Source organism: Mauremys reevesii, linkage group 1 (assembly GCF_016161935.1).
Source record: "Mauremys reevesii isolate NIE-2019 linkage group 1, ASM1616193v1, whole genome shotgun sequence".
NCBI classification, from domain to species: Eukaryota; Metazoa; Chordata; order Testudines; family Geoemydidae; genus Mauremys; species Mauremys reevesii.
In genome coordinates, this window is record NC_052623.1 from 145439680 (window position 1) to 145501123 (window position 61444).

At 42.6% G+C, this 61444-nt stretch overlaps 1 protein-coding gene across 2 annotated transcripts; it reads left to right on the forward strand.

Annotated features, from left to right (window-relative positions):
• The first annotated feature begins 12581 nt into the window (after positions 1-12581).
• Positions 12582-60188, forward strand: PTCHD1 (patched domain containing 1). Of its 2 annotated transcripts, XM_039521034.1 has the most exons (4): positions 12582-12619; positions 13797-14100; positions 29291-29951; positions 58534-60188. In XM_039521034.1, the coding sequence occupies exons 2-4, from the start codon at positions 14065-14067 to the stop codon at positions 60186-60188; spliced, it is 2352 nt and encodes a 783-aa protein (XP_039376968.1). In that variant the 5' UTR covers positions 12582-12619; positions 13797-14064. The 2 variants fall into 2 exon arrangements, with proteins under 2 accessions (XP_039376968.1, XP_039376967.1); XM_039521033.1 differs by lacking the exon at positions 12582-12619 and having other exon boundaries at positions 13274-14100.
• The last annotated feature ends 1256 nt before the right edge of the window (positions 60189-61444 follow it).

Here is a 61444-nt window from a genome sequence, read left to right on the forward strand (position 1 = left end):
AGACTGAACTGCGGGAAGTGCTGGACCCAGGCTAAAGGGATTTCTAGCCTGTGAATGAAACACCTGGGGATTCCAAGCTGTAAAGCAAGTGCAGCTTGCCCCTTAGAATCTGCAGCCTGCTTGTATCATCTCTTGGGGTGAGAATCTGCTAATTCATATCCAATTTATTTAGTATATTTAGTTTGCATTTTTTGTTTATTTGCTGGGTAATCTGCTTTGATCTGTTTACTATCACTTAAAATCTATCTTTTGTAGTTAATAAACTTATTTTTGCTTTATCTAAACCAGTGTGGGGAATCATAATTCAGGGGCAAAAGGCTGTTGCATATTCCTTTCCACATTGAGGGAGAGGGTGAATTTTATGAGCTAACACTATACAGTTCTCTGTGCAGCGCAAGACAGTATAATTTTGGGTTTATATCCCAGAGGGGCTGCGTGCCTGAGGAGCTGGGAGTAGCTTTCCCATGCAGGAGCTGGTCAGAGAGCCTACTTGTACCTGCAGCTGACTGTGTCACTATCTGTATGAAGGCTGATGAAAGTGCAGGCTGCAGGGCCTTGTAGCTTGTCACAGCAGTACAGTGGGAGAGGAAACCCAGGCTCGTGGGTCAGGGGGCTCAGCGGCACTCCAGTTCCAGGTGGCACCCGTCACATAGTCTACCCTGACTATAACTTGTTTGCCATTGTACTCTTAAACCAGACTAACTGAGCATTTTAAACAATTAACTTTGATAGCTAGATGATGAAATCCTGTTTCCCCCAAATAACATGTACATGAATGCTCCTATATCCCCTTTCCCCCTCCTCCATGTCTCTTTGGGTCACTTTTACATCTCAAATAGAAAACCTATTTTACTAACATTCACACAGGAATCAGGATTACCATTAGGATGTGAATTTTGTATTTGTGAACAAAGGACATTATCTCTAGACCTGTATCTTTCATAGTCATATAGCCTTTCATTTACATTAATATGTTTAAATCCATTCACAGCACCATCATAAAAATTCATGTCCTTGATAAAATATTTGCATTCTGTATTTTCTAGTAACTTCCATCACCCACCTATCTGATCTAATGCTGTTTAATGCCAACTGAAGTGGTCCACCCTGAAGGCGGAGTTATTATGCAGTCGAGTCTGCTTGTTCTGTCTGTTAAAATGTAGTAGGAAAGCTGCAAGTTGACTCATCTTTTTATATTAGCTGTTCCCTTTCAGTACACTGGGATCATTAGGCTGCTTTTTAGAATACAAACGTAATTCATCTTTCTGAAAAAATGACACTTTATTTTCCCCATTGTTTTTGGAGAAGGAAAGACCCTCCTAACAGATCCGAATCAGTACGGACATGGATGTCTATCGATAGCTGTGTTCTAAAACAAACAGATTAGTGGGCATAGTGAACAATCTGGACTGTCAAATGCAAGCTGTATGTGGTGAAGTCAAGAAATACAGTCAGAGTGGGATGCTGTGCTCCAACGATTTTCATGTAAGAGATAAATCCAGATGTAATGTAACATTTGAAGAGCTCTGACTGGAGCCGAACTGTGTTTTCATGCAGCCTTGTGAGAGTAAGTGGAATCATTTTCCCCACTATACTGAGGCTTCATACAAACACAAAGCACCCCACCCACACACCTTTTTCTTTCTGTTCATACTAATGGTGCAATCAGGGGATCTCCAATCCAATTTTAGTATCATCACAGCCAGAAGCAGGCTAATGGAGCATTTCAGAGATGCCCCTGAAACTGCATTTCTAGCAACCTAGGGCACTTCCCTTCTTTTATTACACTCCATAAAAGATAAGTCACCCCGGCTTTCTCTTAGCAATCATCATGAATCAGCAAAGAGCTGCCAAAGAGTGACCATCAGGGAGCACCCAATAAGGAATCATGTGCCAGCTGTTAAAGTATATCTTAGTGATTTATATTCTTTTAATATATCTACTTATCTGGAAGGAGGGACAATCCAGGGAGAAGCATGGGGATTTGCATTTTATAGAACACACTGCAAAAGAAGATATTGTCAAGCAGTATTTAGCTTTGTGGATTGCTTTAATTTTTGCTTATGCAAGAAGGGGAGCTAGTTAATGTGATTTCTCCCCAAAATGTAAATTTGCAAGTTCAGTTGGATTCTCTGTGTACTATTACAGATGGCAGACCATCAATGTCTGAGGGATGTAGGGAACACTTTGATGTAGATCCAGAATTGAAGAATTAGTTCATTCTTTAGCCCTTTACTTCCATTATCTGTGATTAACATAAGGGGTTCACCTACCATAAATGAAAGACATTAGATGAAATTTTTCTTGCCAGCAGACCATTGCAGCAGGGGAAAGCAAAACTATGCCCTGCTCTAAACTGTGTCTGCCAAAAGTTAAGACGACCAACAATGAAATCTATGACTGCAAATCATGAGAGGTATAGATACTCCTCAGCAAGTGTGCAGTCTCCTTTTTATATCCCAGGTCCATAAAGAAGCACATCCCTTAGAAAAATCTCAACCCTAATATTGTCATCCTAACTCCCTGAAGGGCATGTTCTGAGGCATTCTGCACATCCTTAAAATTCTTCTCCCTTAATCAGATCCTTCATTGGATTTCTTTTTTTTTCCTGGTGTTATCACGAGGATGATAACAATCACTCTGTTTCAGTGTAGTGGTGGCACTTGCTGGTGGTTTTAAGAGAGCTAGCTAGACCCATAAAGTTGGCTCTGCTCCTTGCTGCCAGCTGAGAGAGACAGAACAGATGGGAAAGAGAAAGCAAATGAAGAACAAAATAAAACAGTGTGATTAATTTTATTCAAAAGGAGAAAACATGTATTGCATCAAAACAAAGCTAAAAATGCAGCAATATCGATTTCAAGTATAAGCAATTGCTGTAGTTGCCACAGAGATACTATGTGAACATGGATGAAAGATGGTGGGGGGTACTCAGCAAATAATCTGCCTATTAAAATGTGACCCACATTGTGAAGAAGTTTGAGATCCTCTGCTCTGTTTTATATGTTAATTGCAAGCTGTCTAAGACTAGAAGTGTGAACTTTCCTCATTCACATCAGTAGGGTGTTACCTTTAGAGCCTTCTCTGCACAGTCAGTTTCTCAATTGACTTTTAAAAACATCAGCTCAGCTCCTCAGCTAACGAGTGCACAGCAGAGTTCACTGAGGGGATGTAAAGGTGGTCACTGTACTCCTGACAGACGCTGGTATCGAACCTGGGAACCTCTGGAGCTAAATGCATGAGCATCTATCGCAGGAATCAGCAACCTTTGCGACACAGCCCATCAGGGTAATCTACTGGCAGGCCGCAAGATGTTTTGTTTTCGTTGACTGTCTGCAGGCACAGTCCTCCCCCAGCTCCCAGTGGCCACGGTTCACCGTTCCCGGCCAATGGGAGTGGCGAAAAGCGGTGGCCAGCATGTCCCTGTGGCCCATGCCGCCTCCCCTCAGCTCCCATGAGCCAGGAACAGTGAACCGCGGCCACTGGGAGCTGCTGGGGGAGAGGGGGTGTGCCTGCGGACAGTCAACTTAAACAAAACGTCTTGCAGCCTCCCAGTGGATTACCCTGATGGGCCACATGCCAAGGCTGCGGACCCCTGCTCTACTGCATGAGCTAAAAGTCACATGGCCCTTAGCTAAGGCTGTAGAGCAGACTCAGTCTTTAAGTGGTCTCGGTGCCACTAGAGGGGCCAGAACACCACACGCAGGTGGTGTGTGGGTTACACTCCCACCATAAATGGGCCAGCCACATCTCAGTTTTGTCCCCTAGCCCAAATCTGAGCACCTTCTTCATTAGTTCTTATGTGTCACTTTCCTTCATATCCCCATATGGATGCTGGGCCAGATTTTCAGCTGGTGTAAACTGATGTAGCTCCAGTGACTTTGATGGAACTGATTTATACCAGTTTAAGCCTCTGACCCTAAATCACACAGGCTTAATCCCCCCCAACATCACTTAAAATCTTCCTTTTCCTCTCAACTGTCATCACAAAAATCTTCAGTGTCATCCTCACCCTGGATTGCTGTAAACTCATTCTCTTCAGGCTCCACCTGAAGCCCACATCACACAATTTGCTCAGTATCCTATTATAAAAATCACCTGTTTTTTCCTACGCTAAGACCACAGTCAGACACTCCTAAGGTGTCTGCACTGGCACCCTAAACCTAATAAAACAAATATAAGGTATTCAAATTACCTGCCACAGCCTTCCATACCTCTCCTTGTCACCTTTTATGTCCTTCCACGCCCTCTTTGCACAGCCAAAGCTGCTATTGGGATGCTTTCCTTCATGTCTACCTCTTTTAGCTTAACAAAGAGAATATTATAAGGAGTGACATGATTTCAGTTTACAAGTATCTACATGGGGAACTAAAATTACTAATAAGGCTCTTCAACCTAGCAGACAAAAACGTATGATACAACGGTTGGAGTTGAAGATAGACAAATTCAGACAAGAAATGAAGCACAATTTTTATTTTTTTAAACACTGAGGGTAATTAACCATTGTGACAAATTTACCAAGGGCTGAGGAGGATTCTACATTAGTGGCAATTATTAAAAGAAAGATTGGATGTTTTCTGAAATAGATTCTTTAGTTCAAACAGGAATTAGTTCAGGGAAGTTCTATGACCTGTGTTATCTAGTCTACACTCTTAGATGAGCACAGTGGTCCCTTACGGCCTTAGAAACTGTGAATCTCCTTACAGCTATTTGTGCTCTGTTTTTAAATGGAACTCCCTCTTTATAAGCTAAATCTAACGTGTTAGCAGATGAACCAAACTCCCAGGGTTCTCAGTAGATGAACCAAGTCCCAGACTAAATCCTTGTGTGTTGTCAAACAACGGAGCGTGTGTGTCCTTTTGCTTTGATCTGTAGACCCTTACAAAACATGTCCAGATGTGCAGGAATCCAAGAAATAGAATAATTATCTCATTAATCATAGAAGACGTGTAACAATAATGACTTGCTGAACAGATATTCTTTTGTGACATCTCAGTTTACATACTCGATAAGCTAAAGACATCAACAAGTAGACAATGAGAATGAAAAGAGTAAGAAATTCCATAAACAAGTATAGTATATACAGAGATAAATTTCTAAAAGATAGGTGGAACAGAGATGCAAAGCTGCTCCCTAGCTTGGTGCTGTATTAATCGATTCGTTACCTTTCTGTAGTACACTGATTAATCTTTGGAATCTTTGATTAATAAAAATTAAGCCTGCTTACCTGACCTTATTACTAATAGAACTAAACCTTTATCTAACACCTCCGCTATGTTTTCTCAAAACTAACTCTTATCTGCCCAAAAGACATACACTGTAACCTCAAAAGGAAATGCACACGCATATTGTCTTCTCCCTCATTATGCCTATTCCTAGCCCTTCCAGCCCACTGTGTTGTCATCTCTTCCTGTTGTTCTTTTCTTGATTATCTGTCTGGAGTATGAAACATTTTCTAGGCATTTTGTGGAGGGAAATAATAAATAAATAGAAATCATATTCTTAAACTGCTCTAAAAATGATTTGTGATGTTAAAGTTGATATTGTCTAATTCATGGGAAGCATATGTGCTCTGGGCAGCAACAAAGAGAGAAAGGAAATCAGCCTAGCTCTTAGAACATAAGAATGGCCACACTGGGTCAGACCAAAGCATCCTGTCTTCCGACAGTGGCCAATGCCAGGCCACAGAACAGAACAGAACCTGAACAGAACAGGCAATCAAGTGATCCATCCCCTGTCACTCATTCCCAGCTTCTGGCAAACAGAGGCTGGGGACACCATCCCTACCCATCCTGGCTAATAACCATTGCTGGACCTATCCTCCATGAACTTATCTAGTTCTTTTTTTAATCCTGTTATGGTCTGATTCTTCACAACATCCTCTGGCAAAGAGTTCCACAGGTTGACTGTGCGTTGTGTGAAGAAATACTCCTCTTATTTGTTTTAAACCTGCTACCTATTAATTTCATTTGGTGACTCCCAGTTCTTGTGTTATGAGGAGTTATTAACACATCCTTATTTACTTTCTTGACACCTGTCTTGATTTTATAGATCTCTATCATATCCTCCCTTAGTCATCTCCTTTCCACGCTGAAAAGTCCCAGTCTTATTAATCTCTCCTCACACGGAAGCCGTTCCATACCCCAATCATTTTTGTTGCCCTTTTCTGTATCTTTTCCAATATATCTTTTTTGAGGTGGGGCAACCACATCTGCATGCAGTATTCAAGATGTGGGCATACCATGGATTTATATAGAGGCAATATGACATTTTCTGTCTTATTATCTATCCATTTCTTAATGATTCCCAACATTCTGTTTGCTTTTTTAACTGCTGCTGCACACTGAGTGGATGTTTTTACAGAACTATCCACAATGACTCCAAGATCTCTTTCTTGAGTGGTAACACTAACAGCTAATTTAGACCCCATCATTTTATACGTATAATTGGGATTATGTTTTCCAATGTGCATTACTTTGCATTTATCAACATTAAATTTCATTTGCCATTTTGTTGCCCAGTCACCCGGTGTTGTGACATCCTTTCATAGCTCTTTGCAGTCTGCCTTGGACTTAAGTATCTTGAGTAGTTTTGCATCATCTGGAAAAAGGGATAAAAAGTGAGGTGGCAAAATCTGCAGATCATTTATGAATGTGTTGAACAAGACTAGTCCCAGTATAGACCCCTGGGGGAAACCATTATTTACATCTCTCCATTCTGAGAACTGACCATTTATTCCTACCCTTTGTTTGCTATCTTTTAAACAGTCACCAATCCATGAGAGGACCTTCCCTCTTATCCCATGACAGCTTACCTTGCTTAAGAGCCTTTGGTGAGGGACCTTGTCAAAGGCTTTCTGAAAATCTAAGTACACTATATTCACTGGTTCTCCCTGTTCCACATGCTTATTGACCCCCTCAAAGAATTCTAGTAGATTGGTGAGTCCTGATTTCTCTTTACAAAAAAACCATGTTGACTCTTCCCCAACAAATTATGTTCATTTATGTGTCTGACAATTCTGTTCTTTACTATAGTTTCAACCAGTTTGCCTGGTACTGAAGTCAGGCTTACCAACCTGTAATTGTCAGGATCACCTCTGGAGCCCTTTTTAAAAATTGGCATCACATTAGCTATCCCCCAGTCATTTGGTACAGAAGCAGATTTAAAGGATAGGTTACAGACTACAGTTAGTAGTTCTGCAATTTCACATTGAAGTTCCTTCAGAACTCTTGGGTGAGGGGGATCAGGGCTAGGGCAGGGCCGTCCCTAGACATTGTGGTGCCCTACACAGCCGCCCTCCCCCCATGGGGGGGAGAAGTGGCTGTCCCCAGGCCTCTGCAAGGTCTGTCGGGGGCAGGAGCAGGCTTGGGGGGAAAGGGAAGAAGCCACCCCCCCAGCACGAGCCAGCGGAGAGGGTTGGGGCCGGGTCTCTTCACTTCCTGCTGCCCGGTGATTATATGTTAGCAGAGTCAGGATGAACTCTACCCTGACATCTGGTGGTGAATTGTGGTGAGTTGTGGGAAAGAACTTCAGGGGCTGGTCTTGTTTACATAGGCACACCCACTCCACCTAGCATGAGCCCACAGCTGCCCAAATGGTCTCTTTGGCAGCAGTAGGGATCCCCAGTTTCTCTGTTATTGGGGCAGGAAGAATAAAGTGTTGTTACCCTGATTATGTGAATCAAGGCCAGTGGAACTGTTTTATGACAGAGGGACTCATCATCAACTAAGTAGCACTTGCTAGACAAGGGACATGGGTTCCAAAACCCAGTGAATTGAGAGAGGCCAGGAGTTAGGTATTTGTACCTGATAGTATGGGGCCTTTTTTGAGAGTCTGAAACACCAATTGCCTCTCCGCTGTTGAATAGCAGAGCTAATTTTGATTCCTTTAAAAGTCTAGTTACAGGCTACTGTGCTGAATTCACTTTGCACCAATGGTGCACCAGCACTGGGGTTCCCCTACTGCAAGCTGAAATCACTAAAGAGCTAAAATTACCAAGAGCTGAGATCACTGAGTGCTGTGTTAACTAGTGGGGAGCCTGAAGATATATTGCTAAGTGGCTGGCAGAGTGGAGCAGTTTGTGGGACAGTTGGAGCGACCCACGAGACGGCGAGTGGAGTGAAGCAGTTCGTAGGACGGCTGGAGCAGCTCACAGGACGACTGGTGGAGTGGAGAGGTTTGTGGTGAAGGCTGCAGCAGAACCCCACAAAGAGGCGGGCAGTTGGCCTTGGACCACTTAAGGTGCCACTTAACACCCTGTGCACCCCTTCCCCCGCTTTCCACCCAGGCAGGGGTGGTAAAACTCTGCAGATAAACTTTTGAACTCTGGGGCTGCACTGACCAGGGACAGAGACTTTTGGGTTGTTGGACTTTGGGGTGATTTTTGGGTTGCTGGACTCAAGAGACTTTTGGGGTGTTGGACTTTTGGGACTTTGGGGTGATCTTTTGGATTGTTGTACTTAAGACCCTGAAGGGAAAAGGATACTGCCAAACTTACTTGGAGGTGGGTCTTTTGCTCATGGTTTGTGTTATGAATCCTGTTTGTGGTGTTTCCCCAATATAATGCCGCATTGTTTCCCTCCTTTATTAAAAGGATTTTGCTACACTCAGACTCCGTGCCTGCGAGAGGGGAAGTATTGCCTCTTAGAGGTGCCTGGAGAGTGGTATGTAATTGTCCCAGGTCATTGGGTGGGGGCTCGAGCCAGTTTTGCATTGCATTATTGAAACTGAACCCCTAGATACTGAACCCAGCCCTCGTTGCTGCCAACTCAGACAGGCAGAAGGATTACATATATTTAAAAGTGTTTTTGATTTATAAAGGGGGGCCGCACTCAGAGGCTTGCTATGTCACCAGTACAAAAGTTTGAGAACTACTGTTCTAATCTCTCTGGCCTAGTAAAGTGATTGTTTTAGGATTGGGGTGGCTGCTGCAGTTTGGAACTGGATTAGTGACCCTGGAACTAATTAGATTGGGAACTGGGCTGAGGATTTGGACCTTAAAGTCACATTACTGAGGTGTTTGGAAGAACAAAGTAAAACCCAGATTTGTGAATCAGCAATTTGATATTAATGAACGATACGATTATATAGCCACATCTAGGGTGACCAGCTGTCCCGATTTTATAGGGACAGTCCCAGGGATGAAAGTAATTTAAAGGACTTACTGGGACGCCGGAGTCCTGAGTGGGGGCATGGCCTCAACCGGAAGAGGTGGGTCCTCAACCGGAACTGGCGGGGCCTTCCAAGATTTAAAGGCCCTGGGGCTGGGAGCCCTGGGGCCTTTAAATCACCCCAGACCTATCAGCTGCAGAGGCGGCAGGGAGCCCCGGGCCTCAGGGGTGAATTGAAGGGCCTGGGGCTCCGGCCACCGCGGAGCTCCAGGCCCTTTAAGTCATTGCAGGAGTCCTGCTGCCGCTACTCCGGGGCAGCAGGGCTCTGGCTGTGATTTAAAGGACCCAGGGCTCCGGCCGCTTAGGGGAGCCCCAGGCTCATTAAAGTGCCACTAGAGCCCTGCCGCCGCTGGGGCTCCGGCAGCCGGGCTCAGGCAGGGATTTAAAGGCCCGGGGCTCCCCACAGCGGCTGGAGCCCTGGGACCTTTAGATCACCGCCGGGGAAGTCGGTCCAGTCCGGCACGGCGTACCGGCTCTTGCCGGTATGCCGTACTGGACCAGACCGGCTTACTTTCACCTCTGACAGTCCCGATATTTGGTTGGGTTGTTTTATATGGGCTTCTATTACCCCCCGTCCCGATTTTTCACACTTGCTATCTGGTCACCCTAGCCACAGAAGCACATAATCACAACATTGTAACTCTAACAATTACAAAACCTGACAGAGGCTAATACCAAAACATTATGATGTGTGTGTGTGCAGGGCCAGCCTTTGGGGTGGGGAGGGAGCGGTGCGCAGGGTTTGGATTCCCACCTGACCTGCTGAGGGCCAGCTGGGCTGATGGAGGCAGCAGGCAGGTGAGCAGCAGAGCTGGAGTGGGGGAGCGACCCGAGCTGCAGGGGGCAGTTGGACGGCCAGCCGTCCGAGCCAGATGACTCCTCCAAAGCAGGAGGTCCCTTCCTCCCCCCTGCTCCATGTGTGCAGGCGCTGCTGTTCCTGCCCCCTCCCCTTTTCTCCCCAGAGCCGCCCTGGCCACTCAGACTGGGAGTAGGGTAACCAGATGGCATGGGATGGGGGTGGGGGATAATAGGAGCCTATATAAGAAAAAGACCCAAAAATCGGGACTGTCCCTATAAAATCAGGACATCTGGTCTCCCTAACTGGGAGCGTCCTCCTGTCTGCTGGGGGCGGGGGTGATGTCAGGGTGTCCCCTCACCCGTGCACTCAATTTCCACTGCGCTGGGGTGACAGGACAGGGGGAATCAGTGTGTGTGCTGCTGGCTCTAGAGCTGCTGGCGGCTGCTTGTGTCTGAACACAAGTCTTCAGCCTCCTGACCCTGAGTCCTTTCTTAAAGAACCAGCACACTGCTACACTCAGGCACACACACATTCCCCTCAACACAACACACACTCTGTCACACACACAGACTGACATACGCACACACCCATTCCCTCTCTCTCCCCCCAACTCACACAACACTAGGGATCCCTGCACTCAGGTCACTTCCTCACCTGGGCTGTGCTGAGGCATCAGCAGCTGCTGGTCTCCTGCATTCTCCTTATGCAGCCCATGGGGTGTACAGGGCAGAGGAGCAGCGGTCCAGTGGGGGTACGAGCAGCAATGCCAGCTGTTTTGTGCATCCAGGTGGGTCAGTTTCCCCATGTGGGTGCAGGAGGGGGATGCAGGGGTTAGGGGCTCAGGAGGGAGGTGCAGGGGGTAGACGTGAAGGGGGTGCAGGGATTAGAGGTGCAGGAGGGGAGTGCAGGGATTGGGGTATAGGGGGCACAGTGCAGAGGTTAGGGGGACAGGAGGGGAATGCAGGAGGTAGGAGTGAAGGGGGCACAGTGAAGGGGTTAGGGATGCAGGAGGGAGGTGCAGGGATTAGGGTTGAAGGTGGCACAGTGCAGGGGTAGGGAGGGTGGGGAGCCCATGGGGGACCAGGAGCAATGGGGAGCACCATGTCCATGGGGGCAAGGGGCACCAAAATGCAAGTTCACCCAGGGTCCGATAAAGTCTCAATGGTTTGGGCAGTGATGGCTTGAGTGAAGCTATGAAAGACGGTTTAACTGTAACAGAAATAAACATATGTGGATATCTGGGTATCCAAATATGAAAGCTTTAAACCAGCTGCTAATGTATTTCTGATTTTTTTATTGTTTTATATGGGTATAGTTACACCATTTATTCAGATTAGACTGTAGATGGAGCTAGGTATACGAATGTAATAGGTTATAATATTACACATTACTAGAAAAAAAGTTGTTTTGATTTTTTTTTGAAGAAAGAAAGAAAGAAAGAAAGAAAGAAAGAAAGAAAGAAAGAAAGAAAGAAAGAAAGAAAGGCATTGGTAAGGTGCCCCTTCAACAAAATCATTAACATTTATAACAGGTAGCAGATTTTTGACAGAAGCAACAGAAAATCTGTTAGTGAAAGGAAGAAAAAAATGTCTTAAACACCCAACTCAAATTAAAATCCAGTCATAAAAATACTGAAAGGAAACCTGAATCAAAATCAAAAATCAAGAGAAACACTATGATAAATCTTAAATGACTCATCTGCTCACTACCCATACCGCACGCTATGTCATCTCCAAGGGAGAACCCCACTGTGACATCACTACACACCTACCAATTAATCAGAGTGGTGGGGGAAGTGTCCAGGCACATGGGGATGTCCGTGTCAGTGCAGCTGCAACTTCTGATGACACCCCCTGTATCCTTTGTATGCCCCACCCTCCCATTGTTGAAAATCCAGACGGCAATTTGATACCCTGCTCCGATTTGTACATTCCTTCGGCTCTGCGTTGCCTGCACCCAACCTCCTCCTCCCTCCCGATCAGCTGCTCAGCTCGCCCTCGCACACCCCGCTCCCAGACCCTTTCCCGCTGCCGGCTCGCCGCGCTGCGTTTGGGGAAGGGGAGTTTTGCTGCAGCTCAGGGCGGAGGGCAGGGGAAGGGCCCCAGCTCCAGCGGGGCTTCACTTTGGCAATGGGCATGTGCAGACAGTGTGCACATGCCCATTGAGGCCGCATGCGGCCGGGCGGATTCTGCTGTTCCACCGGCAAAGCCCTCGCACAAGCCGCATCCTGAGAGAGCGGCAGAGCCAGACGGGGGGAGACCCACGCTCGCACTCACTCGCGGCCAGACAGGGCGGGTGGAGGAACCGCCTAGACGTTTCTGGCTCCTGCCTTCTCCAGCGAGCGACTCCCCCGCTGCATGTGTTGGCCAAGCTAAAGGATCGCGTGATACCAATGAAATACACAAAACTGTATCTCTGTGCTGATCCTGTGTCGGAAACAATGGGACCCGCGGCCGCCGGCGTGGGGCCCAGCCCCCAAAACGTGCTGCTAAGTGGATTTTTGGAGCGGTGAGGCTGGAAACTTTCCGGAGGAGCGTGAATGTACCAGTGACATGCCTGGCTCCCTCCTTCCCTGAGCGCCTGAGGATTTTCTGATTGGCAGCTTGTCCCTCGGAGGCTCGCGGCGGCGCTGTCATGGGGCTGACATAAAGCGGTATCATCAGGTCCTCTTCTTTCAAAGTGGGTGGTGGGGGGAGTCCTCCGCCTCCATTGACTACACAGTTCTTCTTAGTCGTCTTGATTGCAGCCGAGCCGCTGTGACTTCCTTCTTCCAGCCAAGTTCCCCGCCCGCCGCGCCAGCTGCGGGAGGCGGCCAGCCAGGCAGCCCACCCGCTCCCGCGGCGGCCCCCTCCGGCAGCCGGGACTTTAGGAGCCGCGGCTGAAGATGGGGCGGGGAGGCACCGGGGCCAGCCGCCGGCTGCCCTGAGGACTGGCTGCTCGTTTTCTGGGCGGGAGGCAGAAGAGGGCGGGGGTGGGGGCCGCCAGCTGACCAACTTGCGGTGGGAAAGCGAGGAAGGCAACTGGCCCCGCGCTCCACGCGTGGCCACCCCCAGCCCCTCCGTGTCACGGGGCGCTGGTGTGATTCCCTCGCAAGCGGCGATTCCCTTCCGACCAGCGCGTGTGCCAGGGGGTGGGGGACATTCAGCACCGCCCGGCTCACACAGGGGAGCTACAACCGAGCAGCCGCAGCCCCCCGCCCCCCTGCCCCGGATCCGGCGTGTGCTGTGCGGGGTGTGTGTGCGGGGGGCTGTTGTTGTTGTTGTTGCTGCCAGCACGCCTCCCCTAGCCGCTCGCCCCATGAGGGGGAGTGGGCGCTCCGCTCTCCGCGCTGCCGGCGCGGGCTTGGAGCTGAGGCGGCGATCAGCGGCCAGCCCCCGCCTCCCCGACCAACTCGGCTGCGCTCTGGCGGCAGGCGCGGCGGGCTCGGGGCTTCTGGCGCTCGCCCGTGCTGCCCTTCGCCGCCCCAGCCCCGCTGCCCTTGGCTGTCTGCTCCCCAGAGCCGGCTGGCGGGGGCGAGTCAGACCATGAGGCGCTGGGAAACTCCTCTAGGGCACAGCCGCGTTCCGGGAGGGAAAGAGCCTTAGCAGCCCCCCACCGTCCCCCCTTAGCAGCGCACACACCCACCGAGCGCCGCGGCCGGATTTTTCTTTTTTTGTTGTTGCCCGGGTGTATTTCAGGCCGGTGGGGCAGCTCCCGTCTGCCTGGGCTCCCCCGATGGTTTTGCCTCGGCTGCGGGAGAGCTTCAGATCGCACCTCGCCCTCCTGAGCTCCCTCTGCACTAGGATGTTGCGGCAGGTTTTGCACAGGGGGCTGAGGACGTCTTTTTCTAGACTCGGCCACTTCATTGCCAGTCACCCGGTGTTCTTCGCCTCCGCACCTGTGCTGCTCTCGATTTTGCTGGGCGCCAGCTTCAGCAGGTACCAGATCGAGGAGAGCGTGGAGTATCTCCTGGCCCCCAAACACAGCCTGGCCAAGATCGAGAGGAACCTGGTCAACAGCCTTTTCCCGGTCAACCGCTCCAAACACCGGCTCTACTCTGACCTGCAGACCCCTGGGAGGTACGGCAGGGTCATCATCACATCCTTCAGGAAGGCAAACATGCTGGACCAACATCATACTGATCTGATCTTAAAGGTAAACCTCTGCTGTATTCCCAGTTATTCACCTCCTCCGCACCTCATCTCTCTGGGGGGAAAAAAAGGGAAATCGAAAAATAGATATCAGACTTCAGCTAGCTGATACGTAGCTGAATGTATGAATATAATATATCGTATATCTTACCTCACTCACGCGCGGATCGGGGCTCTCGGGCCTCCATATCGCGCGCACCGCTGCCGTGGTGGCGGTGGAGTTCGTCGATAGAATTGTGTTGGGAGATATATATCGGCGTCTAGATGCCGCGCATATATCGATCGAAAAAAATCGCTACTACCGCCGACGCGGCGGTAGTGTAGACGTAGCCTCTCTCCGTCCCACCCCTCTTCTTCGATCCAACCTTCCCCACCCTCCCAATCTGTGTGATAACTCAGGCACAGTCCAGATACACATTTATTGCCTGTTGGGGTACACCCTACCTTCCATAGACACTATGTGTCTTGTGAACACAGCTACTAAGTCACATCCCTGCAACAGTTGGGATGACTACTTATTTTAAAGGAGATGAGAAATCTCCCTTGTTTGTGGATGAAAGAACCTAGACAAAGGTGTGTATTTTTGTAAATAAGGAGGTCAAGGCATTTTGTTAAGTTTTCCAGCACTCTTTATTATTCTTACAGTCATGCCTGTGAGTTAAGTTCACTCTGAATTCAATAACTGGTTTTGAAGTTTGAGCACAAATCTGCAAACTGCTTTGTGGGGGTGGTGTAGTTTGTATGGATTGCCAGGTATGGACTGCCTGTGACTTTTGGGTACAGAATAGCTTGAAACCTCCATTTCATGGTTCTTGGAACCAAATTACATACCAAATTGATTATTTGTAACTGATAGTATTTCCTCCTCCACTCATCCTCACAAACCTTTTTTTTTGTTTGTTTTTTGGTTGTTTTTTTTTTAAGAAAAAACAGCCTGGTTGTAAATTTGAGGCATTGTGCAGTTTGTGATGTACAATCAAGTTACATCAGGTTGCATCTTGTCATATCGTTTATGTTTCATGGAATATGTAATCTGATGTAATGTGACATTTCATAGTACAATTTAGCCTAACATCCGAAATACAAATTTCTTTAATTTCCCTATCTGATCTAGACTGCAATAATTTTGAGTAGATTTTGGGGGACAGGGAGGGAAAGTAGGATGGATGCAAAAATTGGGCCGCAGAAGGGTAGAGTTCCAGAAAGAATGAAGAATCTCTGGAACATTTAGAAATATTCAAGGTGTGGCTCTCAGAGTCTACACACTTTTAGCATTAAACTGTAGGACTGCATGTTAACATTGTTCCCCTGTGGAATGCATAAAGACTGTCAACATTTTCTATTTGCTGAATATCAAACTGTCAAAACACACAAAAGATAATGTTAATGTGAACAGTAGGGAGTGTCTCTCCTAAAATGAGAAAATAAGTAAAAAAATATATTCTGACAGAGTTCTAGGAGAGTTCACTCTTTTCACTAAACTAAATGTGTTTCAGTGATTAATTTTTCTTATTTCAACTATAGCACTATTGCACTGACCCACCCAACTATTTAATATTTTTCCTTTTTGTTTTTGACATATCGACAAACAGCAGTCAGCAAGTAGATTTAATGAATGTAGTCTCAGTAAGTCTAGTAACATTTCAGTGGTAAATAAGAAAACTCCAGAGAAGACAATTTTCATTCCTTCATTTTCCAATTTTTCTGAACTGCATTTGCATCCAGGATGTGCATATTCATTCAGTCACAGATTAAAAATTATAATGGATTTTTCCCCTGAAGTGCTATCTCTAGAGATCTGTAGTTTAATCAATAGATTAGTGACACACAAATAAACGTTACTCTGAATCTTCCACAAGCAAACTTCTGCATTAGATTTATCATATCAGGGGCAAAGCTATAATTTAGAAAGTTCTGTCAGTTTTAAATGCTGCCTCTTTTTTTATAGCTGGAATGTGCCCACAAAATGATTATTTTTCGCTTACCGAGATCATGATTAACCACTCTATTGTCATTTGACTCCATTTACTTATTGTTAATCTGACATCATCAAGCATATAAAATACATTTTTACAGAAAATACAAAATACGTTTGTTCTAATTATTGGTCTGTTTGGGGGCAGACCCAGGCACAGATAGCAGCCTAAAGATGGCTAAGGAGATTGGTTAGGAGCAGTGGGTCTAATCAAAATAGGAGGCGGAGCTCACATCTCTCACTCTTATGTGGTCATGCGGCATTGCATCATCTTGTGGTGACAGAGCGCAGCAAGTGAAAGAGAATGAGAACTAGATGTAGGTTTTTACGCCGTACCTATCACCACTATATCTGAGCACCTAAAGGAACAAGAGCATAAACGTAATCTGAGGGGAGTTCATGTTTCCATGCAGTCCAAAGCCAGCCAAACCAAGTACTGTGACTACATACAGTGTGTGTGGTGGCGAGGTGCTCACCCCACCTGTTTTATAACCGCTGCCACGTAGACATGATCAGGATAGAGAATGTGTTTAGTAATGTCCTGCATTTTAAAAGGTTCAGATATTTCAAAGAGAGAATTTGAACAAATCATTGTGCATTGTCTTTCCTTCTGTAGAGGAGGGGAAGTTAGCCTAGGGACAGAGCTTGCTTTAGAGCAGTGGTTCTCAACCAGAGGTACGTGTACCTCTAGGGGTACACAGATGTCTTCCATACATCAACTCATCTAGATATTTGCCTGGTTTTACAACAGGTTACATAAAAAACACTAGTAAAGTCAGTACAAACTAGAATTTCACACAGACAAAATGAGAAAGTAAACAATTTTTCAGTAATAGTGTGCTGTGACACTTTTGTATTTTTATGTCTAATTTTGTAAGCAAGTAGTTTTTAAGTGAGGTGAAAGTTGGGGTACTCAAGACTCCTGAAAGGGTTACAGTAGTCTGGAAAGGTTGAGAACCGCTGCTTTAGAAGAGGCAGATAGGAGACTTCAGGATGGGACACCTTGTCTTCTCAGATCAGTTACTGATTCTTGGGGTGCTAGTGCTCCCCCACTCACAAAAGGAGAAGAAGGGGAGCTTTTCCCCTGGTTTTAGCAGAAGGATAAGTGTGCTCCCACACAGACACCCTGGTAATGATATGAAGCATTTAGTCTGGTTGGAATCAGAAGAAGGTTGATAGCACTAATAATTACCATCTAACAGCTGTTTGGTGGCCTATCTAAAATGGTTTGGTGGTCTGTGTCCAGGTCCCAATGGACAGATGTCCACATCAGGGAAGAGGGGAAGGAGTAACTATCTTCACAATAGGCACTGAAGGACACCTTGTTGGCAGTCTGGGAAATGAAGTATGAAATGGAGAATAGACTGGAGTCTGAATCACCCTGTCACCGGACCGTTCAGACAATGTTGCCAAACCTAGAGATGCATCCCCCCATCCCCAATGGGCATGTTGAGTGTTAGTGTGGTGTAGGTGCTCACGCCTCAGAGCCAAGTACTGCTGAATATAGAAGCTGCTACACATTTACTAGCAGTTTTGTGATGACAACTAGTGCATTCTAGAGAATCAGGCCATCTTGCCCTGTATTATAGCCTGGCTTGGACACAATGCTGATTACCCTTTTCCTATTTAAGAGGAAGCCTCCATCCACTGTTCTCCTAACTCCCTTCACCAATGCACAAATCAGTCCTAAACACACTGCTTGTTGCCTCCCCAAACTAGCACAGAAATTACAAAGTAGCAACAAAATAGCTTTACGGGCCTGTGACATTCATGAATTGTCTCGTCCCTCTCACATCACATTGAGATAGAGGAATAATGGTAGTAGGGCAGCACAGGAATTTTATACTTCCATTGCCTATGCTGTGCCTGTTCAATAGGGCATTGGCATCCTGCATTGTCAGTCCAGATCCTTTTTCTCGACAAAATTCACTATTTTGTGGAGAGGAGAGAGAAATATAATAAAAATATAACCAAAGATATTGTTTTCACATCTGCACCTCAACACACACCTGCAAGAAGAAAAAATTATTGGACATTTGGTCCAGGTAATCATCCAAAAGTTCAGAGATCTTATGCAAAACTTCTCCCATTCTCTTTAGTCTAGAAATGAAGCTGAAAATATTGCAAGGGCTTCTTCTATTTTAGTATTTTATTTCCACTTGCAGAGGGAACCAGGAAAATTAAAGGCACACAAAATCTGCAAAAAACACTAGTCAGGCACTTTAAAGAAAAAAGTTTGATTTAGATTCAGCTGGAGTTCGGGTCTTTTGTTTGAACCTCTTTGCTCAACCCTAGTCACAGTGAGCCCACTGTACTGCACATTGATTTTAATTTAATCTTTGTTTCTACTCTATCTCTATTATATTTATAAGAATACAGTATTTTTGTTAAATTTAAAGTGGCTTAAAGTTAAGGTAAAAGAGTAATAAACTCTAACATGCCTTATAGCACAAAACAATTTTATATTCACAGTTGTGTATATACAGATATAGAAATGTTGAGTTTGAGAACTACACTAACCTCACATTTTTAGCAGCAATGTTTATTTACCCCTTCTTTCACATAGCCTGCCATAGTGAGAGAGAGAGAGAGATATTTAAATAAGTATCTAGATATAGGTGGAGGTAAAAATTGGGATAAAATCTTTAATTCTGAAATTCATAGTTCCTACTTATTAATAAACAGATTAATTGCAGGGGGTTTGTACCATTGTACTCCCCATTGTTATTTGGTTGTTGTTTCTTTAATAGGTTGTTACTTAATTATTTCATATGTCAGTAAACATTGCATCTGCATATGGTAGACAATATTTTCTACGATTTCCTCATTCACATTCTGGATGAATAGTTTCTACAGATGGTGAAACTCATGGGGAAAATAATTCTGTTACGCTCCCATGTCTGCGTTATCTATAATCATTATCTTATAGATATACTGCATATATAGGAAATCATTTTCAAAAGTCAGTGGGGGTTGCTGGTTGCTCAGCACTTCTGAAAATAAGGCCGCTAGGATTTTGGAGCGTAATTTTAGGTACCCATTTTTGACATCTTAGCCACCTCTTAGCTGTAGTTAGTTACTTTTACTAACACAAACACATACAGACGTACAAGAAATATAGTCATATGACACTGCATAGGTATGTATATAGCAAATTTTAACTATTTTGCTCAAAAGTTGAAAAACAGTTCTAGCCATGGACACACTGTAGTGAGTTGAAAATAAAGGGCCAAATCATGCCTTCAGGAAAAGGCTGCAGAAAGAAGGAAAGAATCCTAATGTAAGAGGAAAATGTATGAAAGCAGTGGAAGTGCAAGACATTTGTCATAACAATGTCATGAGGTTAAAATGTGCCTTATGCAAAAACAGAGTGGAATTAAGATGTGCAGGTAAGATCTGGGCACAGCCAGGTGAGAAAGAAAAAGAAATAGGAACATGGTGCAAGAACAGCATGGAAATACAAGTGCAGAAACATCAATGTCAGCATTAACTTACAGTGACTTCTGAGTGTGAAAAGAACGAGGACTACTTGTGGCACCTTAGAGACTAACAAATTTATTTGAGCATAAGCTTTTGTGGGCTAAAACCCACTTCATCGGATGCATGCAGTGGAAAATACAGTAGGAAGATATATATATACACAGAGGACATGAAAAAATGGGTGTTGCCTTACTAACTATAACGAGAATAATCTGTTAAGGTGGGCTATTATCAGCAGGAGAAAAAAAACTTTTGTAGTGATAATCAGAATGGCCCATTTACAACAGTTGACAAGAAAGTGTGAGTAACAGTAGGGGAAAAAATTAGCATGGGGAAATAGGTTTTACTTTGTATCAGAAGCAGATCTGTCTGTACTAGGAACCATAAAGTTCCCTGCTGCCTTTAATTCACAAAGACCTCTAATTTACTCCTACATGTGTGCCCCAGTATCCCCTTCTCCCAACACTTAACAATAGCTCCTCCAGCTACTCTTGGCCTTAAAGAGGTCCCCTCTGCACTTCTCCTTTGGACCTTTTGATGATTTTCAACAGCAGCCACTTATCCCTTCCATGGGATGGCAAACATCATGGCACAACTTCAACAGCATGATGCCTCAGGAACTGAGTGGCTTCAAAGGCACAGAACTTTGAGTAATGCTCCTCTTCCAGCGGAGGAGATGACATGGACCAAAGTTTGAATTAAAATGATCATTGATGACTTTACAGCTTTCCCAAACAGAAAGACAGTTTTATTTGGGCACTTGCCATATATGAAGGCACATACCAAGTTGCCAGCCTACCTTAATAATGACTCAAGAATTAGAATGAGAAGTGGGGGTGGGGACCTAAATCTTCCCATCTGAGTGTTAAAACTGCAGCATTTTATCTTAGCTGCAGCACAAATGTTCTTCTTTCAGATGCTCCAAACAGGGATCTACCTTGGCTCTGCCCCATGTGCCTGTTGGAGCAACAGGATCTGAAACAGGGTAACCAAAATGAAGTGTGTTCAGCTCAGTGTAGCACACATTCAAACTGAATTGTCATGACATTAGTTGAAATGAAGACCATATTGGGTACAAAAGCGTTTTTCCTTAGATTAGAAAAGAAAATGATGCATAGCAGTCTCCTTAGATGTGGAGCCACTAGGAAAATGGATGGAAATATGTATAGTGGAAAAGCACATATTCCTGCTAATACTCAGTTCTTAATGCAAATACTAGTAACTTAAGTAACTTTCTGTATTTTGAAAATCACTGAAGGATTTTAATTACATTGAAAATTGTTTAGTAGTTTGGGACAAATAGTCTGTTCCCCCCCATGTTTTGTGCAGATTACAAATACTGCTGGTGAAAACATGACTTACACCTCTACCCCGATATAACGCTGTCCTCAGAAACCAAAAAATCTTACCACATTATAGGTGAAACCGTGTTATAGCGAACTTGCTTTGATCTGCCGGAATGTGCAGCCCTCCCCTCCCCGCGAGCGTTATATCGGGGTAGAGGTGTATTTAATTAATTGTAATGTCTCATTCAGAGACTTTACAGTCTGGGTGAATATATATAGTCCAGTATCCCATCCTATTTGTTTATTACATATTCTCAAGTTACAGGTGAATTGCCTTTTAGTCTTTAGTGGTTCCCAATGAACTGTTATGGTCTGTTGGTTTCATCCATCTGCTTTGTATGCAGGTTACAAATGCATGCTGGAAGTTCTTGTGCAAGACACTGCTTTCCATCACAGTGGAATCAGGGGTTCTCAACCTGGAGGTCGGGACCCCTCAGGGGGGTCACGAGGTCATAACATGGGGGGGTCACGAGCTGTCAACCTCCACCCCAAACCTCACTTGCCTCCAGCATTTATAATGGTGTTAAATATATTAAAAAGTGTGTTTAATTTATTGGGGGGGTTGCACTCCTAGGCTTGTGATGTGATAGGGGTCACCAGTAAAGAAGTTTGAGACCCACTGGTGTACACGGTTACTCTAGACACACAAAAGTGAGGCTGAGAGCAGAATCTGGCCCATTATGAAATGTTTATGGCACAGTTATACATCTTTCCCCTTCATCCTTCATGTGTTTATGTGTTTATAATGAAGAACCCTTATTTAAAACATTGCTAAAGATTCAGGGCTCATTTCTGTCCATATTTGTACAATATGCAAGGTATTTCCCCCTGTAAATTAGGAGCGCTGTGTAAATCTGTTCTCTCACTTAACTCGGATGCATTCCTCTTTACTGGGACAATCTTCTGAAAATATTCAATCAAAAAGCACTATGCAAAAATAGATGGAGATCATAGAAGAACAGAAGAACTTTACAGTAGTTTAGTAGACTTTTTTTTCCTCTTTTTCCTTTACATTGGCACAAGTTATCCATAAAAATTACCAACAAAATAAACCAGACAAAGGCAACTTTAATTTAAAATGAAACTATAGGCTTAACTAGTATTGCCAGCCGCAAGCATTCAAAAAAATCATGAGATTGTAAACAATAATACATTTGGAGTTCTTTATTTGCCTTCTGGGTTTTAAGCTTTGCTCCACAGCCAGGAAGGTATACTTTTTTTTTTTTAAATGAAAGTTGAGATGATCAAATAATCAACATGACTTCAGGAGGTTGTGCTTTAAGAGAAACACCAATTAGTGTAAGGTCATCTCCAATACTGACCATCAGATACCCATTGATCTTGGCATTTAGAGACGAAACGAATTACAGTAAAAAATATATTTGTGATATGACCGCAAAGATCAGACTCTCATAACAACATATGTCCCTATATTTGTCAAATTACTCATGTTATAGGAGGAAAATATATCTATCATAGGTCAAGTGACACATAATCCAGTGTGGTGCCATGTATTGTCACCCATAAAATATTACACATCATAATTTGAAAACAAAAACAAATACATTTTTGAAACCCATATGCGGACAGCAAGCTGCAAGCATTGTGTGAATCAGATAAAGTACAGTTCATGCATTACCACTATCCAAATTATGTCTGGCTAGTTTTACACATGCTTAGTTTTAATAATGTGATTCCATTAAAGTCAGAGTCTCTTTAATGGGAGTTGAATTAGGTCTTAAGAGTCGAGTTGATTTTTGGTAACTTATTTGCCTGGAAGTAAATTTATACCAGCCTTAAAACCTGTACCAGATACAGGACTATCTGTGGTTCTTCAGCTGCTTTCCCTGTGCTGTTCAGCCTTGGCTTTGATCACAGTACTATGTTGTATAGCATGGTTTTACAGGATTTCTTGGAATGCATCATTTTGCAAATGAATCAGCAGTTGCAACCCTTTCATCTGGAATATAATTTGTTAATTTTAAAGGGATATTGCTAACTTGACTTATTAAAATATATCTTTTGATAGAGCCCCATTTACATAGTATGTGCAGACTTCTATATCAGAAAGTTCCTTTTTAAAAAAGGGGGGAGAGATTTTTCCTCTTTCTGAGTTGAAAAGCATCTTCTGAATGGGCATAAGAGCAAAAACAAACTCTCCCCTTTCTCCTGAGCATACCCCTGACTGCTGCCTCTTTGCTTTCAATTCCAGCATTGCTGTCACTGATGCTACTGGTTAATGCCCTCTTGCAGTTCCTGGAGAATGACTTCACCATCATCAGAACAGTGAAACTGACTGTAGAGAAAGGTCTTTAGTCTCAGTTTCTCCATTCCTGCACTTGACGCAGATGGGGGGACTGGGAGCCAAACATAACTTTAAACTACCTTTGCATTTCCCATATTTGGAGCTACGCAGGAACCTAGATGATCACAGTGGTCCCTTCTGGCCTTGGAATCTATGAATTCGTGCCCTGCCCAGCCCCTGCCCTAATGTAAGTTATAGCAGCCTTACATTCTGTTTCCCTTTGACCACCTATAGGTCTTGGGGAGCAGAAATGTGGGGGGACTGGCAATGTGAATTTCAGATGACAATGTCCCTTTAAGCAAGAAGACTAGAAGGGTGTCAGTTATTATTAATTCGTGACAGGTGCACTTTCAGGTACAAGAGCAAAACCAGCATGCTATCATGGCTGAAGTGATGCTATACAGTTCCCATGCACAGTGCTTTGCTGCACCAGCTATATACTGGGTTCTGAAGTTACACTGTTAGTTAACTGAGAAACCTGTACGCCAGGACGAACCAGCACCACTTGCCCTTTGAGGATCTAGGATAAAAAATATTTGTGCAGATTATATTCATATTACTTCAGTTCTCCCTTTCTAGGTATAAGACAATTAGGGATGGGAAAACTGATTAGGAATAAATAAGACTATCTGACCCGTCCTTAGTCCGAGCTTCAAATGTCACATCTTTTTAAATCCTTATTGCTCACCATTAAACTACTTTGCAATGTCTAAATGTATGCTAATGCTGTCTCCATTAAACAATAGTCACTGCTGTTCGCTAAACTAAACACTTTTCCAAAGGGATGTCATAATATACCGTGTTCAAATGAAGTTGTGTATAGTGTAATCATTTAAATTAATAGCACCTTTCAGCACAAAGAACTTCACATATTCTATATCCTACGAAACAAAGAGGTTGGATTTCTGCTCTAAATAAAAAATTCAATGCAAATCTGACAATCAGGTTCCTAAAATGCCTTCATATAAGGAGAGCCCTGGAACTACAACTGTCTCTGGGGAAGAGGGCAGCAGCCAACTGACACATAAGCTGATGGATCAGTGTGGAGAGGGAGATATTCTATGATGCTGCTGCACCAAGCCAAACTCTTCCAGAGTGTTCCTTAGTATACACACACAAGCAAGAGTGGTTTAGTTTCTAAGATCTGTTCTGAAAACAGCACATAGAAAACTGCAGGGTAATGAATTTATCTGCTTCCAGGATGAAGGTGTGAGTCGACCTTCTTTATGGCTGAAACAGTGCTCAGTGCATGTAGGGGGTGGGGGGATATGAAGGGAAAGGTGGTTTTATACCACTTTTTCAGCCATCTCTGATTCTAGGCCAGGTAGGGGCCAATTTGGCTCTTGGCACAATTTAGAGCAGCCTCAGTGCTGCTCTAAATTGCACCATCTTGTAACAACCTCCAAGGGCCGTTATACTGTCCAAGGATTGCCAGAGCACAGTGCACTCTGGTTGCTCCCCTTCCTTCCCTGATGCATCCCTGGCACATTCCATATGCTAGCAGAGTGGGGAAGACCAATAGCCATCTCCAGGTTACTTGAGCCTTCTCCTATCCCATCTGTCTGGCTAAGCCAGCATTATAGCCCATTTGCTCAGTACAGCAGAGAAAAGACCATACTACATGATATGATCTGGTCTCTGAATCAGAAATGATGGCTTCCAGGGAACATGAGTATTTCAAATACCATGTTTAGCTACTAGCTTTTTAGTAAAGATAAACAGAATTGTTGGCAGTACAAATTATTTTCTAACCTAAATAAGAGAAGGTTTCAGACATATAAGAAAAGGAAATTCAGCAGAGTTGAGGCAGAATAGGTAAGTAGATACAAAGAGTAAATAACATATATTATATTAAATTATATATAATATATTATTTTAAAAGTTATATCATTGTTTGGGGGGTTAAATTGCAACATCCTACTCTGTGCATCCTTCCGCAAAGATATCAGTTGCTAATCTAATGCAGGCAGCAAATAATTCCATTTAAAAAAAATTTTTATTCTTGTCAGCTACAATAAATGGCATTTGTTTTTACAAACATAGTTGATGGAATATATTTACTGGCTGCTACCAGAAAAACTCTAAACAGATATGTACATTTGATTTCACTAAATCAAGACACTTCCCTAACACCATGAAGTTGAGGGATATATCCTTGAAATAACTGTTGCATTACTTTTCTAACAGAGCAGAAGCCTTTCAACTTGGGACAGTCTCAGAAGACATTCCCTCCTGCATTTTCCTGTGAAGTCTTCTATTTTGTTTTGCAGGACTGTTGTGCAAAAATCTTTAATCACAAATTCCTATTTGTAATCTCTCCATGAGGGAGAATTTAGCCTGCTCACTCTGGTTAACATTATATCCTTCCAATCCTCTGAAGAGGTTTGTTGGTTCATTTCCTTTTCCCAACCTAGCTTCACATTGTCAATATTGCTCTATAATTTTACAGAAAATTAAAGCTACTCAAATGCAAGTGAAACAAGCCACATAATTGCAAGACAAACAAGTTCAATGGGCAGGAATTTTGTATCTTCTTACACATATTGTCTGTATCATCATAAGAATTGGAGACAATTTCAACTAGATTTGTCCCGGTAGTGGACTATGTAAGATAATTACAAGATAATCAGATTGCTGGTAAAATAAATAATACATGGTATGCACATTTTTCTACAAATATGGTGAAATTCTGGCTACCCTGAAGTCAAGGGCTTCCAGTGACTTCCAGAGAGCCAAGATTTCACCCGTGGTGTTTAGACAGCTAATCCATCTCCACCATCAGATCCTGCAAGCTCCATTGTTATTGTGGGTACCTTCTCTCATTTTCTTTTTCAATCACAGTTTTTCTTCTATAGAAAACATGTGCTAAATATTGCCTCAATTCAGTCCCTTCACTGTCAGTATAAACTGAGAATCTCCCACTCCCTTGGGATAGCAGCACATCTAATATAAAGAGGAAGGGATTTTTTTCTTCCCCAGGACAGTGCTCTCTGTCCTGCCAAGCAGCAGGTCAGATTATAATTTCTCATCATTTAAAAAAAATTAGAGACATTTCTAATTCAATCTCTCAACTCATCAGTAAATATGTGCTAATATCCCTGCTTTACAGAGGAGGAAACAAGAGACTTTCCCAACACCAAAGAATCATGAGAACCAAGATCTTTTGATTTACTGCCAAATCCTTGCACCTTACAAGCAAGTCATTGAGCTTTTCCATATGTCAGTTTTTCTGTCTTTAAAGTTGACCTAATGAGAACACTTTGCACCTACAGAGGGCTTTTCCATCTACAGATCTCAAAAATGGCAAATGTGGTCAAGCAAGCATGAGTAGACAGCTTTTATAGGCTATACACACACAAGCACTTAGACTAGATCCTTTTTTTTCTGAGAGGAACTGTACTTGAATGAATGAGACATGAGTCTATAACGGGTAGGCAACCTATGGCACATGTGCCGAAGGCAACACGTGAGCTGATTTTCAGTGACACTCGCACTGCCCGGGTCCTCGCCACTGGTCTGGGGGGCTCTGCATTTAAATTTAATTTTAAATGAAGCTTCTTAAACATTTTAAAAACCTTATTTGTTTTACATACAACAATAGTTTAGTTATATATTATAGACTGATAGAAAGAGCCCTTTGAAAAATGTTAAAATCTATGACTGACACGCGAAACCTTAAATTAGAGTGAATAAATGAAGACTCGGCACATCACTTCTGAAAGGTTGCTGACCCCTGGTCTATAATCTGGTTCTGTTCACAGCTCTGCCACACACCAAGTGATCCTGGTCAACTTAAGTCAGCTTTGTGCCTCGATTAACCCATCTGAAAAATGTCAATAAAGATATTGTTGGTCTCATGCAAGGAGTCTTGTGACCCTTCACAAAACAGGGATTGGGAAGTATATTGAATTATTAAAACCAGTCAGCAAAAGAGATGGAAATTGAACTTGGGATATTCTGGCTCCCAGCCCCATGTTTACTACCCTACACTTCAAGAATCCAAGGGGTCCCTTTGACCAGATTCCATGTTTCCCTGAAGCATTTTCACAGAAGTCTTGATCATTTCAGAGTAATTCAGGGGCCTATGGAGTGTCACACTTTGAGCTAGATCCCCAGGTGAGCCAGAGCAGTGCACCAGAAGAGGAAGGGAATGACACCTTTCTACCATTCTGATTTGGGCAGCTGCCAAAGGCCAAGCCAGCTCCTGGTGCAAGTTAGAGCAGCCTCAGCACTTTCTAACTTGCACCAGCCGAGGATGGCCCTCCAGGGGTTGCTCTGTCAGCCAGGATTGTCAGAGTACATGACATTCTAGCCCAGAGGTCGGCAACCTTTCAGAAGTGGTGTGCCCAGTCTTCATTTATTCACTCTAATTTAAGTTTTCACATGCCGGTAATACATTTTAATGTTTTTAGAAGGTCTATTTCTCTAAGTCGATATTATAGAACTAAACTATTGCTGTATGTAAAGTAAATAAGGTTTTTAAAATGTTTAAGAAGCTTCATTTAAAATTAAATTAAAATGCAGAACCCACCAGACTGGTGGCCAGGATCTAGGCAGTGTGAGTGCCACTGAAAATCAGCTCGCGTGCTGAAAAAAAAAAATAGGAGATATACCAATCTCGTAGAACTGGAAGGGACCTTGAAGGGTCATTGAGTCCAGTCCCCTGCCTTCACTAGCAGGACCAATTTTTGCCCCAGATCCCTAAGTGGCCTCCTTAAGGATTGAACTCACAACTCTGGGTTTAGCAGGCCAAGGCTCAAGCCACTGAGCTATTCCTCTCCACTCCCACCACAAGTTGCCTACCCCTGTTCTAGCCCAAGACACTCCCACATCCAGTGTAAAGAGTGGCTATTGTACAGCTGACTTTTCATGGAATCTTGCCTCCTTAAGGCAGGTTTAACTACCCTTTACACCACTACAGCAGCACAAAGAGGATCTAACTGGTGCTGAGGATCAGCTCTATAAGCTTATCAGGGAATCATATGCAAAATAAACAATATAGTTTGCAAAGAGTCCTAACACAGCCAAGTTAAAACATTTTTTCACCAGAATACTGAATGGGCCTTCACTATACTTAAGGCTATTCCCCTGCCAAATTTCAACCTTCTAACTCCACTTTTTTTAGCTGGAAGCTGGTTCAAAAGAAGTCACAAGATTTTATTTTATTTTTCCCATGGGGACAGTGCAATTTTTCCACTCTTTCCCTCTTTCATAAATAACAGCCTTTTTTGCTCACATTTTCCAGAACAATTCACTTTTGGTCAGAGATTAACCATGGAAACTTTCAGCCTAAACAGGACGCTTCAGAAGGATACAAACACCTCTGAAAAGGAGCTGGGATACAACTGTAACGATAGCAGGCCCCAACCAGCAACTCCTAAAATAAAAGGTTTTGCCAGCTAATATGTTCTTCCAGGAGGCTCTAACTTCCATTTTTAGCCTCCCTCATCATCTCAACTCTTTGCTGTAGTTTGGGTGGATAGGACTACCATTTAATTAATGCCAGATAGCTTGGTCATGCTATCCTGACAATCCTGGCACTTAGGACATGCAGCTGTGATCTTTCTGTTGTCCTGAGAGAGGGTTAACCCTCCCACTACCAATCAACAGGGCTTACTACACCTCACCCTAGTGGCACATTGAAATGACCTGTCATGTTGCTTTTCTTTACTGCATTCCTGATAGTTGTCTGATGCAGTGGTCATTTAGCAATCCTGATTATTATTACATTGCCATAATGTGGTTGGTCTGTAGCTGTCCCTTTTACTTCACTTGGAAACAAAGCATTCTCATTTATTGGAATGATATTTTGTTTTGGGAGAGGGTGAACAGCAGGTGCACCTAGCATTTATAGACGTCAAAACGTAATTGAGTTATGAGTAAAGGACATTGGGGGGAAATACAAGTACTTTAATGCATGTTTTGCATTTCTATAATGTGCTTACTATTAATATTGTAGCAATTAGAAATGTTTTTTTGCCGAGATTAAATAGGAAATGGACTGAGATGACAAAGCTGCTGTCATTCTGCCTGCTATGGTGCACAATTAACTGATGAATAATGTGTATGATTTTTCTCCCCCTTACAGTTGCACTCAGCTGTGACCAGGATCCAAGTACAAAGACCTGGTTTCAATTACACATTTGCCCATATATGTATCCTGAATAATGACAAGACTTGCATAGTGGATGACATAGTGCATGTACTGGAGGAGCTAAAGTCTGCTCGATCTTCTAATCGAACTAATTTTGTTATCACATATCCAATCACTCACCTAAAGGATGGCAGGGAAGTGTATAACGGACACCAGCTTGGCGGGGTTACTGTGCACAGCAAAGATCGGGTGAAGTCTGCAGAAGCCATCCAGCTCACCTACTACTTGCAGACGATCAACTCTCTGAATGACATGGTAGCAGAAAAGTGGGAATCCATCTTTTGTGACACTGTCGAACTTTTCCAGAAATCCAACAGGAAAGTCAAAATGTATCCCTTCACTTCGTCTTCACTGAGGGAGGATTTCCAAAAGACGAGCAGGGTGTCAGAACGTTACCTGACCACAAGCCTGGTCCTTGTGGTCACTTTGGCCATACTCTGCTGTTCCATGCAGGATTGTGTCCGCAGCAAACCTTGGCTTGGCCTTTTAGGATTGTTAACAGTGAGCTTAGCCACTCTGACTGCAGCTGGAATCATCAATCTGACTGGTGGGAAATACAATTCCACCTTCCTGGGAATTCCCTTCATCATGTTAGGTAATTATCTCATTCTAATTTTTGTGGGGGTTTCTGGTTCTTTGACGTATTTCATGGGCAGCAGAAAAGAAGCCAGTCATCACTGCATGAGTCCCAGTACCCATTCATTGTGACACTGCAGTGTACTTATCCTCATCATGAATTCATCTGGTATTTGTAATAATAATGCTTATGGACATTAAAAAAAAAAACTCCACAGGGACTTGGTTGTTTTGTAGCACCATTTGGTATGGCATTCTGCTCATGTGGTAGATAGAGACAATTTTGTGCTAGTGGAGTATGTTATCCAAGAGAGGGAAACCAACAGCAGCTTCTCTGTGGAAATTTGATTATGTTTTTTGGTACTCAGCTTTATAAGGAAACCTTTGCACAGGCCCCTTTGGTGAAATTAAAATATCAGCTGCCTTGGTAAATAAAAGGGGCACTTTTCATTTACAGAACAATAACTGTACTCCCCGTGAGTACACACTCTTGTTTTATCATGGGCTTATGTTTTAATCAGTCTGTTTCGGGAATCAATGCAGTAATAGGCAGTTTCTTTGTGGCATTTCACTTGAAAAATGAATTTGCCAAGACAGTTTAAGTAGCAATATGCACTGCTAAGTTGCAGAGCTCTGGCTCTTGCTGACCAGGCCAGCTCACACCATTCAGCATCAAGCCTTGCAAATGATCAAAGTACTGACAGACTATGAAGATTGTCCTGTGCAGACCTATGGGTTGGTGGCATTACCACAGGGATTTTTATACTCCACTCACCCACCATAATTTTTTGGATATCAAGACAAGGAGAGTCAGATTGTACCTGATCTGAAGTCAGTGGAAAGACTTTTATTAACTTCAAGGGTCTTTTGATTAGGCACATTTTGGGGAAACTTGGCACTAAATCAAAGCAGGCAGAGGACTTCACTAGTGAATGTAAAAAGATAGCTGGAAAGCTCATTCTGTTTGCTTTTGCGTTTTGTTCATGAATGGTAGAAAAACTTTGTACACTGCAGGTGTCTGATATGTCCTTGTTCGCAACGTTATTCATTTGTGAAGAATACCTCATGCATTGATTTAATAACAGTTTTCCCAGCTGAAAATCAGTGTGCAGTACTACACATTTTCAGCACATGTGGATCTCCGATTACTAAGTCACATCGTGTAGTGATGTTACATGTTTCAGTAGGTTTGTTTTATATTCAAAACTAGGCCCACAATGATGTGCCTATAATATACTTGTGCTCCTGACATGTTTAATTAAAAGGATGTTACATTTTATAAAGCAGTCATTTAGGTGCAGAATATACGTAGTGGAAAGTAAGTAAACAGAAAGCAGACCCTCAAATGTCACATCAGAGGCAGCATGTAATTCTGATTTTCAAAACACATCCAAAAAATTAAAATAAAATGTAACATGATCAAAAGGAAATATCTTGCAGGAATTTTCAGGGAGGCTAGCCTACTGCCCTGTTTTCTTATATTTGACTTTATGTAATCTAAAAATGCCTTGATCAAACTAAGGAGATTATGCAAAATATCCTGTTTTTCTGTGTGTGTTATAAAGAGAATATTCACTGCAGAAATTAAATCTAAAAGTCCATCCATAGAAATGAAAGTATTTTGCATGGAGTGACTTTGAAATATAAAATGTTAGCTAGATTAAGGGATCAAAACTCACACTGCTTGAAGACAGCCTTTTACATTTTTAATTCATTGGCAATGAATGTGCTGCAATCTACATGTCTTATGGGGGTGGGGGTGGGTGCAAAGTTAACTATGGTTAGTTTGCATGCAGTGTTTTTGTAGCCGAGTTGGTCGCAGGATATTTGAGAGATAAGGTGGGTGAGCTAATATAGTTTAACTCTAGATCTCTTTTGATTGCCAAACACTATAGACCAAAATTATTTTTTAATTCAAATGTATTACTATTTTTTTAGGAGTGATTTTCTAGCAAGTAATTAAACTTTAAATAACTGTCAGAACCTACTAGCCCATTTCACTTGAATCCTTTGCATGGATTAATATAAACTCCTGAAAATCAGACATGGACATGAAGGACAGATGTACATTTTTTAATGAGAACTGGTTTAATCAAGTGGACAACTGAAAACACAATTTTTTTTCTTCTGACAGCAAAGTGAAGCAGGACATAGAAAGATTCTGCACAGATTTCAACAAATATTTCACATATATACATTTAAAAAATAAAGCCTCCCATTAGGTAACTGAAAGCTAGAGGTGCAATCTAACATTGATTGTAGTCAGTGGAGATACTTTAATTTAACTTCAACGAGGACTAGATCAGACCCTAGATTTACTGACCTTCAGAGAATATAGGATTTCTGGTCTGTGGTTTAGTGTGGTATCTACTACTTACCCACGTTTTCTTAGCTGAACATGGGCTCCCATAGTAACACAGTGGCCAAAAGAGCTAGCACAATCCTGGGATGCATAAACAGGGAAATCTCAAGTAGGAGTAGAGAAGTTATTTTACCTATGTATTTGGCACTGGTGGAATACTGTGTCTAGTTCTGGTGCCCACAATTCAAGAAAGATGTTGAGAAATTAGAGAGGGTTTCGGAGAGCCACGAGAATGATTAAAAGATTAGAAAACATGCCTTATAGTGATAGACTGAAAGAGCTCAATCAGTTTAGTTGAATGAAGAGAAAGAAGGCAAAGAGGTGACTTGATTACAGTCTCTAAGTATCTACATGGAGAAAAAATATTTAATAATGGGCCCTTCAGTCTAGCAGAGAAAGGTGTAACATGAACCAGTGACTGGATATTGAAACTAGAGAAATTCAGAATGGAAATAAGGTGCAATTTTTTAACAGTGAGGAAATTAACCATTGGAACAATTTACCAAGGGTCATGGTATATTCTCCATCACTGACAGTTTTTAAATCGAGACTGGATGTTTTTCTAAAAGATCTACTCTAAGAATTATTTTGGGGAAGTTCTGTGGCCTTCTGTGATATACAGAAGGTCAGACTATATGATCACAGTGGTCCCTTCTGGCCTTGGAATCTATGAATCCATCATCTCATCACTACAAGGAAAAACGTTGTCAGAAAAAAAACACTTATTCCTGATTCAAATCCTGATCTTACACAGATGCCACTATGCCACCACTGTGATCAACTACAGCTGGTCAAATAATATTTCTCAAATAATATATTCATAACATTTCACAATATTTGTCCAGTTATTCACTGAATGTTTTTAGATGATTTTCCCAATTACATACAGCCAGACTGATAATTCAGGTTTCAGAGTGGTAGCCATGTTAGTCTGTATCAGCAAAAGCAACGAGGAATCCTTGTGGCACCTTAGAGACTAACACATTTATTTGGGCATAAGCTTTTGTGGACTAAAACCCACTTCATCAGAAGCGTGGAGTGGAAAATACAGTAGGCAGATATAAAAATACAGCACATGAAAAGATGGAAGTTGCCTTATAAGGTGCCACAAGGATTCCTTGTTGGATTTACTGATAATGCAGGCAGTATATTTGCAAAACAAAGTATTCAATTAATTGTGTACTATTTTTAATAGATTATTGACAGATCCTCCTCTTAATTATTTACCTCGTGTCAGCCTCAACCCCCTCCAACAGTGAACAATTTGTAGTGCAGAAAAGGTAGCTTCAGTTTCTGTATTTATTGAATTCTTTGCCTCACTAAGTCTTGATTGTGGTGATGGCTTTTATGTTGTGGACAGGCTTCTTTACCACAATTAGGATTCATCAATTGCTTATTAAAACAAAGCAGAAATCAAATAAAGTCATTGAAACTTACAGGCTTCTGAGATATGCTATTCAGTGAGATACAGCACTAGTCAGAAGTACAGCAGGAGCCTCTCCACCTGGTCCCAAAAGGGCAAGGTTCTACTCTCACCATATATGAATGAGGTTTTAGGGACAGGGAGGACAGGAAGAGCTGCAAAGATTGGAATCTTATACGGCACTGATGAGGTGCTGTCTCAGCCATTGAGCTAAATATGGGAATTTTTGCAACAAGCTTTGTTTTCACTGTGAACATTTTGCACAGCTCTTAGATAAATGACTGCTTCTTGGAGCAGCCAATCCTGGAACCCATAAGAGGAGAGGCAATTCTTGATTTAGTCCTAAGTGACACACAGGATCTGGTCCAAGAGGTGAATATAGCTGGACCACTTGGTAATAGTTTCATAATATAATTAAATTTAACATCCCTGTGGCGGGGGAAACACCACAGCAGCCCAACACTGTAGCATTTAATTTCAGAACGGGGAACTACACAAAAATGAGGAGGTTAGCTAAACAGAAGTTAAAAGGTAAAGCACCAAAAGTGAAATCCCTGCAAGCTGCATGGAAACTTTTTAAAGACACCATAATAGAGGCTCAACCTAAATGTATGCCTCAAATTAAAAAACATAGTAAGAAAATAAAAAAGAGCCACTGTGGCTAAACAACAAAGTGAAAGAAGCAGTGAGAGGCAAAAAGGTATCCTTTAAAAAGTAGAAGTTAAATTCTAGTGAGGAAAATAGAAAGGAGCATAAACTCTGGCAAATGAAGTATAAAAATAAAATTAGAAAGGCCAAAAAAGAATGTGAAGTACAGCTAGCCAAAGACTCAAAAAGAAATACCAAAAAATGTTTAAGTACATCAGAAGCAGGAAGCCTGCTAAACAACCAGTGGAGCCACTGGACGATCAAGATGCTAACGGAGCACTCAAGGACGATAAGGCCATTGCAGAGATACTAAATGAATTCTTTGCATCAGTCTTCACAGTTGAGTATGTGAGGGAGATTCCCAAACCTGAGCCATTTTTTTTAGTTGACAGATCTGAGGAACTGTCCCAGATTGAGGTGTCATTAGAGGAGGTTTTGGAACAAATTGATAAACTAAACAGCAATAAGTCACCAGAACCAGCTGGCATTCACCCAAGAGTTCTGAAGGAACTCAAATGTGAAATTGCAGAACTACTAACTGTAGTCTGTAACCCATCATTTAAATCTGCTTCTGTACCAAATGACTGGAGGATAACTAATGTCACACCAATTTTTAAAAAGGGCTCCAGAGGTGACCACAGCAATTAGAGGGAAGTAAGCCTGACTTCAGTACCAGGCAAACTGGTTGAAACTATAGTAAAGAACAAAATTGTAAGACACATAGAGGAATTTACTTTGTTGGGTAATAGTCAACATGGTATTTGTAAAGGGAACTCATGCCTCACCAATCTACTATAATTCTTTGAGGGGGTCTACAAGCATGTGGACAACGGGGAATCCAGTGGATATAGTGTACTTAGATTTTCAGAAAGTCTTTTACAAGGTCCCTCACCAGGCTCTTAAGCCAAGTAAGCTGTCATGGGATAAGAGGGAAGGTTCTCTCATGGATTGGTAACTGGTTAAAAGATAGGAAATAAATGGTCAGTTTTCAGAATGGAGAGAGGTAAATAATGGTGTTCCCCAGGGGTCTGCACTGTGCCCAGTCCTATTTAACATATTCATGAATGATCTGGAAAAAGGGGTAAACAGTGAGGTGGCAAAATTTGCAGATGATACAAAACTATTCAAGATAGTTAAGTCCCAGGCAAACCGTGAAGAGCTACAAGAGGATCTCAGAACTGGGTGACTGGACAACAAAATGGCAGATGAAATTCACTGTTGATAAATGCAAAGTAATGCACATTGGAAAACATAATCCCAGCTATACATATAAAATTATGGGGTCTAAATTAGCTGTTACCACTCAAGAAAAAGATTGTGGAGTCATTGTGGATAGTTATCTAAAAATCCTCCACTCAATGTGCAATGGCAGTCAAAAAAGCAAACACAATGTTGGGAATCATTAAGAAAGGGATAGATAATAAGACAGAAAATGTCATATTGCCTCTATATAAATCCATGGTACGCCCACATCTTGAATACTGCATGCAGGTATGGTCACCCCATCTCAAAAAAGATATATTGGGATTGGAAAAGGTTCAGAAAAGGGCAACAAAAATTATTAGGGGTATGGAATGGCTGCTGTATGAGGAGAGATTAATAAGACTGGGACTTTTCAGCTTGGAAAAGAGATGACTAAGGGGGGATATGCTAGAGGTCTATAAAATCATGACTGGTGTGGAGAAAGTAAATAAGGAAGTGTTACTTACTCCTTCTTATAACACAAGAACTAGGGGCCACCAAATGAAATTAATAGGCAACAGGTTTAAAACAAACAAACAAAATGAAATATTTTTTTACACAACGCACAGTGAACCTGGGGAACTCCTTGCCAGAGGATGTTGTGAAGGCCAAGATTATAACAGGGTTCAAAAAAGAACTAGATAATTCATGGAAGATAGTTCTATCAATGGCTATTAGCCAGGATGGGTAGGGATGATGTCCCTAGCCTCTGTTTGCCAGAAGCTGGGAATGAGCGACAGGGGATAAATCACTTGATGATTACCTGTTCTGTTCATTCCCTCTGGGGCACCTGGCATTGGCCACTGTCGGAAGACAGAATACAGGGCTAGATGGACCTTTGGTCTGACCCAGTATGGCCATTCTTATATTCTTAAAGGTGTTCCGTGCAAAAAAAAAAATCTTTTAAAAAAAATCAATAAACCAGATTCAGATCTGTTACATGTGTGGAACCCCAGTGGCTTACCTGACTTGCCTGAATGTAAGTGGGAGCAGAATATCACTTACTAATTTAAACATTATGGCCCCAAATCATCAGCACACTTAAGTATGGGCATAAATGCTTTGATAAACAGGAATAAAAATATTTAAATGCTTAAAGTTAGATACTTGAATAATACTTTGCTAAATCAGGGCCTATACACTTTTAAACTCCAGAAGTACATAAAACAAATCAAATTCTTCACTATTATATTAAACAAATTATATAGGTGGTCATGAACTGCAAAGCAGAGATCCAGATTTTGATTCACCATCGCTTCCCCAACCAAAGTTTTTGGGTGTTTGTTATCTGGATCCAGGCCAAAATGTTGTATCAAAATACCGTGGATCACCATATCTAGTAAGTGTCATTTAATGATTCCTGATCCTTAAAAGTATATCCACTTCCTCAAAAGCACTGTGTGTTACATATCAAACCATTTAAAAATAAGCTGTGCTCATGAGACAGTCGACATGTTATATCATACAGCTATAATGACACATTGATCTTAGACAACTGAAATGAAATTTTCAGTGTTGGTCTTTCTATTTCAAAAAGGCAGTCTGTTATTCCTTTAGAAAAACTGTACAGTTTGTTCAAAAAGATTCAGCTCTTTTAAACGACCACATTCACTGAAAGAAGCATCCATGTAAAATAATTGTGGGATGTCAGACATTGCCAAATATGGGGAGAGATGCAGTAAATGTTCCACTGGCTTATATTTAGCTTCTGATTTAAAAGTGTACTAACGCATTAGAATAGGCCTGGAAAAAACAGTTCATCAGAAATAAAAATGGCCTGAACTTTCAGCCATCCGTAAACTGATCAAACATTTTGCTAAGTTTGATAAAATACAGATAAGTGCAGTGCCAACACTCACAGTCCTCTACAAGCCTCTTTACTTTGTCAAAACATTCTTTGCAGTCTCAGCAAGTTGAGGAATCTCTGCTGAGCCAGCAGCAATCTTGAAAATATGCAACTTCTCAAACCTCCTTAGGTTCAGAGGAGAAGGTAGTTCACATGGCAATTAAAGGCCTAAAACGTGAAATTTTAGCAGAGTGACAAGACAGAACCCATAAAACAAAATGTCAGACCAGAGACCTTTTTCTTGAATATCAGACAGGTAAGGTTTGGACTAGAAGAGAAGGAGTTGGAAAGTCTGTGGACTCACTGCCATCTGGAAGAAGCAGACAGAGACGGGACAAGGAGCTATATGAAGTCAAGAAAAGGAAGATGGGGAATTATGTTGATGGGAAGGGAAATGTGGGGTTAAAAAAGCAGGGTAGGAATTGGCTGTGTTTGAAGGGGAGAGGGACAAGGACAGAATGTGAAAGCAAAAAATGGAAATGAAAGGAACTCTAAAGGTCTAAAAATGCTCAAGCCTATGTGTAGCTAAACAAAACCAGGGAGACTATGGAGTGGCAAGGAAAATGTGAAGAGCACTGCAGCATAGCTTGAAATACTAAGTGCAATTTCCTGCACTTTGGAAGATTTGAGACCAAGATTTGAACAAACAAGTACAGACGCCCTCCGACTTACGCAATCGTTCTGTTCCGGAAAGCCTTGCGTAACTCGAATTTTGCATAAGTCAGAAATGTATACCCGCATGTTACACAAAAATTTCCGCAACTCAAAAATCCTATTTCTGGCTTATGGAACTTTTTGCTTAAGTGTGAATTTTCATAAGTAGGGTCTTGTGTAACCCGGGGAGCATCTGTAGTCTACCTGCCATTTCTTTGGAACTCTGAAGTAAACTACTAGTGGTGAACTGCATTCTGTTAAAATGTAACCATGCTCAAAAATATCCCAGGCTCTGAAAGCACTCATCATATTCTCCATCAGACACAAAAAAATATTAATATATTCTTTTAAAACCCTCTGTCAGCATTAGTTTTACATACAGAAACATAAATGTCCCGTACCAAGTTCCTGAATGGCGCTCCCAAATTTCCTTCATTCCACATTTAAAGGTACAATACACACAAATGTTTGACTTTGTAGAGTATTTTGCCACCGATCTTTGTCATAAATTAATAAAAATGAGAAGCTTACTGTGTCTCCCTTGTTTTTATTCTTTTCACTCAGCTTTCTTTCCTTTTCTATCAACCTGTCTCTCTTCCTTGTCTGTTTCTCCTAAGGAGAACTTTATCTCCCCAAGTTTCTGTCCCTCCGCCTCTTCCCCTTCCATCTCATTCATTCCTGTTCTCACTTTCCCACAATCTTCACTCCCACATCCCTTTATCCTTCTGAGGTTTGTTTTCCCTTGCTTCCACTCTGCTTTCTGTATCCTGTTTACTGTCCCTCCATGCTCTGTCTTCCAGCTCCCACTTCAACCCTATATTCTGATTTCTCTCCCTAAGCTTCCCTCATCCTTTTTGCTGTTTCCCTGCCTTTGCTTAGGCTCCCACCTCTTTCTCGACTTCACCTTCCATTTCTTTCCCATTCTCCACCAGCTCAGTCATCTGCCCCCAATCTAACTTCAACAAACCCCAGCCTCAACAATCCGTCTTCTGCCCCTTAAACTTCTAAAATTGCTACTCTACCCACAATCCATACCCTTTCCCCTCATCTCCCCAGTGAATACTCTGGCCCTGAACAGTTCTTTGCCCAGATCCATCTTCTGCCCCCACTACATCTCTGAATACAATATCTGCCTCCTCAGACCCCTAATCAGTTCCCCAGTCTGTCCTTTGCCCATCCCATCCCTGCTTAGCCCCAATGCATCTTCTGCCCACATCTTCATCAATATCCATCCTCTGAACCCCTCAGTCCCTCCTCTGCCCTTCCAATCCAATCTGATCCAACTGCATTCTGTCTCCAATTGATTTTTCTGCTTCTCTCACCTCCCTGCTCCATAATCAATTGATTCCCTACCTACCCCAATCATATTCCTCTTCCAATCCATCTTTTTCTCCTCAATCACTGTAACAAATTCTGTGCCCTCCAATCCATCTTCCACAATCCCTCCCCATCACTCCTGAAGCAATATTTCTAGTCCTTTGATTAGATGAGCATAAATCCCCCCCCCCAGCCATGCCCATTCACCCTATTCTTTGTCCCCACAGATCTCCAGACAAATTCATCCTCTACCCCACACCCACTGGCAACTGATCACCCATCTTCCCCAAACAACTGCTGCTCTCCTTCCCTCCATTCCACCTACCAACTGATCTTCTGCCTTCAGTCCAGTGAGGAAAGCAAATGCAAAGGAGGCACTAACATTTGAAAAGAATGTATTTAAAAATACAAATAGTTCCCAAACATTTTATGCCATGTTCTCCCAGCTCTCTTCAAGTGCAAAGAAAATACATAGCTAACAAACTATAGTGAGATCCACGGCAAATATTAGTGTAGCAAGAACTGTGTTTTCCCCTATAAAAGGTCAGGAAGCAAGAGTACATTGTACTCAGATACAAATCCTTGTCCCAATTGAAATATGTCAGAGATGGCTCAGTGTGCTGAGTTAGCATGGGTATAGGCATCAATTTAGGAATACAACCTTTGAGGCAAAATTAAACATTGTCAGAATCTACCTGGTTTTGATCTCCTGGTGTTTTTCCCATGTTTCATGAAAAAATGTTCCATGTCCATGAAAAAATGTAATCAAAGTTGGGCATGAAACTTTGTTTTAGAAATAGCTTTCTAGAATCTGAACATTTTGAGGAAGTTTTGTGATGCATTTTGAATTTTGAGCTGGGCTGGTCCCTGGGCAGAAAGGGAGGTTACATGGCATATATTAATGTTTGCTGATTGGCTGAGCCTGTCTCGTGTGCTCAAGAGGGTCAGCAGAAACCAATTTGACTCTTTTTCTCAGGTCTGTGTGTGAGAGAGAGAGAGTCCCATGTATCATAACAGGCTTGTGGAGGACAGTGAATGTGTCCCTGAAATACCAGAGAGGGGAGCAGGCCCATCTCTCTTCTCAACCTGACATAGCCCAAGGATGCAGTATATGACAAAGGCCCAAAAGGAGAGGCATATAAAATTATTTATTTCGGAAACATACAAAAATGCTGTGGGGTTCCTTCCTTTAGTGCAGTGTTTCCCAAACTTGGGACGCCGCTTGTTTAGGGAAAGCCCCTGGTGGGCTGGGCCGGTTTGTTTACCTGCCGCATCTGCAGGTCCAGCCGATCGCGGCTCCCACTGGCCACGGTTCGCTGCTTCAGGCCAATGGGAGCTGCTGGAAGTGACACGAGCTGAGGGACTTCTGGCTGCTGCTTCCAGCAGCTCCCATTGGCCCGGAGCAGCGAACCGTGGCCAGTGGGAGCCACGATCAGCCAGACCTGCGGATGCTGCAGGTAAACAAACCGGCCCAACCCGCCAGGGGCTTTCCCTAAACAAGCAGTGTCTCAAGTTTGGGAAACACTCCAGTCATAACATCAGTTTCATGATCCTGTTATAAATAATTTTCAAAAATAAAATGAGACACCAAATTTGTATGGAATATAACTCATTTTGGACCTAAAGTGAATGACATTTCTCAAAATGAGAAACAACTGTGAGGTATGTATAGGCCTGTCATCTTCGGGCAATCGGACCTCTTCCATGAAGAGGACACACGAAGTGCTGGGAGGGACAAAGGAAGAGAGTCTGTGACTAGGCCCGTTGGAGCAAGGGTGATTATGTAGGGACAGAGGTCCATGGCAGGTTCGGGGAGTTGCCTGTAAGTTTGGACATTTCAGCTAAGTATCCAAGCTGATCTCTAAACCTGAGGTTTCCCCATCACTAAATTTACTTTGTCTCCTGTTTTTATGAAGTTTTTCAATGTTAAGGGCAGTTTTCTGTATTGTTTTCTATGTTAATCTGTTCTGTTCATTATCCTAGATGCAGGGCAAAAATTATTTAAAGGGATAAAATTAGTGCATTATTGAACCATATTGGTTTCAGTGTTATGAGGCAGATGGGGAAATTGAAAGAGTTTAAGATGCTTCATATTTCAGTAGACCATGGATCCAAAAAAGAAAAAACATAACCCAGAACCAAGGATGCTTTGGCTTCTGAATTCAGATCCAAAACCCAATGCCTAAGTTTTTGCCCAAAATAAAATACACCCAGCCTCATTCCATCCTTAGGTATTCCTGTGTGCCATACCCAAACAGTGGTATTTAGCTGTTCTGTTACACACAAACATTATTTTTACATGGGCAGATTGAGATGGCCTCAGTTTTCTTTTTGATTGCTGTTGCTTCAGTTTTATATATTTCATGTAAGGTCTGTCAAGAAAACTCATTTTATTCTCTATGGAGAAGGTTAGCTCACAGTATCTTCTACTCTTGCCTAACGCTGTTATTTTATTTAACTTTCATTTGCTAATCTCCAGTACTTTGAATCTCAGTGGGTAGAATAGAAGGAAAAATCGGTAATGCTTTGCATATGGTGACATGACACCAATGGGAATCTGTCTGGGAGGTCTGTCTTACTTTGTGCCTGCTGCCCTACGCAAGCTGCTGGCATTCACGTTGAAAGCTCTTCTCTCTTGATTAAACATGGTTTGGTGCCCCTGAATGCTAGGGAAACTTTTTCTGCATGCTTTTGCTGTGTGTCTGCAGTGCCAGGGTCCCCTTATGTTTCCTAGTGCCATGGTTAAAGTCTCTGACATTCTATGCAACTCACCCCATTCCTCATGCAAGGTAAAGTATCCCTAGATATTCTGTGGTCCAAACCCCTGCACCATCCTCCATCCTCTGCAGCCACAGTATACTCCCCTCTTCCTCTCTGTATCCATAGCAGGTGTGTGGTTAACCAAACAGAATGTTTCTCTTTCTGTTCCTTTCAAGCTCTCTCCTCAGCTAAGAACTCAGCCACAGTACTGTGTGTTGGAGGGGGTTTGCACATTTTTCACACATTTCAATGTGAAAGACCAGATTTTCGAGGGCACAAATGGCAATTACGCCCCAACTCCTATTGAAAATCAACGTCAGTTAGACCCCTAGCTGTCTTTTGTGCCCTTGAAGATCTCCCCTCTATCAATCCAAAAGCTGGTTTTGAAGCATAGACCAGTATTTATTAGTGATCAGCAAATCTCCAAAAACTTTAAGCACAGATTCAGTTCAGAGAAGCATATAAAACGTTTGGATCGTCATACATAAATAAATAACCAGACAACTAAAAGCATATAGCTAAAGAGCAGCGCAGTACTTATATTCAAATATTTTTCAATGTGCTAAAAGAAACATATGATCTGACATTTCCGCCTCAGCCAGTTCTCTCTCAGAGTGAGTGGAGTAACCCACAAGTTGAAATAGAATTAACATCCTAACGTTTAAACACCAAAACAAGCCTTTGACATGGGACCACATTGGATTATTTTCTTAAGACAAATATTTGAACTGTAGGAAAAAGTGTCTGTCAAATGGTTTTCTGCTACCAGATTAAATATTCAATTTAAATAAAAACAGATTTTGAACCATATTTTGCCTTGCTTATCTCTGCTTCTCAAAATAAACTTGCCTCTCAGATGTTTTTCTATTTATAAAATGTGCTGACATTTTGCTGTCATAATAACAAACACAAACATTGCATCGGATCAGTATCCAAAAATGAAAGCTCCAAAAGAAACTATTCCAACCCACATCAAAAATAACATCCTCCAAACTCCCAGTCTACCCAAATCAGGTCTCTTGACTCTATTGAAGTCAATGGGACTACATAAAGGGCATAAAGTTAGCCATGTGCAAATGTCTTTGCTGGATCAGGGTCATAATACCTATACAATCACCACATGTGGAACTTTTGTCCATTTATTTTAACTGGGTTTGGTATGCTGCATCATACACTGGTGGGGAAACATAATATATGGATAATTTTTTTAAAAGTGGACATGATTAAAATATGTTGTGTTCAAAGTTTAATGACTAAAACATAAAATAGAATCCATCAAATTATATTTTTCTGCTGTTATTGCTCATGATCATGTTAAAACTAGGAAGAGAGATTGTGACTAGATCATTGAAAGAAAAGAACTAGTTAAATTAATGGAGGATTGTTCCATCGATAGCTATTAGCCAAGATGGTCAGGGATGTAATCCCATGCTTAGGCAGCCCTAAACCTCTGACTGCCAGAAAGTGGGAGGGGAAGATAGGGTGGATCTAGGGTGACCAGAGGTCCCGATGTTATAGGGACAGTCCCGATTTTGGGGTCTTTTTCTTATATAGGCTCCTATTACCCTCCAACCCCGTCCTGATTTTTCACACTTGCTGTCTGGTCACCCTAGGTGGATCTTGCCAAAGTTGCCCAGTTCTCTACACTCCCCCTGAAGCTCTGGTACTGGCCACTGGGCTAGATGGACAAATGGTCTGACCCAGGATGGCTATTCTTATTTCAGTCCAGTACTTTACACGTATTTCTCCTGTTCCATATTCCTCTATCTCTTATATAGATCCGGGTAGAGAGACACTAGATATGAAGTATACATAGCTTATGTGCATGTGTTTGTACATACTAAGGACTTACACCTAGACTGTAATTTTGGCTTGAATGGTACTAGAGATAACATAGTTTGTTCTTTTTATACATGTTCCTAAAGTGTATGTCCATTGTTACTTGTTTGTCATGATTAATTACTATTGTTTATATTATAGTAATTTATATAAATATTTTGGTTTTTATCTTTAAAAAGATACCACTCACCCTGGTTTATTGTTCTATGATAGGGAATACTGGGGAAGAGTTGCATTTGATAGAGCCCCTCTTTGTGCAAGTTTGGGAGAGTATAAATCAAAAAGGGCATGGCCTGACCAATATTAAGTGTTCCACCCCAGAACAGGAAGTTGGCCCTATGCCGCCTTTCCAAACAGGTGCATTCTTCAGAAACATAGGATGGGTGAAATATTCTGTGTCTGATGTGGAACATCCAAATGACTGAGGATAAAATTCACCCTTGGGCAGAGGGCCCACACAAGTCCTGTTCACCACCTACATGCTGTATCAAGTATTTTGAGGGCTTGTGTGGGTCCTAAGTGATACATTAGGCATGTGCTGGTGAATTTCACCATGCATGTGCAAGATAAAGTAATGTATCAAGCAGTTTGACTGATGGCACATGCATGTCTGTTCCAAAGATCCAAATACTATAAGGTGAGTGCACAACTGGTTGAAAGACCATTCTCAAAGAGTAGTTCTCTCTCACTGTCATACTGGGAGGGCATATCTAGTGGGACCCCTGTGGGTCAGTCCAGGGTCCGGTACTATTCAATATTTTCATTTATGACTTGGATAATGGAGTGCAGAGTATGTTTATAAAAATTGTGGATGATGCCAAGCTGGCAGGGGCTGCAAGCACTTTGGAGGACAGGATTAGAATTAAAAATGACCTTAAACTGGAGAATTGGTCTGAAATCAACAAGATGAAATACAATAAAGACAAGTGCAAAGTACTGCACTTAGGAAGGAAAAAAAATCAAATGCACAACTACAAAATGAGGCATAACTGGATAGGCGGTAATACTGCTAAAGGGGAGGGGGGCTATAATGGATCAAAACTGAATATGAGTCAACAACGTGATGCAGTTGCGAAAAAGGCTAATATTCTGGGGTGTATTAACAGGCCTTGTCCCACTCTACTCAGTACCAGTGAAGCTCAGCTGAAGTACTGTGTCCAGTTCTGTGTGCACGCTTCAGGAAACATGCGGACAAACTGGAGAGAGTCCAGAGGAGAGCAACAAAAATGATTAAAAGGTTCAGAAAACCTGAGCTAGAGCAAAGGTTTGAAAAACTGGACAGTTTAGTCCTGAGAAAAGACAACTGAGGTGGGACCTGATAACAGTCTTCCAATATGTTAAGGGCTGATATAAAAAGAAGAGTGATCAGTTGTTCTCCTTTTCCACTGAAGGTAGGACAAGAAGCAATGGGCTTAATCTGCAGTAAGGAGATTTAGGTTAGATATTAAGACAAACTTTCTAACTGTAAGGGTAATTAGCCTCTGGAATAGGCTTCCAAAGTAGGTTGTGGAATCCCCATCATTGGAGGTTTTTAAGACCAGATTAGACAAAAACCTCTCAGAGATGGTCTAGATCAGGGGTAGGCAACACTCACACTGCCCGGTCCTGGCCACCTTTGGCCACGGGGAGCTCTGCATTTTAATTTAATTTTAAATGAAGCTTCTTAAACATTTTAAAAACCTTATTTACTTTACATACAACAATAGTTTAGTTATATATTATAGACTTATAGAAAGAGACCTTCTAAAAATGTTACAATGTATTACTGGCACGCGAAACCTTAAATATTAGAGTGACTAAATGAAGACTCAGCACAGCACTTCTGAAAGGTTGCCAACCCCTGATCTATATTTACTTGATCCTGCCTCAGTGCAGGGGGCTGGACTTGATGCCTTCTTGTGGTCCCTGCCAGCCCTACATTTCTACGATTTTATGATGTTCTTCCTTGAGGTCCACAGACCCAGAAGAATGTTGTCCTCTAAGAAGAGCAAGCTATTGCACATTTCCTGTAGTTTTCCTTATCAACATGCACTGATCATGTTTGTACATGACAACTTTTACCTCTCGCCAGTGTTCCTCTCTCAATGCAACTAATTATCTGTGTGGAAATGCCGCAACATAGTCAACACAACCACTACTCAGGTGGATATTGTTAAACATTTCAATCTCTATTCCTTTTCTCCCAAATGGATCCAGTATAGGACTCAGACAGACAGTGTATCCAGAAACAAGGAGACAGATTCTTAGCTCATGTAAATGAAAATCTGGCCAATGCACTCTGCTTTTTGATCCATAGACTAAACCAGGGATTGGCAACCTTTGGCACGCGAGCCGTCAGGGAAAGCTGCTGGCGGGCCGGGACAGTTTGTTTAGCTGCGGTGTCCGCAGGTTCAGCCGATCACAACTCCCACTGGCCGTGGTTCGCCGCTCCAGGCCCATGGGGGCTGCAGGAAGTGGCGGCCAGCACATCCCTTAGCCCACATTGCTTCCTGCAGCCCCCATGGGCCTGGAATGGCGAACTGCAGCCAGTGGGAGATGCGATCATCCGAACCTGTGGACGCTGCAGGTAAACAAACTGTCTGGCCCGCCAGTGGATTTCCCTGATGGACTGCATGCCAAAGGTTGCCGATCCCTGGAATAAACCAATGAATGAACCCTAAGATGGGGTGGATATGGGCATACCTGGGTTTGTGACTATGATAATGATAAAAAAGTAGAGTTATGAGCTTCTATCAGGAAGGCAGCCATGTTTCAGACTTGGACAGCAGATATGGTAATATATGGTTTGCTGCCATCTGCAGTGTGGACACAAATGTTGAAGAGTGCTACGTAGGCCAGTAAATGGTTACAAACTCAGTAAAAAATGATAGTGTAAATTAACTTTGGTTCTAGTTCAATCAGCTTCTTTGAATTTTATTTTTCTGATCAGGAAGATTTGATCTAAACTGTATGCTCACTCTTTTGCTCTATATGCATGTTCATGAAAATTTTGCGACTGCTATTCACTGGCGTGTTTTAATTTCAAACTATATTTGTAGGGAGAGGTCATATCCGGCAAGTCACATAACATTTTTACTTTGTCATTGATTGGCAGTTCTTAACAACTGGTCATCAGGAAGATCAGCAGTGGCCATTTCACTTAGCTTCACAGAGGGTGGAGCTGGGTTTTAGGTGAGCTGTCTGATCCAGCTGGAAAAATTATGGAGGGAATCATCCCAAGCTCTTTGTCTAACTCTGGAAGGCACTTATGTAGCTGAGCAGAGCACAGAGTTATTTTTAATGCCATCAGCTAGTGGAATCTAGCATGTCTTCATTACATCATATACTATTACTGTTATAGTTTTGTAAAAGAAAATTCCCTGGGCCTGATTCGGATATCCCTCGTGCTGGTTTTACATGGGTTAGCTCTTTTGATTTCAGTGGAATTGCTTCGGATTTACACGGATGTAAGTGAGATCAGAATTAGGCCACCTGAATCCATGGGCAGCAGTTTCCCACACATGCATAAACCTTACTTCAATGTCCATATCTAGTCCCTGTAACTGACTATCCCAGGAAGACAGTAGCCTAGATTAGCTCAGCATTATTCTTAGTCCCATCAATTGGTGAAAATCATGTGTATTGTTACGGCATTTAACCTCATTAATGCAGAGGTTAATCATGATTAGTGTTTTGTGTACATGTGTGCTAAGATGGGGCAAATAAAACTAATTATCCATAAAATCATGGGTGGAGTTTGGGGGGCAGGGTGGGGCATTGCACCCCCAAAATTGCAAGCCTCGGGCAGACAGGCAGCCTGAGTGTGCAATGTAATGAGTTCCGCAGAGGAGACAAGAGACTAACAGATTTATTTGGGCATAAGCTTTTGTGGGTAAAAAAAAATCACTTCTTCGGGTGTATAGAGTGATAATTACAGATATAAGCGTAGATATATTGGCACATGAAGAGAAGGGAGTTACTTTACAAGTGGAGAATCAGTGTTGACAAGGCCAATTCAGTCAGGGTGAATGTGGTCCATTCCCAATAATTGATGAGGAGGTGTCAATACCAAGAGGGGGAAAATTGCTTTTGTAGTGAGCCAGCCACTCTCAGCCCCTATTCAAGCCCAAATTAATGGTGTTAAGTTTGCAAATGAATTGTAGCTCTGCAGTGTCTCGGTGAAGTCTGTTTTTGAACTTTTTTTGTTGAAGTATGGCTACTTTTAAACCTGTTATTGAATGTCAAGGGAGATTGAAGTGTTCTCCTACTGGCTTTTGTATGTTGCCATTCCTGATGTCTGATTTGTGTCCATTTATTCTTTTACATAGAGACTGTCTGATTTGGCCAGTGTACATGGCAGAGGGGCCTTGCTGGCACATGATGTCATATATCACATTGATAGATGTGCAGGTGAATGAGTCCCTGATGGTGTGGCTCATGTGGTTGGGTCCCATGATGGTGGCGCTAGAGTAGATATGGGGATAGAGTAGGCAATGGTGGTTGTTACAGGGATTGGTTCCTGGGTTAGTGTTTCTGTGGTGAAGTGTGTAGTTGCTGGTGTATATTTGCTTCAGTTTGCGGGGCTGTATGTAAGCGAGGACTGGCCTGCCTCCCAAGGTCTGTGAGAGTGAGGGATCATTCTCTAGCATAGGTTGTTGCTCGTTAATGATGTGCTGGAGAGGTTTTAGCTGGGGGCTGCATGTGATGGCCAGTGGTGTTCTGTTATTTTCCTTGTTGAGCTTGTCCTGTAGTAGGTGACTTCTGGGTATCCGTCTCGTTCTGTCAATCTGTTTCCTCACTTCCCCAGGTGGGTATTGTAGTTTTAAGAATGCTTGATAAAGCTTGTGTAGGTGTTTGTCTCTGTCTGCGGGATTGGAGCAAATGCGGTTGTATCTCAGGGCTTGGCTGTAGACAATGGATTGTGTGATGTGTCCTGGATGGAAGCTGGAGGCATGTAGGTAAGTATATTGGTCAGTAAGTTTCCAGTATAGGGTCAGTGGGTTTCTGGTATAGCCAGTGGGAGAACACTTCAGTTTTCCTGGACGCCCAGTAACACATTTAAAAGTAGCCATCCTTCAACAAAAAAGCTTCAAAAACAGACTTCAAGAGAAACTGTAGAGCTACAATTCATTTGTAAACTTAACACCATTAATTTGGGCTTGAATAGAGACTGGGAGTGGCTAGCTCATTACAAAATCAATTCTCCCTCTTGGTATTGACACCTCCTCATCAATTATTAGGAGTGGACCACATTCACCCTGACTGAATTGGCCTTGTCAGCACTGGTTCTCCACTTGTAAGGTAACTTTCTTCTCTTCGTGTGCCAATATATTTATGCCTGTATCTGTAATTTTCACTCCATGCATCTGAAGAAGTGGGTTTTTTACCCACAAAAGCTTATGCCCAAATAAATCTGTTAGTCTTTAAGGTGCCACCAGCAGGGCCAGCTCCAGGCACCAGCCGACCAAGCACATGCTTGGGGCGGCACCTTGGGGCAGGGCAGCACTCGGGGGTTTTGGTGTTTTTTTGATTCGGTGGGGCAGCGCTGGAGGTTTTTGTTTGTTTGTTTTTGTTTCGGCAGGGCAGAACTCGGAGGGGGGTGGGGGCTTCGGGCAGAGCGGTGCTCGGGGGCGGGGGTTGGGGCGATGCAGCTCTGGGTGGGGGCTTCAGTGGTGCGGCACTCAGGGGGGAGAGGGCTTGCCCGGCACGGCGCTTGGGGGGGCATTGCTTCGGGCAGCTTGGCACTGGGTGGGGGCTTCAGCAGCGTGGCGTTCGGGGGGCCGGGGGCTTGCTCCACGTGGCGCTTAGGGGGGCGGTGCTTCGGGCGGGGCTTGGGGGGGTGGGGCTTCTGGCAGCATGGCGCTCGGGGAGGCAGGGGCTTGCGCGGCGCGGCACTCGGAGGGCGGGGCTTTGGGCGGTACAGCGCTCACAGGGGGGGGCGGCGCTCTTTTTTTTTTTGCTTGGGGCGGCAAAAAAGGTAGAGCCGGCCCTGGCCACCGGACTCCTCGTTGTTTATAAATAGAGTGATTAACAGGTAATTAAGATAAGAAAGGGATGTTAGGGTGTTTCCTAAAGTTAAATTATCTGTTCCAAGCTTGGTGAACTGCAAAAAGTAAGAAGCCTACATGATAGAAAGTAATTATAGATTTTTCTACAATTATTTCAGTTGTTGGATTCAAGAGGTAGTAACAAAGTTATTTTTTTTGGAAGATAACATTTTTTAGACTAAGGAAATTCAATAGATATAATATACCTGGATGTCAGTAAGGCATTTGATACAGTTCCACATGAGAAATTATTAGTTAAATTGTAGAAGATGGGGATTAATATGAGAACTGAAAGGTGGATAAGGAACTGGCTGAAGGGGAGACTACAATGGGTCATACTGAAAGGTGAACCGTCAAGCTGGAGGGAGGTTACTAGTGGAGTTCCTCATCAGTCTTGGGACCAATCTTATTTAACATTTTTATTACTGACCTTGGCACAAAAAGTGGGAGTGTGCTAATAAAATTTGCGAATGACACAAAGTTGGGAGGTATTGCCAATATGTAGGAGGACCAGAATATCATACAAGAAGATCTGGATGACCTTGTAAACTGGAGTAATAGAAATGGGATGATATTTAATAGTGCAAAGTCCACGGTCATGCATTTAGGGACTAACAACAAGAATTTTTGCTATAAGCTGGGGACTTATCAGTTTGAAGTGACAGAGGAGGAGAAAGACCTGGGTGTATTTGTTGATCACAGGATGACTATCAGCTGTCGATGTGATGCGGCCGTGAAAAAGGCTAACATGGTCCTGGGGTGCATCAGGCGAGGTATTTCCAGTAGAGACAGAGAAGTGTTAATACCATTATACAAGGCACTGGTGAGACCTCATCTGGAATACTGTGTGCAGTTCTGGTCTCCCATGTTTAGAAAGATGAATTCAAACTGGAACAGGTGCAGAAAAGGATGATCTGAGGAATGGAAAACCAACCTTATAAGAGGAGACTCAATGAGCTCATTACATTACAATTTTAAACCTAACCAATGTCCCATAAGTGACTTGCCACAAGATGCCAGAACATGTTAGTATTAGAACTGAGTAGGTCTAATATTAATTTAATTTTCTTTCTTGATATAGGAATTAAATACAGTGCTCCTGTCAGATAATTTCTAAGTTATTAGCTGCAAAAAAAAATAGAGTTTTCAGTTGCCTAAGTAGCCCCTGGAACCACAGTTAAAGTTGCCCTCCCTCCCCCAAAAAATCTGAAATGGTGCCCTTGTGGGCTGGCACAGAATTCCCGCCCCGCCCCCCGCCGCCGTTGCCCATGCGCAGCCCTGTCGGCTTGACTGGAGCCACCCTCCCAAATATAGAAGTCAAACTGCACCTATGCATAAAATGCTACCATGTGTAACAGACAGCCATGGAAGAGTGGAACTTCCACTTTAGGGGGGTGTCCCACATTCCAAGAAAAGTAAAGAAACACACTTGAAACCAAAAAGTAAAATGCAGTGCAGTGCCACACCACAACATACTGCTATACTGTATCTATGTGCATGTAAAACTAAGGCTATGTCTACACTAGCATTTTTGTTGGCAAAACTTTTGTGAGGCAGGGGTGTGAAAAAACTCCCCCCTGACTGACAAAAGTTTTATCAACAAAAGCACTGGTGTGGACAGTGCTATGTCCGCAGGAGACACTCTCCCGCCAACATAACTACCACTGCTCGTTAGGGGTTGTTTAATTACACCAGCAGGAGAGCTCTCTGCTGCCGGCATAGAATGGCCTTACAGTAGTACAGCAGTGCTGCTGTAAGGTCCGTAGTACAGACATAGTCTTGTGAAAAGGGAATTAATGTTTGATTCCCAGTTTCTCGCCCTGTTTTCCATTACTGAAAAATTCTATTCAGTTTTTCGTTTAAATACATCCATTTAATCTTTTATGCGAGTTGTGAGAAAACCAACATAATTTTTGTATGAAATTAAAGAGAGCACACTGCATTCTTTAAAGACAGAAAATCTAACAGCAGCTGTCATGTTAGGCTGGCAGGGTTGCCTAGTGGATAGAGCACTGGACTGGGACTCAGGAGACCTGCCGCAGGGCAACTCATTTCACATCCCTGTGCCTCGGCCTCTGTGTCTGTAAAATGAGGATAATGATACTGACCTCCATGATAAAGTACTTTGAGACCTACTGATGAAAAGTGCTATGTAAGAGCACTTTTCTTATCTTATTTTTTAAAGACAAAGACAAAGATGGGTGAGACGCAGTCTGTAAAAACCCCAGGCTGCTGCAGAAAGTACAGTCGAAATAACTACAGCCTGAATTCACAGAAGGGCTTAAGCACTGCAACACAGACATGCATACACACTCTCCCCCTCCGACATTTTGTGTGGCATTAGGTGCTAATAACCCATTGGCTAAATGTGTTCACACATTATTTACTGAACAATTGTGAAAAACAAATCAGTACAAATAATGTATTGGAAAACTAAATAGCAGGAAAAGGGTTAAAATAACAGGATTATTTATTTGCAAGGAATGATCTGTTCACCTCTAGCTGATGGTTTATAGGACAGACATCATAACATTGAGAGAGAGAGGAACAATAGAGTCAAATATAGATGGGCAGATGGTGGTTAAAAATGGAGAACATGAAATCAGCATAACCATAGAAGGAAATCAAAATTCTTACAAAATGCCTCCATACACAAGACAAGAAGGGCTAATCTCTAAAATACTGTGCCTAATTAGCATATGAAATTAGGGCCTGCTCCTTTCCATGGATTTCAGTGGGTGCTGCATCAGGCCCTGAGTGTGACTGCATGTAAAAACTGTGACTTTGGGCTAGACAATTAAGGACACCTTTGCAGACTTGCAATTTTGAAAATTAGGCCTTCGGTACCCTTCACAAATATTGTACATGATACAGAGCATGGTCAAGAAATACACAAAATTCAAACAGAAAATACCAATCCATAATGTACGGAGTATATAAAAGACAAAAAAAGTAACCCATAAAATAGGATGATATGCAAAGCAATCATTTTTTTCAGTTAGCTTTCTAGATTATATGCATTTGAGCCTCTCATTTACTTTAATAGTTTTATTAATCCAGTTCCTTTTCAAGTTATCCTCCACAATTATGTAATAGCAAAGTAAAAAAGTATCCCAAAGCGTTATATTATTAAAATGTGTCCTTGTAGTAAGTGGCAGTCAGAAGCATAGGTGCAGAAAGTAGGAGTGTGTGGGGTACTGCAGCATCCCCAGGTTTTATGCAGGGCCACTGGCCCCATGCCCAGGGCTCCACTCCCCGGCTTGTGTCCTGGGGGCCAGCCCTGCGGCCCGCTCCCCTGGCTCCACACACAAAACCTGGTGGTGCTTCCCATGCCTCTGCTCTGCTCCCAGCCCTCCGCCTGCACTCTGCTGGCCCCACTGCCCGGCTGCTGGCCCTGTGCCAGGGGCTCCTCTCCCCAACCACTGGCTCTGTGCCCAGCCACACCCCCCACTCTCAGGCCTCCACTCCCAGGGCTCTGCACCCGGCCAGGGCTCTGCTCTTGGCCCCGCTTGTGGGGTTCCAGCTACTGGCTCCTGCCCGGGGATCCACTCCTGCCCCCATGCCCGCCTCCAGCTGTGGCCTCGGCCACTTTACCCCTGTCCAGGTCCCCCCTCCCGGAGACACAGCCCTGCTCCCAGACTCAGCTCGGGGGGGGGGGGGGCGGCACGGACCAGAGTAAGGGGGCTGGCTTGCAGCACCCCCACTACTAAAAATGTTCTAGCACCACTGATCAGAAGTCAATGTCATCAGACATGACCATTATCCAAAACATACAAACAAACAAAAATCAGACCTTGCATCATTTTTAACTATATCTAAATTTTGTTGTATTGTAAGGACTAAAGCCTGCCAAATTAATGCTTCTATTTGAAATTGTTATGCAAGGCCTTATTATTGCTGAAGCATTTTTTTTTAAAATGTGTTCAAACTAAAGCTCATGGTGAAAGTAATTTGTAATGTGATGCTGTGTGGAATAGTCAGACATGCCCGTCTGCAGGACTTATGGGAACCATAAAGAGATTAAACCTCTCCTTCCTCGCTTTGGCAAGTGATCGGTTACTTTTAAAGAAAGGTCAATCTGTCTTTACAAAGAACACAGGAAAGCAAGCTTAATAGTTTTCCCTGCCGAACCTAGAACATAACTATTTAAAACATAATTAACAACGGGGTGTCAGGCGCTGATTGTACTTTTTCCTTTTTCTATGTCTGGGAAGTTTTGGCATCCCCAATTAGTTTTAATAGGGGGCACTGTACTAGCTATCAAATTGACAGTCTTGACCTGCCCTCCAGAAGCAGCTGTAAAACAATATTTGGACAAATTAAGATAAATGCCTCATTGGAAACATGACTAATGTTACTACAAAATGGATATTCATGTTTTATGCCATGCTGTAGGGTTTTTTTTTTAATCTGGTATGCATGAGGGCAAGCACTCTGTTACTGTAAATAAGAGATGCTGGAGAGAAAAGACACTAGTTACATTAACTCATTTTAGTTCCATATTTCAAATTTCTCTTTTGTTTAAAAGTATCTGTGACTAGTGAGTTCACTGTTTTCCGTTATTACCAGAATGAATAGCCATGCCATCAGCTCAAAACTTAGATATGCTAATTCCTGCATCAAGGTCAGGGTTATCATCATCAGTTTTGGGAATATTCTGATTAGGCAGGGGTGTCAAATATGCAGCCCCCAGGCCAGATCTAGCCAATGGTATGTATGTATGTGGCCTTCATGACACACAGATGCTCAAGAATCGATTTATTTTTTAAGAAAATTTTCAGTGCTAATGGCAGCAGAGATAACCTTCCAAATGTGAACCAAATGTAATCGATGCAAAGGTGTCTGCCCGAGTTTGCAGACAGTATGAAACAATAGTGCAGAGATTGAATGCCCCTGACCCTAAGTCAATGACTACAGTCCAATTTACACTTTCGTGCCCTCATTAAATATGTTTTAATCACTGAACATTGTTAGTGGAAGGAATGAGGACGACGATGAGAGCAAAGCAAGCCTACTGGGTTGGGAATTGGACATTCCTGAAGAGAAGGAAATACAGAGGAAAAACAGAGTAGACTCACAAAGGCAGGGATGGGGGAGAAACACAGAGAAAGCAGGAAGGAAAAGGAAGAAAAACAAAGGGGAGATACAGTGGCTGGCCCAAAGATGGGAGGACGTATCAATGACAAATGCAACAAGAAGAAGAAATCATAACTAACTAAATTTTTAGGTCCAAATTCACAAAGGGAGTTAGGCGTGAGTCACCTAAGCTAGCCAATGGCTATCCTAAACCCCTTTCAGAGTGAGGCATCTAAGATGCTTACTCTAGGAAAGAGGATCCCAGTTCATTGCTCACCAGTGAGACAAGCACTTCCCTGCAGTCTGGACTTAGCACCTAAGTCAGTTTCTGAGAGAATGAGTTAGATCAGGGGTAGGCAACCTATGGCACAGGTGCCGAAGGCGGCACGCAAGCTGATTTTCAGTGGCACTCACACTGCCCGGATCCTGGCCACCAGTCCAGGGGGCTCTGCATTTTAATTTAATTTTGAATGAAGCTTCTTAAACATTCTGAAACCTTATTTACTTTACATACAACCATAGTTTAGTTATATATTATTGACTTATAGAAAGAGACCTTCTAAAAACGTTAAAATGTATTACTGGCACGTGAAACCTTAAATTAGAGTGAATAAATGAAGACTCGGCACACCACTTCTGAAAGGTTGCCGACCCCTGAGTTAGATCCTGCCTCACTCCGTACAAAAGAGCCAGAGAAGGTAGTGTCACCACCACCCATCTTAGAACCTCTAGTTGAGTGGTTAGAGCACTCACCAGTGATGTGGGAGACCCATGTTCAATTCACCCCTCTCTGATCCCTTGGGGATTGCAGGCTCTAACCACTGAGCTATGGGATATTCTGATGTGGGAATCTCTCCTGTTGAAGCTGTTCCACTGTGGATAAACACTTAAAGAGTCATTGGGTGAGAAAGTGTGAGCATGATTCTTCAGGTTAGTGTTTAGAGCACTTACCTAGCAGTGCGAAACCCAGTCCCCCTGCTGCAGTGAATCCCACCCTTAGTTCCTACAGAAAAACTATATTTTTCATTTGATCTCTGTGTAGGGTGACCAGATGTCCCAATTTTATAGGGACAGTCCCAATTTTGGGGTCTTATATAGGTGCCTATTACCCCCCATCCCCTGTCTCAATTTTTCACATTTGCTGTCTGGTCACCCTGTCTCTGTGCAAACTTCAAACTGAAAGCAATGGGCATTCCACTGTGAGAAGTATACAGCCCAGACTATACACCCAGTCCCAGGCCCATAATTAGCTTAGAATTTAGCCTCGGGGACTCAAGGAGTTGGTAAAGGGGTGCAAAGACATTGTCAAGTGATCTAAGCCTAGGATTAGTGTCCCAGAAATCCTGAGTCTAAACATTGGCGTCCCTTGTAGAGTCACTCTATTTCAGTTTTCCTATTTCAAATCAGGTTAGTACTTACCCACCTCCCAGGCGTGTACTTTTAGGATTGATTAGGTGTCGATCAGCTGGCATTTTACAAACTTCAACTTATTTCTAAGCGTTATTTTTACAGAACTTTTCTCCTCTAAAATACATCAAGTTGTGTCTCATAACCGTTCCCATCTGATAGCTCTTTGGTGATTGTGGCAGAGCTCTGATCTTGCTCCTGTGGGTCCTGCGCTTCTAGGCAGTTTATGCTAGCCTCAGTGGCTCACTGTGACCCTCCACGTAGCCCTTCTCTCTCTAGGGCCAGGGTTACAGTCTACTGAGCCCTTTTCATCATAGGCTGCAAGAAGGTTGGTGAGAGAACTCCCGCAGTCTCTGTTCAGCCTCCTGTCCTGACAGGGACCTGACTTCCCCTTCCAGGAGCTGTTCCTGTAGTTGTGGGTTGGGGGGAACCTTTGCCCGCCCTCTACTCCGGGTTCCAGCCCAGGGACCCTAATGGTAGCAGTTGTTGGCAGCCAACCTTTCACTGCCAGAGTTGCTACATTTCCCTGGGCCACTTCCCCACAGCTCTCCTGCTTCTCCCTTCTTCACCTTACCTTAGGGCTCCTTTAACGATGTTTTAGGGTGTCTTCAGTAACCAGCCCTTCAGCTGCACTTCCTCTCCTCTGGCTCCTCTGCTTGACTGGAGTGAGTCCTTTTTATAGTAACAGCAGGGCCTTAATTAGAGTCAGGTAGTCACATTAACTGAATGGCCTCACCTGACTCTTTACAGGTTAATTAGAGTCAGGTGTTCTCATTAGCCTGGAGCAGCCCCTGTTCTGGTCAGTCAGGGAACAGAAAACTGTTAATCCAGTGGCCAGTATATCTGCCTTCAGCTATTCTGCTGTACCCAACTGGCCTGAGTCAATCACATGATGTATGTGAAATGAGTCTGTGTTCGCAGTATAGTTCTGCTACAAGTGAGCAAATGTCCACATCACCAAAACCATCATCACAATTGATACCTTTGTTGTCAGGTCACAATAGAGAGACCAAGGATTTAATGGGCATATAGGACAAAAGAACCAGAGACACAGGGAAAGCCATGCATTTTGCCAATCCTATATTTGTTCTGTGGTTAAACAGAGGATTTCAGTCCCCAGGTCTTTCAGTTCAGCTCTTTCATGAACACTATGTTTATTTTAAGAGGTAATTAAATAAATTACAACATTTAGGGATTGGTGAAAAATTAAATGGATCTGCATTTAGTTGTACAAACTGTGTAAGTATACACATTAAAGTACGAAAAATAAAGCAGCATGTAGTTTTGTACATATAAGCGTATTATAATCCATATTAATTCTGCCTGTCTGCTTTTGTAAAATTTATTCATGCTTTTTTGTTTGCTACATTTCTATGATTTATCTTTTTTTCTAGACAGATGATGTGGCAAGGGACTGGGAAAGTCTGCGATTGATTCACCCAGCAAAACTCAACTCAGATACAGCATTCTTTCACTTTATTTTTTCCTAGTTTTTCAGCAAGAAGACCAAATAATGCCCAAGCTCTTCTGGTTCCTAATCGCTTGTTCTATTCACTAGTCAGATCCCACCACCTGAAAACATTACAAACTTACTGAATTTCAAAGCATCCTCCATCTCAGGCGCTCTTGAAAACTAAAACCAATGGCTGAGAAAAACAAATATTTTACCTGGTTACCATCAAGCCAATAACATTGATGTGTGGAAACTCTAGTGAACTCTTTACAAAGACATTAGGCTTCCACATGTTGACCCTTACCAAAAATACATGATGAAGATACTTGGGTTTGCTAACTGCTTTTCTCATGATTAATGTGCTTCTGCAGTTTACAAAATCTTAATATTTTTTATTCCACAAGACCTTTGCTACTTAAATTAATGGCGGCCAATTATAACTCCTTTGTGTCTTTTAGCATGTCCATGTTAAAAAAATTTCATGCTGTTTTGCCCTTCCTGACTAAAAAGATACAGTCCTTAAACACTTGCTTTGTTCTTTATTCTAGGTCATGGGTTATATGGGACTTTTGAAATGTTGTCCTCCTGGAGGAAAACTAGAGAAGACCAACATGTTAAAGAGAGAACTGCAGCTGTGTTTGCAGACTCCATGCTCTCCTTTTCTCTCACCACTGCCATGTACCTGGTCACTTTTGGAATAGGTGCCAGTCCCTTCACTAACATTGAAGCAGCAAGGATTTTCTGCTGCAATTCCTGTATCGCAATTTTCTTCAACTACCTCTACGTACTCTCCTTTTATGGTTCCAGCCTGGTGTTTACTGGCTACATAGAAAACAACTACCAGCATAGTATCTTCTGCAGAAAGGTACCAAAGCCAGAGGTATTGCAAGAGAAGCCTGCATGGTATAGGTTTCTTCTGACAGCCAAATTCAGTGAGGACACAACCGATTCAGAGGAAACAAATACTTATGAAAGTCATCTTTTGGTGTGTTTCCTCAAACGCTATTACTGTGACTGGATAACAAACACTTACGTCAAGCCTTTTGTAGTTCTCTTTTACCTTATTTATATTTCCTTTGCCTTAATGGGCTACCTGCAGGTCAATGAAGGGTCAGACCTTAGTAACATCGTAGCAACCGCGACACGAACCATTGAATACACTACTGCCCAGCAAAAGTATTTCAGTAACTACAGCCCAGTCATTGGGTTTTATATCTATGAGTCAATAGAATATTGGAACACAAGCGTTCAAGAAGATGTGCTAGAGTATACTAAAGGGTTTGTGAGGATATCTTGGTTTGAGAGCTATTTAAATTATCTTAGGAAACTCAACATATCTACTGGATTGCCCAAAAAGAATTTTACTGACATGTTGAGGAACTCTTTCCTGAAAGCCCCCCAGTATGCCCATTTTTCAGAGGATATCATCTTTTCCAAGAAATACAACAACGAAGTTGATGTAGTAGCTTCAAGGATGTTCTTGGTGGCTAAGACAATGGAAACCAAGAGAGAAGAACTCTATGATCTCCTGGAAACCTTGAGGAAACTCTCTCTCACATCCAAGGTGAAATTCATCGTTTTCAATCCATCATTCGTGTACATGGATCGTTACGCCTCCTCGGTGGGAGCCCCCTTACAAAATTCCTGCATCAGTGCTTTATTTCTGCTCTTCTTCTCGGCATTCCTGGTGGCAGACTCTCTAATCAATGTCTGGCTCACTCTAACTGTTGCCTCAGTCGAATTTGGAGTCATAGGTTTCATGACCTTGTGGAAAGTGGAACTGGACTGTATTTCTGTGTTGTGCTTAATTTATGGGATTAATTATACAATTGACAACTGTGCACCACTGTTATCAACCTTTATCCTGGGCAAAGATTTCACAAGAACTAAATGGGTAAAAAATGCCCTAGAAGTGCACGGGGTAGCTATTTTACAGAGCTACCTCTGCTATATTGTTGGTCTGATTCCTCTTGCAGCTGTGCCTTCAAATCTGACCCGTACACTGTTCAGGTGCTTGTTTTTAATAGCATTAGTCACCTTCTTTCACTGCTTTGCCATTTTACCTGTGATACTGACTTTTGTGCCACCATCCAAGAAAAAAAGGAAAGAGAAGAACAATCCTGAAAACCGTGAGGAAATAGAGTGTGTCGAAATGGTGGATATGGATAGTACCCGAGTGGTTGACCAAATTACAACAGTTTGACTTGTTTGTTTGTTGTCTTTTCACAGTAGGTCTTATTGAGAGAAAAGAGATCATTATTGACTAAATATTGGATTTTTGATTTTTCTTTTCCTAAACTAAAACCAAGAATAGCCAAAATGGTGGGGGGGGGGGGAAAGGGAAATTGTACATTAATTGGCCTCCATAACAAAGGTATTATTAGTGAAAGAATTTATACACACACACAAAGAGTGTGAATTTTAGTCACTTGTGGTAAGATCTAATAAGGGAAGATGGGTTACTAAGCACTGTTCTGCCTTCTCTATACTGCAGATACAGCTATTATTATTGCTGAGCCCAATCAAATTGAAAGGTCAACTGTCAAGGCTGAAGTAACGCTCAGTGTTCATCCGGAGGTAAAGGCTTTACAAACTTTCTGCACAGCAATAATTCAGCTCAGTGAGTCAGCTCTGATAGGTTTTAGCCATCACATTGAACTTTTCTTTTCTCTTTTCCTCGAATGAAAACATTCGTGCAAGTTTGTATAACAGAAAGCAAATTGAACTAGGGAAGAAGGCTGTATGCAGCAACCAAACACTTTCAGAACAAATTTGTGTTACAAGTAATTTTTTTTCTAAAAATACAGTTATTTTAAAATGTAATTCATCTCCAAGAACATTTTTAAAGTCATGGTTTTTGTAGCTGTTCCTTTTAAAAAAAACAAAAACAAAAAATGTCAGTTACTCTGGTATGCTAGAAGATGTACAATTCTATTTTATGAATGTCTTGCTACTATTTAAACAAGGGATCTGCTTTACCAACCGTAGTTTTGTTAGTACTGTACTAACATATGCCAACGGCTCCAACAGCAGATAAAAGATGGTGTACTGAATATTTCAGCACCAAAATCCATGAAACAAGCCTCAAATACCTAATGTCACCAAGGAAAAGTGAATGTTAGGGCTCCTTTAATAAGAGTCTCTTTCAGGCCATTCACTAGTAATGCACACTAAGAGGATTAATGGATAGTTTTACATAATGTATAACTTAATCCCTCAATCTTCCTAGAGTGGCTGTAAAGCAATAGCCTTCACAGCTATGGGCTCTTCCAGGAGACAGCAGATCACAACGTGAGTTATATATTACAGTGCAATGGTGGGACCACACTAACAGTGTCATGTTTAACTGTCTCCTCAAAGAGCCTGTATCAAGGGGGCCTATTGAAAACACCACGTTATTTTTTTGCATTACTGAATCTTTTTGGAGCATTGTGTTCTAAATCAATAATTATGTCAGCA

Excerpts from the sequence above, each read along its gene's own strand:
- PTCHD1 (XM_039521033.1), top strand. The coding sequence starts at position 13,681 with ATGGTTTTGCCTCGGCTGCGGGAGAGCTTCAGATCGCACCTCGCCCTC. Across the intron at positions 14,101-29,290 it reads ATACTGATCTGATCTTAAAG|TTGCACTCAGCTGTGACCAG; the intron begins GTAAACCTCTGC and ends TCCCCCTTACAG. Across the intron at positions 29,952-58,533 it reads AATTCCCTTCATCATGTTAG|GTCATGGGTTATATGGGACT; the intron begins GTAATTATCTCA and ends TCTTTATTCTAG.